This window comes from Chenopodium album, chromosome 14 (assembly GCF_948465745.1).
Source record: "Chenopodium album chromosome 14, dcCheAlbu1.1, whole genome shotgun sequence".
Classification (NCBI taxonomy): domain Eukaryota; kingdom Viridiplantae; phylum Streptophyta; class Magnoliopsida; order Caryophyllales; family Amaranthaceae; genus Chenopodium; species Chenopodium album.
In genome coordinates this window covers 42,083,583-42,155,671 of record NC_137847.1, presented here as the reverse complement: position 1 = coordinate 42,155,671, position 72,089 = coordinate 42,083,583, and the positions used below count along the sequence as shown (strand labels likewise).

Below are 72,089 nucleotides of genomic sequence, written 5' to 3'. Positions count from 1 at the left end.
TACCCCTTCATATTATTTATGGATCCCCATAAACCCTAGAAAGAAAACTACTTTTACATAATTAAATCTAAACTAATTGAAGCAAATAAACAAGACATGATGAATTAAAGAAACTAAAATACTGAAAATAATAGAGAAGCAATCGTTACTAAAGTTAACGGAAATAAAGGATTAAATTAAACCAAGAGTTGTAGAGAGAGAAAACAAGAGGGAAAATAATACTAAGAGTTTAATTAAGGAGAGAGAAAGAAAAGTTAGAGAGAGAAAAAGAGTAAGAAGAAGTGTTAAACTCGCTTACAAAAGCTCACTTATACTAAGCTAGAAAATCCTAAGTTAAAACAAAGTAAAACGACGCCTAATCTCCTTCCAGAAACACGCGCCCAATCCGTGGCCATCTCGCCCGGCCAGGCCCGCCTTTTTCATCGAGTGTGCATCTCTCGCGCCCGATTGGGCACGAGATAAGGCGAAGCATGCCCTTCTTCCTCTTCCGCCCCTCCCGGTCGGGCGCGCCTTCGGGCGAGGCCCTACCCGGACGGGCGAATGCCTTGGCTTCAAATGGAATAATGATTGCGCCGTGATACTTAGCCCAATCCAAATTTCCTCCAAGGGGCTTGAATACTCGGTCCACAGCCTCGACTTCTTCAATGTCGAGCCCTTAATCACCAGTTTGATGCTTTAACCGGCTTTGGGCTACGAAAGATGGTCGTGCTCTTCCAATGCTTGTAGTTGCTCCAAATAATCTCGTGAAAATGCTCCGAGTGTGCAATTTCCTACAAAACTCAACCAAAACTACGAAAACACTAGGAGACACAAATTAGTAAGAATAGTGGCTCTAAAAAGCCAAAAGCACTACTAATTATGACCAAGGGATGGGGGTAAATCACTATACAAAATAGACATATCAAACTCCCCCTAGCCAAACCTTTGCTTGTCTCGAAGCACAGAGCTCATCAATAAACAAATAAAACATTTCTCACCCCAAATAATCAAAATCAAGAACAACAAATTCAAGGAAAATCTAACAAACATGCTTCAACATCAACCAATTTCATCCATCCAATCACTCATCTTCCCTAACAATTGCCAAGTAGGGCAAACCACAAGAGCCTATAGAATTCAAGACTAGCGCTCACACACTCAACTCTCATTTATGTGGAGAGTAAAAGATATACTCAATCGCTCTCCATCCTAACCCCTTTATATGTGAACAATGCCCTCCTAACTCACACTCTCGCGTGTTTAAAATGACAAGTACTCAACCTAATAGTCGACTCGAAATACATGAAATCATTTTTCGCATTGATAAACAACTAATTTCACATTCACACAACTCTATGCACAAAGGTCGGAAGGTCTTTAAAATTTGTAATGTAAGGCTAGGGTAAAAGGTAGGATAAATTTGGGAAAATGTGAGAGTAAAGCCATGCTTAAGGGAGCCAAATCCTAATAAAACCCATGGCAAAAAATAAATAATGACCAAACAACTCCAACATACTCAACTCCAGCAAAAATTCACCAAATACAACTCCAATCAAAACAATAATTCCCAACACTTACAATTTCACTCGTAAAAATATAAGAATGTAGAACTTGAGTGAATAAACAAACTTTGAACTATTTCTTTTGAACTTGAATATTTTTTTCTCTTTGAAACTAATAATTTTTCCTTGAGTAATCTTCAATTAGAACACTTGAACATTGAAACAATTTTTTCTCTTTTTGCTCTTTTTTTTTCTTTATATCTCACATTGGAATTTTTCAACTTTTGAACACCGTTTCAATTTTTTTCCAATCCACAAAAATAAGAATAACAAATAAATTCTCAAATTCACCCAAATTGTGCAAATTATGTGCACACTACATCTCTCTCACCTCATTAACTATTAGCTCCCCCAAGCCAAGCTTGGGACTAGTAACCAATGGGGCTTCAATAGGCTTGTAATATGGCTAAATAAGCAATAAAAAGTCAAGGCAACAACATGGGTAGTAAGAAGGGAACAAATGTATCTAAAATCGCCCGAAGGCTACCTAAAAAAACAAATGCCTTCGTCCTCCTCAATGTGCATAATAACGAGCCATACAAACATTACTCAAAGTCAAAAATCAATACTCAACTTCATTGACATACTAGGAACTAACATACATTCGTCACCAAATCAACTAATCAAGCACTATAATCACAAGAAGTTGAATAAAATTGACGCATGTTAGGGCATCCAAGCAATCAATCATCAAATCATGGCTAACCTATCCACAATGTTCATCATCATATACCAAGAATCAAAACAACTTTCAAGTATGGGGCTTAGGGAAGCATGATTTATCATTCATTAGATCATATTTTTTTATTTTTTTTATTTTTCAAAAGCAGTAAAAACTATACTAGAAAGCAATAAATCTATTCTAAACACACCAAAAACAAAAAGAAAGATAGAAACCATACCTCAATCCAAAAACTTCCCCAAGCCAAAATCAGACAATGTCCTCATTGACTCATGGATTAGCCTAGTATGGCTAAGCGCCATCTATTTTAGAAAGAGAAAAGGTAAAGAGGGAAAAAGATAAAAAGAAAGAAAAAGGAAAATAAAGAAGAAAAACAGAACGGGGGAAAGGAGGAGGCGCGCCCGGTCGGGCGGCCTTTCGCCCAGTCGGGCAAATTAGGGGGACTGTAACTCGCTAACCTCGCGCCCAGTTGGGCGATTTTGTGTCCTCGATAAAGCTCTTTTACGCGCCCGGTCGGGCGAAATTTTTCGTATACGAATCTCTTCTCGCGCCCAATCGGGTGGATGTTCACCCGGTCGGGCGAAATTAAGGCCATAATCTTCTTTCCTCTCGCGCCCGGTCGGGCGGAGCCTCTGCGGTTTGAATTGCGGATTCATCAATACTACTCGCAAGGGACACCTCTGTGGCCTTAATTTTCCTTGGTTCTTCTCTTGACTGAGCTATTGTCACTCGATCAGGTGGGACTCTCATTACGAGCTCAGTTGTTGCAACCTGCTCACTTGTCTCCAATTTCTCATCTTCAAAACCAAGCCCTCCACAATATAGAGCTCTTTCTATTGCATCCACTTCCCCTTTCCATGTATTAGTTTTTCCTATAGAAGATGCAACACAAGATAGCGTCTCCAAGGAATCTTTATCAAGATCTTGGGGTATTAGAACAATTATTATCAATCACATTAATGCTAAAACACTTCTCCTCTATCATGGGGCCTTTAGGGACATCATTCAAATTAAAAATAATATTATCATCCCTTACTGATAGTGTCAATTTACCACTTTTCACATCTATAATTGCTCCTGTAGTATGAACGAATGGTCTACCCAAAATAATTGGAGTTTGCAGATCTTCCTCCATATCAAGAACAACAAAATCAACAAGTATAAAAAATTTACCTACTCGAACAGGAACATCTTCTCAAACAACTAAAGGGTATTTAAAAGAATGGTCAGCCATTAGTAGAGTAATATTAGTAGCTTTTATCTTACCCATATTTAGCTTAGAGCACACAGACGATGGCATAACAGTAACACTAGCACCCAAATCACATAATGCATTATCAATCATCAGATTGCCAACATAACAAGGGATAGAAAAACTACCTGGATATTTTAGTTTAGGTGGAGATTTATTTTGTAGTACGCATTCTGCAGTAAAAGCGACTGTTTCTACCTCACTAATAGATCGTTTCCTAGTCAATATTTCTTTCATGAACTTTGCATACGCAGGAATTTGTGTAATTAACTCTGTGAAAGGAACTGCAAATTGTAAACACCATCTCCAGAAACTTACCAAACTGCTTATCCAATTTAGTCTTCAAATATCTATTGGGGAATGGTAGTTTAATAACTGGTTTTTGAACATAGCCACTCTTATCTTGAGTTGCAACCTTCCCTGGAGTTGTACCCTGCAATGTAGCATCAGAAATATTAGTACTACCATGGAGCCCTGTAGGGCTAGCGTTAGAGTCATTAGGTATAACAAAATCAGGATTAGCAATTTTCATTAAAACAGGTTCATCATCTCTGGGCATATGAGGCCCATCATAGTGTGATCCACTCCTCACGGTAATTACAAAAGCTTAATCTGTAGGTTGTACTGACTGCGATGGTAAGGCTCCCTGCTGGCGAGTCTGTAGGGTAAAGGATAGTTCTGCAATTTGATTATCCATGTGTTTATTATAAGCTATGATTGAATCAATTTGAGCATCCCTACTCTCCATGTGGTTTTGCATATTTCCTAACATCGCTCTAATTTCTGACAAAGCAGGGTCAGTAGGTGGAGGAGTATTTTTCTGGCTAGAGTTGGGATAGTAATATTTTTGCTGTGGTTTTTTTGGTTCTTGTTGTTGTGATTGTTGGGGGTAGAGGGTTTTGCATATTAGTACTCTGATAAGAAAGATAAGGATGGTTCCGAGCCCAGGATTATAGGTGTTGGAGTATGGGTCATCCTACCTATAGGCTTGAAAGGCATTAACTTGCTCCACGGAACTCCTACAATCTTGTTCCTAATGACCTACAATTCCACAATTTTCACAGAAATCAACATTAGAATTATTATTTTTATAGTAGCAAAAACATTAGCTACATTAGAAGTACTAAGATGATCTAATTTCTGAGAAATAGAGGTTAATTGAGCTTGCACAAAGGATACAGAATCAACACTATGTTTCCCTTTGTTAGCAAAACCTCTTGGATTCCCATATTGGGAATTTTGAATTGCCATATCTTCGATAACTAGACGTGCATCATCAACATTAAGATTCATAAACATCCCACTAGCTACAGAATCTAGAATTGTTCTAGATGAATTTTCAATCCCATTGTAGAAAACTTGGATCAACTACCACTGTGCTAAATTATGGTGGGGACACTCTCTCTGCAGATCCTTGAATCTTTCCCAAGCCTCATATATAGTTTCATCTGGCTCTTGGGCAAAGTTTTTAATTGCACTTCTCAATAAAGCTGTTCTTTCTACAGGGTAATATTTATTATAAAAATTTAAAGCAAGAGTTTCCCAGTCGGTAATACCAAGTGCAGTTCTATTCAAACCATTAAACCACAGTTAAGCTTTTTCACATAAAGAAAAGGGTACTTGAAATCTCCCTGATTTGGTCTTGCGTGTCCCCAGCTTGCCTAATGTTATTGCAATATTGACAGAAATCTGCAATATGAAGATTAGGGTCTTCACCCTTAGCTTCACTTAACTGCTTTCTTTACATCATCGTGATAAATTGGGACTTGATCTCGAATTGCACTCCATCAAGAGCCGGAGTAGGAGTAAGATGTGGAAAATCCGTTAGTGACAGTTGTGAATAATCGCTGAGCTTGCGAGCTGGAGGAGGTGGTGGTACCGTCATCTCTGATTTAGGTTCTGAAGAAAATTCTGAATCGCTAGAATTAGATGGGGGTTCCAAAGGTGGATTACCTTCAGAAATATCTCGTATCTGTCTATAAAAGTTGTTCTATCTATGAAAAGATCGTTCGATTTCAGGGTCGAATGGAATGCAACCTGATCTAGAACTCATGGGCATAAACACAGAACTGAACAAACAAATATGAGAAAATTTTCTCAAAGAACTTGCATTCTCTGAGACGAGAGAAAATAATTTAGACCACAAAGACAATCAGAAATAAAAATAAAATCGTTCCCCGGCAAAGGCGCCAAATTTTGACAGGCTAAAGTCGTATTATCTAGTCAAAAATAATTGCTAAGTTCCTCTAACTATGCAGATAGGGAAGAAGAGTCAAACCACAGGGAAACAAGTCTTTCGATTCCTAATTAATTAATATAATCTAAATTGTAGAGTAACTAAATTATAGATATGATAAATTAAGCTAAAGGAGATGAAAGTAAGGAGAAATCAGTAAATAACGACCTAGGGTATAGGTTCACAATTAAATAATATTGCAGCGTAAAACAAAACAATCAATCATCAATGCATCAATTAACCAGATCATAAAGGGCTTTCGCTACGTATTACAATCACAGAATTAATCTACCGGTATTAAATCGCATCTCTCGAATCTTGACTTAACCAGTTATAAATTAACCTGCCTATTGAACTAAGCCTTAACATCAATTCTCATCTCTCCAATCTCGAATTAATATTGCTAAACTCATACAAATTAAATCTGCGCAAATCTAATTGCATAGCTTTAAAACAATCAATAGGAAATTAATCAAGCATTGACAATCAACAATAATAAATTACCCCTTCATATTATTTATGGATCCTCACAAACCCTAGAAAGAAAACTACTCACACATAATTAAATCTAAACTAATTGAAGCAAATAAACAAGACATGATGAATAAAAGAAATTAAAATACTGAAAATAATAGAGAAGCAATCGTTACCAAAGTTAACGGAAATAAAGGATTGAATTAAACCAAGAGTTGTAGAGAGAGAAAACAAGAGCGAAAATAATACTAAGAGTTTAATTAAGGGGGGAGAGAGAGAAAAGTTAGAGAGAGAAAAAGAGTAAGAAGAAGTGTTAAACTCGCTTAACAAAAGCGTACTTATACTAAGCTAGAAAATCCTAAATAAAAACAAAGTAAAACGGCGCCTAATCTCCTTCTAGAAACACGCGCCAGGTCGGGGGCTAGCTCGCCTGGCCGGGCCTTCCTTTTTCATCAAGTGTGCATCTCTCGCGCCCGGTCGGGCGTGAGACAAGGCGAAGCATGTCCTTCTTCCTCTTCTACCCCGCCCGGTCTGGCGCGCCTTCGGGCGAGGCCCTACCCAGACGGGCGAATGCCTTGGGCTTCAAATGGATTAATGATTGCGCCGTGATACTTAGCCCAATCCAAATTTCCTCCAAGGGGCTGGAATACTCGGTCCATAGCCTTGGCTTCTTCAAAGTTGAGCCCTTAATCACCGGTTTGATGACTCTAACTGGCCTTGGGCTACGAAAGATGGTCGTGCTCTTCCAATGCTCATAGTTGCTCTAAATAATCTCGGGAAAATGCTCCAAGTGTGCAATTTCCTACAAAAATCAACCAAAACTACGAAAACACTAGGAGACACAAATTAGTAATAAAAGTGGCTCTGAAGAGCCAAAAGCACTACTAATTATGACTATGGGACGGGGGTAAATAACTATACAAAACAGACATATCTGCTGACAATGTTATTGACATTGTTTACCTGCCTTGGTTTGTCGTAAGGCCTATGACGCCAGGTTTTCTTGTTGTTGGATCGTCTGTTGACTCGGTCATTGCTAGGAGAAGGCGAGGGCACGATTCCTTTTCTGATGGCAAGATCATCCTCGAGTCGCATCTAAGCTAGGGCATAGGTCCTGACTTCCTCGAAGGTCGTGCATGGATATTTTGTCAGCTCTTTGTAAAGCTCTGACTCATCTGAAAATCCTCTCTTGAAAGCTTCGATGGCTATTCGGACGTCATATCCTTTGATGCCGATCATTTCTTTGTTGAATCTGCTGAAATACGATTTGATAGATTCTTCGCTTGCTTGGACAACGCGATAGAGGTCGCTCGTTTGCTTTTCAACTTTGCAGCTGTTGTTGAACTTGCTGTAGAACCTGTTACACAAAGTTTGAAAATTGGCACTAGAGTTACGTTTAATATCACACATCCACTCAAGGGCGGTCCCTGTAAGGGTGGCCCCAAGGATTTAATTTGCAGAGGACTGGCTCGAGCAGGTTGCGAGGGATGGAATATTGCCACATCCTTTGCTTATAATGGTTGACATGCTCTAGCGGACAGGTACATCCGTCATAGAGCCACGCTCGAGGAGGGATGTTGAGTCTCTTGGGGATATGGGCCATTGCGATCTCGTCCACGAACGGCGACACGGCAAAGCCCGTCGGTTCTTCTGTTACGATAGGGACTGGCGCTCTGGGCAGCCTCTTCAACAGGCAGAGCAGCTTGGCATTCTGGGCCTCGATCTTGCTGAGCCTCTGGGCTGTCGGATCTGCATCGTCCTCTTCTTCTTGATCAGTACCGTCTGCCTGCTCTTCCTCATCGTCCTTGTCCGACTCGCCCCTGGAGTTTAGGTCCATCATGTGGGGGATGTCATTGGTATTAAGCGACGGCGAGGTATGTTGCTGCGGACGGAATCCAATTCTTTCTTGAGAGTGTCGACGGTCTTCTGGCTTTCATCAGTGAGACGGGCATTATCTTCCTTTTGTTGCGCGAGCTCTTCTCGAGTCTTGCGGATCTCTTCCATGAGCTGATCGATCGTCATGTTTTCACCGGATGAACCCATGAGACCTGTTAAGAGAAAAAGTTTTTTTTGGAGTTTTTTAGAGACTAACTAGTCGTCGACCCCACGGTGGGCGCCAAATTATTTATGCCAAATTTCACCTAAGGGCAACCTAAGATTGGGACGTACGTCGGCTATAGTATTAACTATGGAATTTAGATGAAAACGAAATAATATAGGTGTAGACACCAAATTGTGTCTCCCGAAAACCAAACCCAGTGATGAATACCTTTTGCGTCAAACCATAATCGAATGAGGTGAAAGTGTGAAAAGTCAAGTGTTGCGGTTTAGTTTTAATTAAATTCTTCTCTCTCTGTTTTTGAAAATGACTTTATTTATTTGAAAACGTCCAATCCAGTTTAGTTTGGTCCGTGATAAGGGTCCAATAATGGTGTAGTTGTATGGGGCTTGAAAAGACCTTTCCAACGATATATTATAAGCCCAATTCCGATGAATAATGAGGAAGTTATGGCCAAAATACTAAACTGGGCCCAAACCGGATTTTACCTACGACCCAATGATCATGAGGAGGGTCCAAAGGTTTAATCCTATTCCTAAACTAATTAGGATTGATTAGAATATTCTATAAAGTTTCTAAAATATCTTAATTATCCTTTTTTGAAAAGATAAGATTATGGAATTTGATTTAAATATAAACTTTCCTTTTTTAAAACTTTCCTAATTCTATTCGGATTTAAAGATGTTCAAGATAGTCAGATATTATTTTCGTGCCTCATATTTTTTATCCAAATTTTATATGGTTGGATAGATCTTGAAATTATCTTTCCAATGATATATTATAATATTAATTTCGAGCTATAACGAAAAAGATATTAAAGATATACGAAACTCTATCCAAAACTGACACCCTTTCACTATTTCGTCCATATCTTTTTATCTACATAATATTTTAATCTGATTCTAATTGCATTAGAAAGTAGACTTTAAGAGCTTTCCAACGACATATTATATGACTTATTTGGACTTCTAGATCAAAAGATATGATAAAAACAAAATCCACAAAAACTGTCTCTGTCGCCAAACGACAGGCTTGTCGCCTCGCGACAGACTCTGTCGCCTGGCGACAAGATAAAAATCTGGCGACAAGGTCGGTTTGTTAGCGACAGAGTGGAGTTTTATTCCTTATCAAATTCTATGTTTTTCCGGACTATTTTTCTTATAAATAGGGTCCGAATTCCTGTTTTCAGAAATCATTCACAATCATCAACTTTTTCTCAATTCTCTCTATTCCCTCTCAAGAATTACTTAATTCTTTTCTTTCTCTCTCTTTCTAAACCAGCTTTTTTTTAAATACAATATTCCGCATTCACAAGACTTAGAGTCTCCTAGCCAAGTTCGAAGTTGCGTTCGCCCTAGACGTGCAAGGTTGATATTTTCTGAGGGTTTGGTCCAAAACTAGTCTAAACTTTATTTAATTTGATTTTAATTTGATTCTTTAATTATTCTTTATTATTTTCATTGAAGTTTACTAACTTGTGTATTTTGTTATTAGAAAGAGGTACGAGGCTTCAAAGTATGTAATCTTATTACTCTCTTTCAATATAGAAAGCATGCTTATTATTGTTTTATGATTCCTAGTATCATGTTAGGATGTTTAATATTCCTAGTATCATGTTAGGATGTTATTTTATGCTTTCTAGTATCATGTTTAGGGTGCCTTTACTTTTTTCATGATATCATGTTAGTGCCATGTTAGGTTTAAAGCTTTGATCTTTATTGTTTAGTGACATGCTAGGAGTTGTTATTAATCTTGTTAGTATCATGCCTAGGATCTCGCTATTACGTTTAAGCTTTATTATGCCTTATCATGCTATTATCATCATTGTTATTATTTATTATTGCTTATTATTTATGTTGCTTGATATATATTATTGTTATTGCTTGATCACGCCTTTTATGCAGGTTTAAAGGGAATTTGTACTTGAAATCACGCTTAATAAGATAATTATTAATTTGGTTTAGGCTAATGTGATTTTAACTCAAGTGATCGCCAATAATAGTTTTATTTGTGCATTAATATTCAACCAACATAGATAAACAGGGTAGGTTTAATATAATGTTTGTATGTTATTCGAAAAGCGCACATGAATGAGCAGAACAAAGTAGAGGCCTATTTTATAGGGCGGGTCCTTTCTTTTGTAGATTGGATTCGTACCCTCATCCCCGGACCCTATTTGGTTCAAGACCTTATGGAGTAGTTGACGGTCCTTTGGATTGTCTTTTGGGTTTACAAGTTCCTAAAACTTGTTGGCGACTCGTTTTGCTCTTTGTCTTTCCCTTTGGAACGCCACCGTACTTTAGTGTATGATCACAGTGGGGTTCAAGTTTGGGGTTATCATAATGCTTGAAATATTCCCTACAGTTTTTTGGCGACTCCACTGGGGAGGATTTCTATTTATATTCCTGAAATTTATTTAATTTTGGCAATTATTTAGAATGAGCGGATGAGACTCGAAAAATTCTAAGTATTTCATGTGCGTGATTTGATTAACATTATTGTCATATGCATTAAAAGGTCCTCATGGGAGCACCCCATGAGTCAATCCATAGGAATTTTACACGTAGGAAATTTGAGAAATATCTTTCATGACTAGAATCGAAAAGATGATGCGAAATCTGGAAAATTCAAAGAACACAGAAACTTGCCAAGGCATGTAGGAACTAGCGTCTAGAAAACAAGGCTTGTCGCCCGTAAAAAGGTTTTGTCGCCTGGCGACAGTTCTGTCGCTTGGCGACAGGAGCTTTTTTGCGGCGACAGTCCCTGTAGTCTAGCGCCAAGTTCTTCCAATACCGAGCCAGGGGTCTGCCTTCTTGCTTTGACCATTTCTAGTGTTGTTGGCTCGATTTTGCTTATTGATTGAGTCATTTTCTCACTTTTCTGAACCCATATGTGTTCTACATATGGAAATAACCCTCTGGGGGTTCCTGCTTCACCTGCCCAATGGAATATCCCACTATCATGTGCAAAGTTCATATTTGGGTACGTGTAATGTTTGTGAATCCACCAAACCATGGAGTCGAGTCCGATTTCATCTCGCATTCGCGGAATCCTGTCCATTCGCTCCAACCCTCCCGGTAGGCTTATGTGCAATGCATATGGATTCTTAACCATGGACCTTTTTTACTTAACCCATATCCTCGACCTTTAGAGAACTAGAGTCATGGTTAGGTTGCAAACTCATCTTGTGACTATGTGAACTACTTGTGCACCCTTGCTTGTATTTATTACATATGTGCTAACCGTTTGTTTGACTTGTGATTAAGACTAAATAAATTGACTAATGACTATAAGGACTTTGTCTAATTAATTAATTAATTAAAGGCTAATAAATTAATCAATTCGACTTAGTACGACTTTAGGCATGTCCATTTAGAGTAAAATTACTGGAAACAGTCCAGATTAATGTTCCAGCAATGGCACAGGAATTTGGACTGTGGCGCTGCAGTTTAGTGTCTGTCGCCTGGCGACAATTTTGTCGTCTGGCGACAGGCTCTAAACAGTGGCGACAGTCCTGTTGTTTTAGCGACAGTCCAGTTTTCTTGCTCGAGTCATCACGACGAGTCTAATTCACAGTCTACTAATTAGTTAATCAATTTATTAATGGTTCAAACCATGTTTAAGTTTTTAATTGAGTTTAGGCACTTAAAGTCCAATGGTCACACACTAAGAGTCAAAGACTTTGTTTAATTAATTAATTAATTAATTTGAACTAATAAATAAGCCTAAAATCGAGTCATAGTTCCTTTAAGTCAACTCGGTTTTTTATTCCCGTATACTGCACATGCGCAACGTGTTTTGGTCATAGCCGAAGTTCTAGGAAGAACCACGAGTCGTATAACCTATAGATCTGTAGCCCCGAGTTTTATCTTTAATTTGGCGTTGGTTTCATCCCAATCAGAGTCACAGATTAAAAGTTATGACTAAAATACCACAGCTTGTCCAGTTTAATGCACATACGTGAAGTCTTAATTTAGTCTTTGCTTAAGTCTAGTCACATAGTCTAGCCACATGGTCATGACACAAGTCTTAACATGTCACCTACACTCATTAGTCTTAGCACACACTTTGTATATGTCATCGTGACCATGTCTTAGGTTCATGCATGAGTCGATTTTTCCGTCATTTGAGTGGGGGTCCATTCTATTCCTATTTCTTCAATATTTCTTCATCTACATCTTCTTCCTATTCTCCACATACTTTCTTCCATATTTCTCCATCCACATCATCTTTCCACTCTCTACATACTTTCTCCACACATATCATTCCCTTCATTCTTTCATGATCTCTTCCCATCTATGCATGTTGAATCGAGTTCGAGTCATGTGATTGACAATAATAATAATAAAAAAAGGAGTAATGATGAGACAAAACACAAGGCAAGCTTCTCACTAAAATTTCATGCTTTCTTCTTCTTTTTTCAAACCTTTCCCCAATAAGTCTAGCATAGGCACCCTTTGTTTACCTTAGGTTTATTACATAGGTTTTTTTTTATTTTTTTACCTTTTAATAAAATGAGCGTTTCTTCCTTCACATATGATCATTGCATTATTAAAAAAAAAAAAAAAAAAAAAAAACGCCGAATTAAGCACAAGGTATACCAATGATTAGAGGCACCCCTTGTAGCCATGTCATATCATCTTCACCCTTCAAATATATAATCCTTTTCTTGATAAACCACTTTGAGCCTCGTCTAACGATAGACCTTTCATTTTTTCAACCCACATCTACTAACCTTGGGATGGGATGGTGTGTAACTTATGCAAGTTCCAAATATGAAAGCTTGAGTGATCTCAAAAAAATAAAATAAAAAAAAATAAATAAAAGTGTACAAAAGGGCAAGTGTTCCAATGTCTTTGATATAAAAATATCTTTGATAAGAACATGTCTCAGATTGCGTTTCTTATCGAGTGCTCGGTACCGTGCCTGAGAAACATGAATGCCAAGTGAGTGATAGACTGCATGATCGAGATTGCCCACACTTATAAAATAAAATGCGAATATGAAAAATGCAAAAGCAAAAAAGAAGAGCAAACAAAAAAAGAAAAAAAGCTCAAAAATGAGAAAACTCAAGCATAAAAAATAAAAAAAGATTCAAAAGCAAGGTTGCACACCTTGGGGGCTTATCTAGGGTCTTGAGCCTTTATCCCCTTCTTCTCTAACCTTTAGCCTAACCACGTTACAACCCTTAAAAAGACCTTTCTGAGGTATACATACACTTGTGCGAGGTTCGGCTAGAGCTACGTTTGGCCTGATTCCTAACGGATACGTAGGCAACCTCATATTGAGGTGCGGCCATAATAAAAATGCATTCATTTTCACATTCACACACTTACACCATGATCATATCAAGGGATTTCCAATGCTCATCCCTATTTACTTAGAGCTAGACTTGGGGGCTTGATCCTTACATCATTAGCCTACCTAGCCTAAGATTCATCATTATTTGACTCTTATCAAATAATACTTTTCCATACACTTAGCCTTTGCAACTTAACTTTAGTGTCACTTTCACACACATCACAGATACATGACCAAATAGACTTCCAATTAGGAACCCTTTGTCATGAAGTCTTAGCATAATGTTGAGGCGTGCTTTGTCATATCAACATCACTCATCACTTATAATCATCATTGTATCAAAGTATGAAGTACTTAGCCTCCATGCCTAAGTTACCTAAATACTTTCATAATCGAGTCAACTAAGATAGTTTAGGATGAATTAATCCTTGCACCTTGAGGGATAGTATCAAATGCATATACTTGATCAAGCTCATTCAACATGCACCATTAAACACTTCGATTCTTTTTCGCGTCTTTCTTTTTCGGGAGAAAGTCGGTACCCTCCACAAAAATGACGGAAAATTTTGCTTTTTTTTGCACATCACACACGAGTCATGTACATTGAGTCATGTTGTGTCATATCACATCGAGTTGAGTCTAACACATGTCAAACGATTTGAGTCGAGTCATGTCAAATCAATGAGTCAAGTAGCACTAAGCCTTAGGTCAACCCTAAGATAATAAAAGATGAGCAAAGTCCTATAGTCATAAATATAGATGCAGGTACATTCCAGCGAGCAAGAATGTTTCCGGATTTTTTTGAAAAACCGCGAGTATAGATATATGAGATTCTTTCAAGATGAGAGAAGTTTAAGCAAAATTATATGGAGATGAAGAGCCTTGATTTGCAAAAGATTTGAGCAGATTTGGTTGTAAGGAAACGACCAAATTGAAAGTCCAGAACGATATTGCGGCGACAGGTCACGTGGCTTCATGATGTGGTCATATGGATCTTATACAGCAATTTTGGGTTCCTTGGTACGCCAGTTAGCCCCTATAAGCAATTTGACATGATTTAGTAATCGGCTCGATTACAATCAACAATAAGTGATCGACCTGACAAAAGATTGTCTCACTTAGCTTAAAGCGCCTAAGCATTGGCTCATAGCAAGGCACCGAAATAATGGTTCAATAGAGGCACCGAAATAATGGTTTACAAAGGCAAAAAGCACCAAAGTAACGGTTCACAACGATTTCCTAGGATGGAAGAAGATTTGAAGATTCGAGATGACGAAGCCTTCAACAGGGGGCTTTAAGATTAAAAGAGTCTATTACTTGGATTTAAGAAGGACGGTTTGAGATGAAGCGACCTTCAATAGCTTTCACTATGATTGGGAAGGTTATTATTAGATTTGAGAAGAACGATTCAAGATGAAGCGGTCTTTGATAGCTTTGGCTAAGATTGTGAAGGTTATCACTTAATTTGAGAAGATAGCAAGAGATGGGCGATCTTCGACGACCTTCGCTAAGATTGTGGAAGTTGTCATCAAGATTTGAGAGGATAGCACGAGATGGGCGATCTTCGACAACATTCGCTAAGATTGTGGAGGTTGTCACCTAGATTTGAGAAGAGCGGTTCGTGATGAGGCGGTCTTTGACGACATTCGCTATGATTGGGAAGGTTGTCACCATGATTTAAGGAAAAGCTCGAGATGTAGCAGCAATGATAGACAGCGTTCCCTAGGATGTGGAGAGTTGTCACAAATTTTGAAGATGGCGAAGCAAGGTCACCTTCGACGGTCCCTCAAGGTAAAGAAGAGATTGTCTATAGCGGCGATGCACTGCCGTGGCGACGTACGGCCACAACCCTGAAGATGACGGCATACAGTTATTTTCGACGATGTTCCCGAAATACTGTGGAGGATTGTCACCAAGAATATTGAAGGCGACGACATATGGTTATCTTCAATGATGGCGTTCACGAGGCACAGTGGAGGTTGTCACAAACAACATACGATGCAACAACAAAATGGTTACGCTTAGAGACGTGTGCTCGACGGTGCAAGATACGCGTTTCATAACTCTTTTATCTGTTTAACTAATGATTGTTTTACAGGTATCGGCGTGATAAGAATGATTTGGGATCGCAGAACGTTTTGAATCATTCTCCGTCCCTATCGATACTTTGACTTTCGTTTTCGAAACTTAAGTTTCTCCAAACTCAGTCAAAGTGGGGGCTTCTGTAGACACCAAATTGTGTCTCCCCAAAACCAAACCCAGTGATGAATACCTTTTGCGTCAAACCATAATCGAATGAGGTGAAAGTGTGAAAAGTCAAGTGTTGCGGTTTAGTTTTAATTAAATTCTTCTCTCTGTTTTTGAAAATGACTTTATTTATTTGAAAACGTCCAATCCAGTTTAGTTTGGTCCATGATAAGGGTCCAATAATGGTGTAGTTGGATGGGGCTTGAAAAGACCTTTCCAACGATATATTATAAGCCCAATTCCGATGAATAATGAGGAAGTTATGGCCAAAATACTAAACTGGGCCCAAACCGGATTTTACCTATGACCCAATGATCATGAGGAGGGTCCAAAGGTTTAATCCTATTCCTAAACTAATTAGGATTGATTAGAATATTCTATAAAGTTTCTAAAATATCTTAATTATCCTTTTTTGAAAAGATAAGATTATGGAATTTGATTTAAATATAAACTTTCCTTTTTTAAAACTTTCCTAATTCTATTCGGATTTAAAGATGTTCAAGATAGTTAGATATTATTTTCGTGCCTCATATTTTTTATCCAAATTTTATATGGTTGGATAGATCTTGAAATTATCTTTCCAATGATATATTATAATATTAATTCCGAGCTATAACGAAAAAGATATTAAAGATATACGAAACTCTATCCAAAACTGACACCCTTTCACTATTTCGTCCATATCTTTTTATCTACAAAAGATTTTAATCTGATTCCAATTGCATTAAAAAGTAGACTTTAAGAGCTTTCCAACGACATATTATATGACTTATTTGGACTTCTAGATCAAAAGATATGATAAAAACAAAATCCACAAAAACTGTCCCTGTCGCCAAACGACAGGCTTGTCGCCTCGCGACAGACTCTGTCGCCTGGCGACAAGATAAAAATCTGGCGACAAGGTCGGTTTGTTAGCGACAGAGTGGAGTTTTATTCCTTATCAAATTCTATGTTTTTCCGGACTATTTTTCTTATAAATAGGGTCCGAATTCCTGTTTTCAGAAATCATTCACAATCATCAACTCTTTCTCAATTCTCTCTATTCCCTCTCAAGAATTACTTAATTCTTTTCTTTCTCTCTCTTTCTAAACCAGCTTTTTTTTAAATACAATATTCCGCATTCACAAGACTTAGAGTCTCCTAGCCAAGTTCGAAGTTGCCTTCGCCCTAGACGTGCAAGGTTGATATTTTTTGAGGGTTTGGTCCAAAACTAGTCTAAACTTTATTTAATTTGATTTTAATTTGATTCTTTAATTATTCTTTATTATTTTCATTGAAGTTTACTAACTTGTGTATTTTGTTATTAGAAAGAGGTACGAGGCTTCAAAGTATGTAATCTTATTATTCTCTTTCAATATAGAAAGCATGCTTATTATTGTTTTATGATTCCTAGTATCATGTTAGGATGTTTAATATTCCTAGTATCATGTTAGGATGTTATTTTATGCTTTCTAGTATCATGTTTAGGGTGCCTTTACTTTTTTCATGATATTATGTTAGTGCCATGTTAGGTTTAAAGCTTTGATCTTTATTGTTTAGTGACATGCTAGGAGTTGTTATTAATCTTGTTAGTATCATGCCTAGGATCTCGCTATTACGTTTAAGCTTTATTATGCCTTATCATGCTATTATCATCATTGTTATTATTTATTATTGCTTATTATTTATGTTGCTTGATATATATTATTGTTATTGCTTGATCACGCCTTTTATGTAGGTTTAAAGGGAATTTGTACTTGAAATCACGCTTAATAAGATAATTATTAATTTGGTTTAGGCTAATGTGATTTTAACTCAAGTGATCGCCAATAATAGTTTTATTTGTGCATTAATATTCAACCAACATAGATAAACAGGGTAGGTTTAATATAATGTTTGTATGTTATTCGAAAAGCGCACATGAATACGAGCAGAACAAAGTAGAGGCCTATTTTATAGGGCGGGTCCTTTCTTTTGTAGATTGGATTCGTACCCTCATCCCCGGACCCTATTTGGTTCAAGACCTTATGGAGTAGTTGACGGTCCTTTGGATTGTCTTTTGGGTTTACAAGTTCCTAAAACTTGTTGGCGACTCTTTTTGCTCTTTGTGTTTCCCTTTGGAACGCCACCGTACTTTAGTGTATGATCACAGTGGGGTTCAAGTTTGGGGTTATCATAATGCTTGAAATATTCCCTACAATAGGGCAAAGTGTTTTGGTGACGCAGAAAACCCAAATGCGGGAAAAATTGCGAGTGGGTGCAAGACCACCGTTTCACTATGAAGAACTGTTGATTACAATAGTTGTGAGAGCTTTATAATCTAAGTAGAATGCGAATGAATTATGTGTCTACTGAATACAAGTGCTAGGCTATTTATACTGAAGAAAAATAAACAACTAAACCTAGCTGGAGAGTCGTTGGAAGCGGCCGACGTTCTCCTTGAATTTCGGGAGCTATTGCTTGGACTAAGTCATGAGTCTATCTTTCTGTTGAAGATAGTTTTGAACGGGATTCTGTTCGAAATAGGATAATGATGCTATTGGGCAAAGATTACAACTTGGCAATAGCACAACTCCCCCTTGTGCCGAAAGGTTATGATGAATTAGAGTAACGGCTTTATCAAAGCACTTGGTACAATCTTCCCTTGTCAAGTTGGGAGTACATTGAGCCAAAGTGAACAAATTCAGTGGCATGGGTGAAAACCATGCCTCCTCAGTGGCATACTTGCTACCAGACTTGACCGAAGCTGCCTTAGATGATACATTTTTCAAAGTATCTTGGAGGAACTTACTCCAATCTTCGGCACATGGCAAGGCCATAAGCAGGATCTTTATTTTCTTAGCCTTGCCGTCGTGTAACAAAGCCATCACTTGCGTTAGAAATTTGGGAAACCAAATAAGATAGTAGATTGTTGAGATTGGTGTCATACAAGTCTTTAGCTCGGTAAATTGACGAGTTGTAGCAACTTAATGTTGTGTAATGACACGACATCGAATTTGAGACATTAAATTGCAAAAATAGTAGTATTATGATGATGGGCGGCATGATGAATTGAAGAATTTGATTCCCGTATTTTACAAATACTCAATTACTCATTACCCATTTTGTGTTCTTAGTGTTTGGTTGTTTGAGACTAGAACGTTAGTTATCTAATGTCTCACTGTAACATTTATAACAAGAGTTGGTGGTGTTTCCTTCGAAAAAAAAAAAAAAAAACATAGTCCCCCCACAAAGATTCTCTAAGCTCATGTTAAAAAAGGAAAAAAAAAAAGTTCTCTAAATTTCCAGCACACCATTCCAATCTACTTCCTCACTTTAACAATACTTTAAAAACATTTCTCTTTTTCATCATAATCATATTGCTTTTTAACGAATCTCTTTACGAAAATGACGTACTATTGATTTTAATGTATCTCTCTTTTTATTGTATACTGTATACGTAATGCCTGATGGTTCGTACAGGGGTTAATATACCATGTGCATGGTATATATATATAGACCACATCCCTTATGTGGGAACCCTATTATATGTGAGAACATATTACAACTGTTAGATCAATTGCATCCAATGGCTACAATTTATCCCAATCAAACATAATTTCAAAAATAATTTTCCAGCGTTTTCTCTCTCCTCCTTCATTCGACACGCCATTTTCTCTCTTCTCCTTCAATTTCACTGCTCCCTTTTTTACTGCTATTTGCTTTGATTCTTCATCAATTCTACTTCAAACTTTATTTGACAAATGAGCAACTAATTATTTGCTCATTTGTTGAATGAGCAAAAAATTGATTGCTCATTTTCCAAATGATCAAAGAAATGTTTGCTTATTTTGTAAATGAGTAACTAATTATTTGCTTATTTGACAAATGAGCAACATAATAAATGAGCAAATAAATGCTTTTGATTTAATGAATTATTAAAGAAATCTTTGCTCATTTGACAAATGAGTAACTATGTTTTTGCTTATTTGTGATATTAACAACTAAGTATTTGCTCATTTGACAAATGAGTAACTAACTATTTGCTCATTTGACAAATAATCAAAAAATTAATCGGTCATTTCTCAAATTAAATGATCAAAGAAATGTTTTACAAATGAGTAACTAAATATTTGATTATTTGACAAGTGAGAATTCTAATAGTTGCTCATTTTACAAATGAGCAAAGAAATGGTTGTTAATTAAAGAAATATTTCCTCATTTGACAAACGAGCAACTAAATTTGACAAATAAGCACCTAAGTTTTTGTTCATTTGTTAAATTAGAAAATAAGTATTTGCTCATTTGACAAATGAACAACTAAGTTTTTGCTCATTTGTTAAATTAACATTGAAGAAGAGGAGAGAGAAATCGTCAATCTTCAATTTTTAGTCTCCATTGTAATTCTACCTTCAAGCTTTGAAAGGGAGAGAAAGAGAAGTATACAAATTGTATATAATTTGGGTTTTGGGGGCTAATGTATTTGTTTTAAGAATTACATTATTGTCATTACTAGTTGAACATTCTCAGCTGTTGGATTTAACATAATCTATTGGCTGAGATTTGTCCTCACATAAGGGATAAATTCTCACATAGAAGGTAGTTCTCACTGGATCTTGACCCTATATATATATATATATATATATATATATATATATATATATATATATATATATATATATATATATATATATATTAAAATGGGAAACCAGTGTTCTTTATTAAGGGGTTTTATTGTACTTTCATTTGAAAAATTATTAGTATTAGTTACATTCGCTAACCTTGGGCCTTGACTTTGACATTGCAACGGGTCAACCTTGACGTTGAAACGGGACGATGTTGGAGTTGTTCATCCCAAGTCCCACATGGAAGGAGTAAGGAGGTGAAAAGCTCCTTATAAGTGGAAACACACTCCAATAGTATGAGATTTTTTGGGAAGGTGCCCAAAAACAAAACCATGCTAACTAGGCTCAAAGTGGACAATATCATACTAATGTGGAGTAAAGTGTGCATGCGACCCATCACAGTGGGTGACCCGGGCCCAACAGGTGGTATTAGAGCCAGGTTCGACAGATAGAAACGAGTGCTATGTGTGTGGGACATTTTCCTCAAATGTGTGACCTCGCGATTGCCGTGCCTTGCTTTGAAAGTCCTGTTGAAATTGTGGCTCAAGCGGCATGTCTTGTGGTGATAGTGGTGATACAAGATAGTTTTTCTAGAAGGGAGGCCATGAGTTATGTGGTCCTTGGTTTGAGGGGAGCTTTGTTAGGGTTGTTCATCCTAAGTTCCACATAGAAGGAGTAAAAAGCTCCTTATAAGTGGAAGCACTCTCCAATAGTATGAAGCCTTTTGGGAATGTGATTAAAAACAAAACCATGCGAGCTAAGCTAGTCCCATAGAAGGCAATACCATACTAATGTGGAGTAGAGTGTGCACACGACTCGTCACTATGGGTGACCCGGGCAAAGAATGAACATTTTCTCTCTCCTCTTTTATTTTTCCCATATTTTCCATTAGAAGTGAGCGCTATGTATGTGGGACATTTCCCTCAAATGTGAGATCTCGCGATTGTGGTGCCTTGCGTCGAAAGTCCTCTGGAAATTGTGGTTCATGCGACGTGTCTTGTGGTGATAGTGGCGGTGCAAGATAATTTTCCTAGAGATGAGGCCATAAGTTATATGGTCCTTGGTTTGAGTGGAGGTTTGTTGGGGTTGTTTATCCCAAGTCCCACTCGGAAGGAGTAAAGAGCTCCTTATATGTGGAAGCACACTCCAATAGTATGAAGCCTTTTGGGAAGGTGCTTAAAAACAAAACCGTGGGGGCTAGTCCTATAGAAGACAATACCATACTATTGTGGAGTAGAGTGTGCATGTGACCCTGGGTGACCTTGGCAAAGAATGAACATTTTCTTTCCCCTCCTTTATTGTTCCCATAGTAACCATTAGAAATGAGTGTTATGTGTGTGGGACATTTCCCTTAAATGTGTGACCTCGCGATTGTGGTGCCTTGCGTCAAAAGTCCTCTTGAAATTGTGGCTCAGCCGGCGTGTCCTATGGTGATAGTGGCGGTGCAAGATAGTTTTCCTAGAGGGGAGGCCATGAGTTATGTGGTCCTTGGTTTTAGGGGAGGTTTGTTGGGATTGTTCATCCCAAGTCCCACACGGAAGGAGTAAGGAGGTGAAGAGCTCCTTATAAGTGGAAGCACACTCCAATAGTATGAAGCCTTTTGGCCTGGGAAGGTGCTTAAAAACAAAACCGTGCGGTCTAGTCCCATAGAAGACAATACCATACGAAAGTGGAGTAGAGTATGCAGGCGACACGTCTGGTGGGTGACCCGGGCAAAGAATGAACATTTTCTCTCTCCTCCTTTATTTTTTCCATAGTAACTATTAGTGTCTTTCAAATGCCATAGAAACACTCTTTTTCCACCATAGCACTCAACCATTGGAGTTGGGCAATTAGTCTACCATAGCAGCACATTTGTTTTTTTTTTTTTATTTTGTGCGTAGAAGTTTTGGCAGAATCTAAAAATGGTAAGCTCATGTAAATTATGAATTTTATTTACACTAATGAAGTCGATTTTCATGTTCCTCGGCTTTAATGGAGAAGGAAACATACATATACTCTTAAGCATCTTTAACAGAGGAGAACAATAAACCTTAAGTTACCCTTTAGGGTTAACCAAACCCTTAATTTCACTTTCTCTTAGGTTTTCGTTTAATTGGCGACTTCGCCGCCGAAAACATGGTGGTGGAAATGGTGGTTAAGTTCACAAGAAAAATATGGAGGAGATAGATTGATTAGAGAATATGGTAATAGAGGTTGTCCATTTACATTGTTTATCACGGCTCTTATTAGCTTTATTCCTCCATTGTTAAAAAATCTTGATCTCACGGTTCTTGTTTTCTTACTCTCTCTCTCTTTCAGCTAAAAAAGTAACTCAATTAACTCTTGGTTTCTAGCTACATTATAACAATGTTAGGTTGGCATTAACAAGGTCCATGAGTGTCAATTGTCAATAAAGCAAAAATGTATTTTTTAAAGATATTGTCCGGAAAACAAAGCAAAATATTTATAGAAATTTTCATTTTTTAAACAAAACAAATTTATCACAATTTATCACAACGATTGTGACTCTAATCACACTTATGAGAATTTAAAGACAAACCAAAAACTGTGTAACACGACATAGCAGCAACCTTTGAAATATCATTGTGTAATTATTACTCCCTCTGTCCCAGTTTACTTATAACATTTTGACTGGACACGCTTGCCGATGCATAAGTGGCCGAAGGATTGGTCCCACATCTGTCAATCTAGCACTAATGTCTAAAAGTTAAAAGCTTGACAAAGTCATTAGTTTGGTGACCTTTTCAAGCTTTTCGAAAATATCTCTGAGGCTAGGGATCTAGATCCTTATGTCTGGAATATGGGCGAATTTCTGCAACCTAAGAAGAAAGTTCCTTGGGAGACGACAATGGAGCTGCACAACTGCCCCTCTAAATGCGAATTTGATGATAATTGCATGGAATGCTAGAGCTATAGCTCATAAATCCTTTCGAAGGAAGTTCCTTCATCTTGTCAATACCCACAACCCTAATATTATAATTCTGAGAGAGCTCTGTACATCCATCTTCAACACCATTGGCTTGCTGGACGGCTTCCGCTTTGATAGACGCACCATTGCCGAGAACATGTCTTTTTTGGGGCATAGTTATGCTCTGGAATTTTGCTACATACAGTGGATTACACTAGCCTTTCCTCTGATATGATAACACTAAAAGTAGATTGCGTAAAGCTATGTGCTGTGATCTTAGGAAGTTTAATTTGTTGAGTATGTTACCCTCCCTTCGGTTGTTATAAGGAATTTTAATGATATTGCTAGCCCCTTCAAAAATCTTGGGGGTGTTATTACCTCTACTTCTAGATACCAAGCTAGCTTTGCCACAATCATTGATAACTATTGATTAATTGATGTAAGCTATTCTAGGCTTTGATTTACCTAGAATAATAAAAGGAAATCTAGTTCAATCATGGAAAGATTGGACCGAGGTTTGATCAATTCTCTTTGGATGCAAAGGTGGCCTAAAACCATCGTGCAAAACCTATACAGACACTCTTCTAACCACTATCCTTTCCTTTTGTCCATCCATACACCTCCCCCCTCCTCCCTCTGTTCCTAAACCCTTCAAATTTTAGCCCCTTTGGCACTATGAACCATCTTTAAATCTAATGCTCTCTGCGGCTTGGTGGCCTCAAGATAATCAAGCCACCTTCCACTCTGAACTCTCTCTCTTAGCTTCCTCCATCACCGGTTAAGCAAAAGAATTCTCTAATTATATCTTCCATAAGAAAAAGAAGTTGATTACCAAACTTCATGGCATTCAAATGAAAATGGATCTTCAACCTAACAATTAGTTCCTTTGGAATCTAGAGGTCTCTCCCTGGATCTCAGCTCTATCCTTGATCACGAAAAGTTGTATTGGTTCACTAGGGTCAGAGAAAGCTAACTTCAACCAGGGGATATGAACTCAAAATTCTTTCATCTACTTCCTCTGTTTGTATTTACTTGACTAACATTCCTAAAATGGAAATGTCATATTACTTGACCCATAATATATTTGGTAAGCTTTTGGTAGATAAATTCTCTAAATTACTCTTATAATATGCACATAGGGCAACTTTTGGGGTAATAAAGTAAGCCATGTGAAACAAGGGCCACAAAACTGCAATTTCTCTTTCCTCTCTTCAAATATTGTGCTCAAAGCTATGGGTCAGGTAAATAGAAATGGAGGACGTATATGTTATCATGAGGAGGTCCAAAAATAGAATTACCTCCCTAGAATCCCTACTGGTCAAACCATTGATGATCCCTCACATCTCCAATTTCATGTCCATCCAAGACTATTTCAAACTCTCTTACCAACCTCGAGATTATTGCATTCCTTGGATTAGATCCATTAAAAGTATTAACTTGGCTTCTTTACCTTCCCTAGAAGAGCTAAAATTTGTTGTGTATAAGAATGGGGCATTGAAAGATCTTGGTTGAGATGGCTTTCATGCCCTGTTCTTCCAAAGGCATTGGGATACCATCGATCAAGATCTTCTTGCTCAATCTTCTCCATTTTCTGCCAGAAGCATATCCTTTTAGAGTTAAACAAAACCACCATCACTGTAATCTCCAAAACCAACTCCCCTCAAACCATCAAACTGTTTAGACCCATCAGCTTATGCACCACTACCTACAAAATTGTCACAAAAATCTTGGTTAACAAGCTAAGGCCTATGCTCAATTCCATGATTTCTCCTAACCAAAATAGCTTTCTACCAAGGAAAGGGACTAATGTGAATTACATTGTTGATTATGAAATTCTCCATTCTATGAGAATAAAAATGCGAGTCAAAGGTTTCTTTGCCATCAAGATTGATCTTGAGAAAGCCTATGACTCCCTTGAGCGGGATTTCATTCTCAAAGCTCTATGCCATCACGGCTTCAAAGAGGATACCATACACCTCATCATGAGCTTGTCTCGTCCACTTCTTCTGTCTTCTTTAATAGTAACCCTACCTCTTTCTTTCAAGCTTCTAGGGGAATCAGGTGGGGTAGGTGCTCCAATATCCCCCTTCTTGTGTTATCTTGTGCAAGGAATTATTCTAAGAGATCATTGTTGATGCTTTCTCTTCTAGGAATTGGGCTCTCTTCTATATTCCCGACCAGATCCTCCCACTCTATTTCCCATTTGCTATTTACAAATGACATACTCCTCTTTGGGGAGGCCACCCCATAAAATGTCGAGCATGTATTGCAAGTATTAGAGGAGTTTCATGCTTTGTCTAAATTGAGAATGAATCCAGTAAAAAGCAAACTCTACTTCTCTAAAAACACAAAGGCTAATATCACTTCCCAAATCTTCTCAGTCTTTGGAGTTCAGCATACTGCTAAGAACATATTTGGACTTCCCCCCTATGTGATAGGAGGCCTTTAGATCAAAAGCTGCACTCTTTCATATTATTCAAAAAGTTCAATAAAAAAACATATACATTTTCAGATAACTAACACAATGTGTTCATACAAAATTGAAAAGGGTTTTTTTCTTTTTTTTTTTTGGAAAGAAAATTTAAAAAAGGTTTTTAAAATACATAAATCGAAAACAAAATAAAATTTCATATGTATGCAAAGAATTAATTGTTCAGATATATAAATTATAAAGCACGGAATCCAAGTTTTTTTTAAATGATTAAAAAATACATAGATCTAAAAAAAGGTTCATAAATAATGTATCATATATATGTTCAGAATTATAATTAAGATGTTCATAATTCCAAAATATATGTCAGTAAAAAATATATTTATAGGAAAAGTATCATACATTCATATTTTTAACATAAAATGTTCAAAATACCAAAATAAAACCAAAAACAGATCTTGTCCCAAAAAAAAAAAAAAAAAAAAAAAAAAAAAAAAAAAGAACTGTGCATAATATAATTCACAAATATCAATAACAAAAAAAATCAAAAGAATGTGAAAGCTACATATTTCGAAACTCAAACCTACCCATGGTGATTTAGATAATGTAATCTCATCGGAAAATAAACATCTCCATCCTTTTAACCACCTTCTCCTTGTCAAATCCGCCATTTTTAACTTCACTTCATTGTAGAAACTCCATTACCAAAGTTTCAAATTGAAGGTTGAAGAAAACGAAATTTCAAATTAATCTATGGTTATCAACAATGGTGCTGAAGGATTTAAATCAAAAACAAAATAATGAAAGAACTTAAGAAAGATAAAAATAAAGAGAGAAATAGAGGAGAATCAGAAATTAGGAAATTGTAATAGGAGATGAAGGAGTTTAATCTATGGTGATCAACAATGGTGATGAAAGAATTAAATCATTAAGAGAGAGAAAAATAAAGGAGAGATAAATCAGAAATTAGGAAAGTGTGAGAGGTGAAGAGAAGAGAAAGAACATACTGAGGAGAGAGAATAATGTTGGTCTGATGACAATTGTACACACATAAACGCATCGTTTATTGGTTGGAGCACACAGTTTTACATGCACCATGGTGCGTGTTAAAATTTGCGTTGTAAACCAAACCGAAATTTTGGCCCATTTCTAAATTATAGCCAATTTTCTGCCATACATATACAAGGCCAAAAAAAACCTAATCTATTCTTTTCTTTTTTTTTCTTTTTTTTTTTTGAAAGACCTAATCTATTCTTCTTCAATCTTAAAGGTTTCGAAAATCAAGCATAGAAAAAAGTTACAAATCAAAGTCCAAAACACTAGGCCCAGAAATTGCGATTTGGTTCTTTTTTTTTAATTATTAAAAACGTTGTAGTTTGGTTTGGACTAAATAGTATTATAGTGATGTGGCGATATTTTTTTTTGTAAAGTAACATAAAGATTTGAAACTATAGTGTGATATTTGACTATTAGTTAATTAATTAAGGTTAACAAAATACGTTTGTGTTTTACTACTTACAGTATAAATTTGTAATCACAAAATATAACTAAAATTTCTGAAAAAAGAATTTATTTGTTGATTTAATAAAAAAATGTGGTTAAAATGCAAATCGCACCGCACTAAACCATAGTTTTGTGATTTGGTAAAGTGGTAAGAAAATTGTGATTTGGTAATAATTGCGGTTTGGTGTGGTAAGAAAATAGAAAACCTGTAGTTTTGCAATTTGGTTACGAGGTATGGTTTGAGATCAATCATCTAAACCACACCAAATCGATCAAACCTTGTACAACCCTTATATGTTTAATTGAATGTGATATAGAATTGACCCATAAAATTGTATAGTATAAAGAGAGATACATTACAATCAGTAATGAGTCATTTTACATAAAATACTGGTTAAAGAGCCATTTATTATCATTGTTTAAAAATAAAATTGTGTTTAATGTATTGTGAAAGTGAAGAAGTAGATTGGAATCATATGGTAGGAATTTAGAGATTCATTGTGGAGACATTTTTTTTTAAAAGTGAGGAAGTGACTTTTTAAAAGTTAGGATTAGGAAGTGACTCTTTTCTTTGTGAATTGCTATTCGTCGCTCCCATTTTACATAGTAACGCTCCCATTTTGACTTCAATGGACAAATATGCCCTTTATGCAAGTTGTAATATTAAAAAAGGACTTTGTTCCCTTCATGCATATTTTACATACTAACGGTCCCCACAAATTAGTACACCGTGAAATTTAAGGCGGATCCACCATGAGACATTCGGAAATTTTGGGCGGATGTCCCATTTTTCAGTTTTTTTATTTTTATTTTTTTATTTTTTTTTTGTTTGTTTAAGTTAATTAATTTTTTTTTATTTGTTGTTGTGATTTAGTTTTTGATAATTTGAGTAATTAGTAATAATGTTATTATTGTTTTGTAATTGTTGTTGTTATTAGTAGTAATATTATTATTAGTAGTAGTAGTAATTTTATTTTTTGAAACCTTATTATTATTATTATTATTATTATTATTATTATTATTATTATTATTATTATTATTATTATTATTATTATTATTATTATTATTATTATTATTATTATTATAATTAGTAATTATGTTAGGGTATTACTGTTTTGTTATTTATATTATTAACATTGTTATTGTTGTTTGTGGTGTTTATGATTATTGTTGTTGCTATTATGATTGTTGTTATTAGTATTAGTTATTAATGGTAATTATATTATTAGTTGTAATATTGTTTTATAAATATTATTAGTTTTAATATTGTTTAAGTTAATTAATTATTTTTTTTAATTGTTGTTGTGATTTAGTTTTTGATAATTTGAGTAATTAGTAATAATGTTATTATTGTTTTGTAATTGTTGTTGTTAGTAGTAGTAATATTATTATCATTATTATTAGTATTAATTTTATTTTTTGAAACCTTATTATTATTATTATTATTATTATTATTATATTAATTAGTAATTATGTTAGGGTATTATTGTTTTGTTATTTATATCATTAATATTGTTATTGTTGTTGGTGGTGTTTATGATTATTGTTGTTGCTATTATGATTGTTGTTATTGGTATTAGTTATTAATGTTAATAATATTATTAGTTGTAATATTGTTTTATAAATATTATTATTAATATTATAAAAAAGAACATAATGACATAAACCGTTGTTTTGTTTAATTTGTATAGGATATGGAATCTGAAGACGGAGGTGACGGTGTGAATTTTAGTGGGAATTTCGTCACGGATACGTTATTTCCAACGTTTGAGGATGCAGTTACATGGGCGGATGCTGTTTCCATAAATTTGGGATTTATTTTGCGTCTTATAACAAAACTAGAGATGGTCGGCCGTATCGATATTTGAGATGTGATCGGTCACGGAGGAGAAAGGCGAGAGATTTGGAGAATGAGATACGGAAAGGCACAAAACCATAGCTAATGGTTGTCCTTTCTACATCAAGATATATTATGAAGTCAGCACTGATAGTTGGAAGATCCGTGTGAAAAATGATCACACCGGGACACATAACCACCCAATGATTGTGTATGAAGAGGGTCATCGTAAAGTGAGCGGATTGAGCCCGGGTGCAAAACAGGTTGTGCGTGACATGACAAAGTCCAAGGTTGCGCCCTGTAACATCATGGCAACTATTGTAGAGCAATTTCCTGATGATCATCCAAACATCAGGCACATTTACAACTGCCGGAATGACTTTAGGATGGAGATGTCCGAAGGAAGAGGAGTTGTTCAGTAATTTCTTCATTTGGCGAGAGAGAGTAAGTACATTTAATGGGTCATGTCCGATGATCTCGATGTCTTGCAACATGCATTTATGGTGCACCCGATCACGGTCAACATACTCCGCACATACCCACACGTCATAGGGATGGATTCTACTTACAAGACCAATCGATATGGCATGCCGTTCTTTGAGATAGTAGGCGTGACACCGACAAACCAGAATTTTCTAGTTGGTTATATGCGGTGGGTGTTGCAGAGATTAAGGGAATTGATTGGGTTTGATAAAGAGCCATCGGTATTTTTGTAAGACCGTGAACTTGGGCTATTTGCGACTTTGAGAGAAGTGTTTCCAGGGACGTCGCATTTACTCTGTCGATGGCACATTAACAAAGATGTGGAGGCTAGGGTGACGAAGATGTTCAAAAATAAGAAAATTGGTGCCAGTTTTAAAAATGGCAAATGGAAACGTATTATGGTTCATCAACTGACGCGAAGTATGATCATGCTCTGGCTACCATGAAAGCAAGGTGGGTAAGTTTTCCGGCAGTGATTGAGTACGTTATGGGAACATGGCTGTGTCATAAAACCAAATTTGTGACGTATTGGAGAAACCAAATTCTTTACTTTGGTAACACCACCAACTGTAGTGTTGAGAGCCAACATTCAGTAGTGAAGACGTGGTTTGAATCATCCACATGTTAGTTGTCTTACTATATTAGTTGTTGTCTTTATTTCGTATTTGTAATTATAATAAATAATAGCAAAATATTTTTACTAATTTGAATCAATGGAAGGTTCTTTGGATACCGTATGGGCCCGAGTCCATTGTCATATCGGTAATCGAATTATTGAGATTCGTAATACTTTGGAGGCATCAAGGTCCAAAATTGGTCAGATGTACAGACAATTGCCACTGTCACGTATAAATGGCAAAGTGTCTCAATATTGCTTGAAAGTACTTCATGAGGAGACCAAAAGGATGCGGGATTTGAGTTACCAGGTTTATGAACGGTGTGGATGTGCTATGCGTATGACTCATGGTGTACCGTGTGCCTGCCAGATACATGACTCGCTAGTTTCACAGACAGGCTTGTATAGCAGCCAAATTCATTCTTTCTGGAAGACTTTGGTTATTGGTATGGTGTTAACATTCCAGAATTGGTTAACGATTCGAGTGAGGAGGCTGCACATTTTCTTTCCCTTGTTGATGAAGTCATGGAAAGTGATCCTGCTGTACGTCGAAATTTATCGCGCATCATTGAAGAGGAGTTGCATCCGGATCATACACAACTAGAAGAACCACATGTGAACCTCCACATTTAATTGTGGTCGACGGAGGAACAATGACACCAGGCGTGATCGAAGTTATTTCGAGCATGTGAACCGTCAATACAATCAACGTGATGGTGACCAAGAAATGGGTAATATTAATAGTCTAGTGAATTTAAAAAGTACATGGTAGCTTTACTAATAATTAATCTTTTTATTATATACAGCAGATCCGTGTGACATTAGTCAGTGCAGGTATTTGATCCTGCTTCTAGGCCCGATGTTGCCGTACATTACGTCTTGGAAGGATGTCATTGGTGATGGGAACTGTGGCTTTCGTTGTGTCGCCGACTTCTTCTTTGGTGATCAGGCGCTATGGTTTGACGCTCGGAAAAAAATAGCGAACGAGATCGCCGGTCATCCTGATTTGTACAAACGGATTTACGGGCTTGGACGAATTTGGATGAACATAGAGCGTATTCGATGGGATGGTGGGGTTGTTAGGGAGCGGCATTGGATGGTAACTATTCAAGATTTATTTCCTTATTGCTACATGGTTCAATGCAAGGGTGATTTGTCTCGGAGTAGGCCTAGTACCAACTTGCTACTACCCATGCATCACAGTGTTACCGCTGAGGGCACGAAATGGGGTCCTGTCACCGAGTCGGGAGTTCGTGATTGCTACAGTTGGTGGATCACATTTCATCCGTCTTGACCTTGCACCTGATTCACCTCTCCCTCCGATCGCTGGTTGGTGGACTGAGAACCACGAGGCTAGGGTTAATAGATGGGATCAACAATATGAAGCTAGAAGGAACATGTGGGATGCATTAGTTAGATAGTTTGTAATGTACTTTAACTAACTAAGAAATATACACTGTCCAGTTCTTATAGTACATGACTAATAACAAAGAAATATAAAACAATTTAAACAAGTACACATAAAAACCACTAACACGAACAAAAAGCAATCTAGAGCCCCATTTTTGACTTCCAATCAAATACAAGCTGCTCCGTCATTATCCTAGTTTCACTACACATGTAAGGATACGCAGCCAGTGCTCTTTGGTGAATCTCCATGGACCGACTCATCCACTGCAAATCACACAATAACATATTATATAAACAACAATTATTAAAACTCATTCTAAATAGTAAAATAAACACAAAAACTTAAATAATCAGTGTTAGTCCGCTCTGGTACATTGCTTGTAACTGCTGGACCTGGATTTACCCGAGGGTGAGAAGACCTGTACAGCCACTGCATGTAACTAGGCGTAACAGAAGGAGCTCCAGCACTAAGTCTGGTGAGGGCACCTAAAACTACACTTTGAGATACCCTAGGGACAAACCTCCTCCACATCACATCTATCATCTCGGTCGGGAAGTTTACCCGGTACATCTTCAAGTTAGTCGTCCTCTTGGCCTTCTCTGGCCTAATAATGTCACGTGGAATGCGTTGCATGAAACCAAGCTGTCGAACCACTCTATCAGGAATGTACGGCTCTATGATGTTACGGTACTGGATGCAGCCAATGAATAAAGTGGGGGGCACTCCAAGTCCAGGATCAACTCCGTACGGTAGCCAGTTCACCTCACGGTCAGTCAGCGCATCAATTCTAGTACGAAAAGATATCAGGCGCTGCAAGTTCTTGCTAGGATATCCCGCTCCAACATCCCAAGCAGACGCACGAGGGATATTAAGGTCCCTCGTCAAGGTACCATGCTGAGGCCGAAAGCACGAAAAGTACTCGTAAATCCACGTTTGCAGAAGCGTGAGACAACCAACGATCGAATCAGCACCTTTTCGTGATGCCGTGCCCAATTGCCTAAACAAGTAAGCCAGTGCAGCTGTGCCCCAAGCTTACTCGTTAATAGGGACATCCATATAACATAGCTCGTGGAGGAAGGAAGGATGCGTACGGTTACCACTCTTGTCTATAAACAGTGAACCTCCAAGCACTAACCACAAGTACGCAGTATACTGAGCACTAAACTGCCTCTCAACCTCCAATGTCGACTCAAAAATCTTATCAGTCAACACCCCACTACCATGCCAAATCGTCTTTGTGCCGCAAATCTCAGACAAATCATCCGGAGTTATATCCATGGTAATCGAACACGCGTCCCGTAAGTACTCCATGCTAGGTGTAGTGGTGACCATCTTGCCATGTACGCGTAGCCCAAGAATGTTGTACACATCGTGCAACATGATCGTGATCTCCCCAAATGGTATATGAAAAGGGTTTGTATCTGGCTGCCATCTCTCAACAAAAGCAGAAATCAACGGCTAATCAAGTTTTTTAAACATCAGCCCGGGCAAGTGAGACAAAATATTTGAGTTTGATCGATACATATATAAACATAAGTTAATTTAGGTTAATTTTTTAAAAAAATCTATATTGTTGGATTTGATACTTATTACTAAAACGAGAAAAATAGTATGAATAGACGATTATTTCCAAAAAAAAAACAAAAAAAAAAAAAAAAAAAAAAAACCACTGGATTCACCATGGAATAGTACATGATTGAATCAAAGTACAAATTTAATTTATTTCAGATTCATGTGTCAGGGCATAAATACCAAAATTATCAAAATGAATATCCTTACTCTTATGTATCTAAAATCATTTGATGGGCAACCTTGTGAGACAGGTTTTTGACTTGGACATAAATATTACTTAAGGATATTCCAATAGAATTTATGAACTAAATATAATTTCTTCTTCAAAGCCAATAGAGTATAGACATAGATAATCGTTAACTAGTAGCTGTAGAATTCATTATGTCATTAATATAATCAAAAATCATAATTATATACGTCATTAATAGCGCCGATGATATATAAACCATATAGCATCATTGTATAAAAATATAACTGCATAAGTATCTTGCAAATTAAAGCAAATATTGATTACCTTTCTTCGACAACTAGAGTTACACAATTACCTTGGATGCAACCCACTAATTGTGACTTGATTTTTAGAACATGACATTGGCTCATTAGCACTGCTTGTTGTCGTCGTTGAAGGGTGACTTAACCTCGACACAACAGATGAATCATCATTAAAATGATAAAAGGAACGAGGGCATTGAAGCATTGGCATTGTGTTGATGGAAGAATTGGTATTGAGCATAAGGACAACTGTGGACATGGTTGGTCTCCCTTGGCTGTTCTCTTGTGCACACCATAAACCTAAATGAATGGATCTTAAGACTTCAGCGCTCGAGTATGAATCTTTCAAAGTTGGATCCATGAATTCCAAGAGTTTATCCTCGGTTAAACTTCTCCAAGCCTAAGAATGAAAATTATGGTCGTACAAGAGATCGAATGAATTTGATTTTCTTTTGTTTAGCATGAAAATAAATCAAATAAGATATAAGAAATATAAGTAGCTTATGCTCACATAGGTGAAGAGATCTCCGTCGTCAGATGGGTGAAATCTTGTGCTTTTTACCGCTAACAATCTCCAAAACTAGCACACCAAAACTATAAACATCTGTTTTTACTGAGATCTGTCCATGCACAAATGATAATAACCACTTCCTCCGTTTTTAAATACTTGTTCCATTTCTCCATGCGCGGAATATGAGGTAAAATTGGTGAAAGTAATAAAATATGGAGGTAGTGGGGTAGGTGAAATAATAAAAAATTGTAAAAAGCAAAAATAGTAGAGAGAATTGGAGGAGAAAGAATATGAAATTAATAAATATAATTTATGCTGGGTCCACTAGGTGAGAAAATTGAATTAAATACTGTAAAAGCTTTCCAATTAAGAATATGAAGCAAGTATATAAAAGCGGCCGGAAGAGAAAAGTAGAACAAGTATTTAAAAACTATTGGAGTACTTTTTTATGCATAGTAACAAAATTATTTAAATCACTATAACATAAAATAAGAAACTTCTAATTTGATATATATATATATATTTGTGCATAATTTTTATGCTGAATATGCATATTATTTGAACTAAATGTGCAAAAAAAATTTGAACCAAATTTGATGTGCATAAATTTTGAACATAATGTGCACATGTTCTGATTTTCTGGAAAATTTAAAAATTTTATTAGTTCGAAAATCTGTTTTGCCTATTTAGTGGAAAAAATATGCACAATTAGTGAAAAACTTATGCTCATTTCATTCTTCTCATTCTTCTCAATTTAAGAAACTTCTCATTCATATATATATATATATATATATATATATATATATATATATATATATATATATATATATATATATATATATATATATATATATATATATATATATATATATATATATATATATATATATATATATATATATATATATATATATATATATTTCATCCTTCTCATTTTTCTCATTTTAAGAAACTTCTCTTAGTGCTTGTTTGGTTCAACATGGGAAATAAATTCCCACATGAATTCATATATCATGGGAAGTTATTTCCCTTGCTAATTGCATACAAATTTTGCAAAATTGTTTGGTTGACATTATGGGAATTAGTATTTCCTAGGAAATAACTTCCTATGCTTTGTAGGAATTAACTCACGTGGGGGGCGGGGGGGGGGGGGGGGGGGGGGGGGGGGCGCTTGGAAATTTTATTTCCTAGGAAATTTCTAACCAAACACAATATATTTTTACCTATTGCCTAGGAATTTCCATTTCCAAGGGAAATAGTTTCCAACCAAACAAGCACTTAAGGTGTCACTTCTTCCACTACTATACATTAGTATTTACATTTATTGTGACGCGTAATTTTAAATTTTAAAAGATACATTATTGTTTCAATTAGAAATTGTTATCTTATGAGAAAAAAAAAATAAAAATAAAGATGTGAATTGAATTACTCCATCGAATTCAGATTAATTGCAATAGTTTATCAATATATATGAGAAGGATTTTATTTAGGGTTAAATGAGAAGGGTGAGAAAGGTTTTATGAGCATAATTTTTTATACTAAATGGGCATATTTTTGAACTAAATGTGCAAATATTTTTTGACTCAAAATCAATGTGCATAAATTTTGAATAAAATGTGCATGATTTTACTTCTATATATGCAGAACATTTACTCCACTTGTTCATTCACCTAATACAGCCTACTTCTCTCTCTCTCCCTCATCCTCGGCATACAATATACATCAAGATGATAAATGTGCTCTATTGAAAGAAACCTTAAATTAATTGTGGATAAATTTTAAACTAATTATGGATAAATTTACTTCAAACTATGCATAATATTTCTCCATTTACTCATCAGCTTTAAGATCCTTCGATTCTTTCCCTCATCCTCTGTTGTTGCAGGTATTAAGCTAATAAATGTGTATCCTTTTGAACTAAATATGCAAAATTTAGCAACAAGAATACTAATTGTGAATTCATCCAGTTACAAGTTATTTAGGAAAATAATAAAACTACTTACAAAAATATATATTGGAATAATAATTACGTTTTACTCTGTACGTCCTTGTTGTGGCTCCATTGCCGACATTCGCTTGAGAATTTTCGCCAAATTAGAATAAGAAACACGAGTAAAGCTAGAAATTTAGCAATTATAAAATTATGGTTCTTAATTAATTCCAAAAGTTAAGTACAAAAAATAAACTTAGCTTTGAAAAGAAGTGGGAGATTTGAGGACTGAGAAATAAAAAAGTAATGGAGTTGTGTTGAAAAATGAAGCAATAAACAGAGTTGTCCATGGATGAAGCTAGCAGTAGATGATATCGGGCTTTTCAGTTGTTTTTGGTCTAATTTTTTTCAAAATAAAAATTAAATTAGGCTTGTTTCCAGCTTTTGCATGGTCCGTTAGATTAAAAGATTTGAAGGGTTAGGATTCCTTCTCATTTTAATGAAAATATACGAAACATTTTACATGACAATATTTTTTTTTTATATTCGTAAAAGATGATATTGCAAAAGTAAGTACTTCTATAAATAGTGAAAAAAAAAATCAAATTGTTTCAATTATTCTAAAATGGAGGTAAATGTTACGTAATAATGGATGTGGCAGAAGATAATACTCATTATAGTGTGTGTTAAGTTTATTGAACAATGTGAGAGTATGAGGATGTGGATTTTTGTTAGTGCAATAAGAGATGCATTAAAAAAAAAAAAAAAAAAAAAAACCTTTTGTGGACCTGATTCATACATTAATATTAATGTGGAACAGAAGTCCACACATATCAACTAATATTAGGAACACTATTCAATGGCTACAACAAATTTGTAGCTATTGTAATTATTTCTAATCTTTGCCCTATATTTTTTAATGTTTAATCTTGTCCATTTATCCAATTGATTTTAATTTTTAATAAGAAATGGAAAAAAAAAAGTTTTCTTGATTAAAAAAAAAAAAAAAAAAAAAAAAAAAAAAAAAAAAAAAAAAAAAAGTTTTACACTTTCTAAAACATAAAACAGAACTTTGCTATTGATGCATATACTTGCAATTTCCATCTCCATTAAAAATCAACATTTGATTATAGTTTATCAACTATAAACCTAGTCCACTGCATAATATTTTACGACTTCCATCATTTTTGTATCAAATTTGTCAAATAATTAATGAATCATCCTCCATTAAAGAAAACCAGGAAAATGGAGGAAAAAAGAAGATGATAAAAAATTGTGAGATTTGTCTCTAATTTTCAAGAAACCAACTAATTGATGTTAATAAAAAAATAAATAAATAAATAAATAAAAAACCATCAAGTAAGATAAATGATAATTTTCATCCTTTGACCAAATTTTCTAGTATTAAAAAAGCTGAATTTATTTTATTTTTTTGTATTTTTTGGTTATTGATAAGGTGTAATTTAAAGCCAACTAAATAGATGGATATGATGTATTTTATTAATTAGAGGGTTATGATTCACTCAATTACAATGGCCACTATTTTATTGTAGCCATTTGAAAACCGTCCTATGTTAATTGTTACAATTTTTTGACAATTACCACCTATAATTTTGTTATTTTAGCACTTTTGTTTTTTGAATTTACCACCTATTATTTTTTAAAACATCAAAACTTCCAACCTATTTGGCTTTAAATTGAATTGTGATGTCATGTAGGGCTCACTAACTACCTTTTCTCCCTATTTCCTCCTTTTCTTATTCTCTCTCTCAATTTCTCATTCCCCCATATTATATTACTCTCAAAATTAGGGAAAAATTTCAAATTAAATATTCATGTTAATTATTTCACGAACTGAATTTTTTCCCCAATTTTGAGAGGAGTACAATATAGGGGAATGATAAATCGAGTGAGAAAAGAAGATAGGGAGGGAAAAAGGGTAGAAAAGTAGTTAGTGGATCTCACATGACATGACATTTGAGTTGAGAGCCAAGTAGGTAGGAAGTTTTGATGTTTAAAAAAATAACAGGTGGTAAAATTCGAAAAAAAAAAAAAAAAAAAAAAAACTGTAGATGGTAATTCCTAAGATAGCAACAATTATAGGTGGTAATTGTCAAATTTTCCTAATTATAATAACCTTAATTTTAACATAGTGATCTTTATTAAACTAGTATATTTTAGTTTTATTATAAAATATATTAATATATTATGACCACTGCCATAACACAATTACATAATGACTTTGATTTTAACATAATAACCTTTATTTCAACGTCCAGATATGTTTATTAATATAACGATTTTTATTAATAGTTCATAATAAAAGTTAATAAGAAGGGAGTTTATTAAAGAGTTTGTTAAATTATTATGGGATTGTTCTTTCAACAGATGAATAAAAGTTTAAAAACTAATACAGTACGTATTAGCTTAGTAAAAAGTATCAAATCATCAGAGTTTGATATTGAACATACCAAATAGAAAATAGTTGAGGCTTTTGTTGGGATCAAATTCAAACACGAGCAACTTCTCTTCTTCTGCGAAGCAAAATCCCAGTAGCTTAACCAGATTTCTATGTTGAAGATTGGCTATTAATACAACCTCGTTCTTGAATTCTCCTAATCCTTGGGTAGATATCTTTGATAGCCTTTTAATTGCTATCGCTTCACCATTTGCCAGAGTTCCCTAAAGATAAAAGGCAGTCAATTACGTGGGGCACAAAGAATGATGAATATTAAGTGACAGTTATAATCATCTAAGGTGGCTATGGCGCGCCATAGCCAGCTAGCCATTTCGGGGAGATTTTCGCTTGTTGCTGTTGTTGGTTACATTAATTAAGGGAAATAGGTAAACAAATATTTAAATCTATAAATGTCCGCACAATATTCTAAATAGTAAAATAAATAAAATAAAATAAAATAAAATAAAAAAATAAAAAAAACTCCCTCCATCCCTTAGTAATAGTTCATTTTGACCAATTTTTAGTTCCAAAATGTTTACCCTATTTGCCTTTTCCAACAACTATTAATATTAATTTTTTTTACTAAAATTCCCTCCAATTTGCAACAATATTTGTGTAAAACCTAGCTTTTCCATGTAAAATTTGCATTTCTATATATTTTTAATATTTTTATTACTTGCTTTCTCTACTTTTTTACATGCCCCAAGTAATAACTTACATTGTCAATGTACTTTTACTACTTCTTATTTAAGTTTTTTCATTTTCGTAAAATTTCACCAAAAGGGACTACCATTAAGGGACAGAGGAAGTAAGGCAATAAGCATTAATGAAGGCAAAAACAAAACAAAAAACAATTAACATTAATGAGGCAAAATAAAAACGTGTACATATACGCATATTAATGAGAGTAAACATGTAAATGCACATTAACTACTACAAGAAAAAGCCCCTAATAAGTTGGACTTTTAGTGTCACCTGTACATAAGGTGCGACTTATAAACCTATCGAGTTGCCTCATACTTATTAGGCGACTTGTTAAGTTGGGGTTAAAATCAACAAAGCACGTAACGAGTCGCCTAATATATATAAGGCGACTTGATAGGCTAACAAGTCGCACCATATATGCATACGACTCTATAACCCGACTTATTTGGTGGTTTATATTAGATTTTCCAAGTAATCTATACAAAAAGTGCGACTTGAAAACCTGTCGAGTCACCTTATACATATTAGGTATGTTTTGTTAACTATGACTCATACCTAATGAGTCGACTTATATGTATAAGTCGACTCAATAGGTTAATGAGTCGAACCTTATACGCAGGTGACTTTGAAAATCTAATTTAAGCCACCAAATAAGTCAGATTATAGAATTATATGCATATATGGTGCAACTTGTAAACCTATCAAGTCACCTCATGTATATTAGTTGACTCGTTATGTGCTTTGTTGATTTTAACCTCAACTTAACAAGTCTCTTAATAAGTATGAGGCGACTCGATAGGTTTATAAGTCGCACCTTATGTATAGGTGACTTCTAAAGTAGACACTGATTTAAGGGATTAATTTGTTATTGAAAAAATTGCCCGGAATAATCCGACCTTTGGCTCATCCGCTCAAAATAATCCCACCTATTGGTTATTTTTAAATAATCCGACCATTATACCCAATCCGCTTAAAATGGTCCCAACCGGTCATGTAACTTGTTATAACAAGTTACTTGACACATGTCGCCCTGTGATTTGTCAAAAAAATAAAAATAAAATAAAATAAATTTTAAAAAAAGTTAAATGTTTTTTTTTTCAATAAATAAAATTAATAGTTATTTAAATACCACCACCAGCCCAAGCCTTCCCTGCCACCCCTGACACCCAGCCTAGTGGCTCCGGTCACCCACACCCCCGACACCGGCAATGCGCCTAAACCCCCCCGAACCCCCGCCTTCCTCCCTCACGAAACCACCGTCTCCCTCCTTCCCTCACGAAACCACCTACCAAACTCCATCACGAAAGCACCAGCCCCCAACCCCAACTCTAGCGTTGGCGCTGGCGTCGCGACGAGCCCTTCCTTGAACCACCAACACCTTCCCTTCCCCATGAAATCCAGGCATAAGCGAGATTTTCCGTCCCCTGATCCTATCACAATCCCAGCCCCCTCCCCGTTCCATGTCTTTACGGCCACGCCCCCGTTCCCTGTCCCTTTTACGGCCACGTCGTCCTCCCCGACCTCAATTCAGGCCGCGTGACCTCAATTCATCTAGTGTGGTGGGTTTCGATTTTCAAAAGGGTTTTGGGGTTGGGTTGGGATATCAGTCGGTTTCTAAGCGGCGGTGGATTCGGGTCTGGGTGGAGCGGTGGTTTCTGGTCTGGGTGGGGTGTTAGTTCTAGGGTCTGGGTTTGGGTGGTGGTGGGATGTTGGTGGTTGTGGTGTGGCTTAGGTGGTTGTTATTTTCTTTTTATTTTTTTGTATATGCTTTTACTTTTTTTATTATTAATGTTTTTTATATTATTTTGGACGAATCAAGTTATGAAACGTGCATATTAAACTTAATAAAAAAAAAATTACCTCTTCAACCGGTTACTTGTCACCCGGGACCATTTTGAGCGGATTGGATATAACGATCGGATTATTAAAAAATAACCCAAAGATGGGATTATTTTGGGCGGACGCCCCAAAGGTGGGATTATTCCAGGCAATTTTTCCTTTGTTATTTATATTCCTTAATTTAATAAATTAATTTTTTATTTACATTCCATACTACTTTTGGTCAACAGAATTGCATATTTTTTTGTTAAAAGAGAAAAATTGAGTTTAAAAGAGAGAGAAACGATGGTAAGTTTTTAATTCGAAGTGATTCAATATATTACAGATCAGAGTTGATTTTACCATTTCGATGAATTCTTAATTTAATGGAAAGATGTAATTGACAATTTCGTTGTTGAGAGAAAAGGTGATTTTCAATTTTTTAAATTTTAAATCTTTTTTTTTCTATGTTTGTATTATTGTCAGATGTGATGATGTTCTTCATATAATGATGAGTGTTCTTTTATCATTTCTTGGATTAATATTCATATTTAATTTGGAATGTAATAGCTTCTTTGAGTCAGATCAATCTTTTATTTGGCTCTAAACTATATATTCTATACATTACAAATTACAAACAACATTACTTAAGGTTTATAGATTAAAATATTTTTTGGTCGGGCATCAATAATACAAATTATGTTCTTTTTACTTGAATAATATGTTCTTCAATGTTAATGTTGTTTCCTTTAACCCATATATTATTTTGGGTATTATACTATACTATACTATCACACACATGTTCTCCTTTGATAGATATTATAGTTAGATAATATTTGTCGGATATATTTGTATATTTCGTATCCTTATCATACTAGATCTCCTAACATGATTAGGGTTAGGCTTGTATCTCTATATATATTCATCAATGGTACACACTCCTGTGCCTTTCCCTACAGCGGGCTCATACCAGCCTCGACCCATTCTTAGTAGGCCATCCCAATAGCAGGCCTACTTTATGGGGCCGACCAACTACGGCTCACCCATGACCCCCACCGAACTTGGCAGTGCGTATTCGTCAATGGGTTTCTCAAATCCAGAGACTGGATGGTACATGGACTCTGGCGCCATGTCTCATATGACAAACAATCCCAATACTCTTCTTCCCCTTTTTAATTTAAGCATTAATAACCACATTTTAGTAGGCAGTTGTCATCGCATTCCAATTACTGGTTATGGTCATACCACCCTTCCGAATAATACTCTTATGCTCAATAATGTTCTTCTTGCACCACAAATTATCAAAAATTTAATTTTTGTGCGTAAATTTACTTATGATAATTTGGTGTCCATTGATTTTGATCCTAATGGTTTTTCTGTGAAGAATCTTCGTACGGGGAGGGTAATCACGAGATGCAATAGTGCCGGGGAGCTCTACCCAGTTTCCACAAATATTCTAAGCACATGTCTAGCCACATCTCTCACCACTGTCACCCTGTGGCATGATTGTCTAGGACATCCCGGGGCTTCGTCTTTACTGTTTCTTAGGAGCAACAATTTTATTTGTTGTAATCACTACAAAATTAAGTCAATATATTATCAACTAAAACTTGTTATTCACCAAAAATTCGTTTCCAACTCTATTTAGCAACGGGTTGGAAACGAAAATTTGTTGTTGCTAAAAGGCTTGTTGCCATGGAATTTTGCTACCAGTTGTAAAGCAATTTTGTTGCAATATTGCATCCATTTAAATATAGTTTCCATGATGGTTGCTGTTTTTGGTGCATTCGTTGCCAACTTTGGCAATAGATTACCATTGGTTGTTGCTAAATTAGCAATAAATTATTAATGTTAGTTCCTAAAATAGCAACAAATTATTAATGTTGGTTCCTAAAAATAGTAACAAATTATTAAAGTTGGTTCATAAAAAAAGCTACAAATCACAAATATTGGTTGCTATCAACACTACGAGTCAAAAACCCAATCCCCATTAGTAGTTCGGTTCAACCCGATCTTTACCAATCTGAAACCTCATTCGGGTCAACTCGGCTAGACTTTTTGAATCCCCTGTCTCAAGGATCGCAGTTGGTAGGAGTCAAACTTGTGACCTCAAAGTCACATGATGAATCTCTTACCAACTATACCAAGTACTATTTGTTTACTTCTATGCATATAATTTATAATAAGTGAACGAAATATTAGAGACAAAATTGAAAATTTTGTCTCTAAATTAGGGACGAAATAAAAAATCCGTCTCTAAATTAGAGATGAAATTGAAATCCGTCTCTATTTGATGTCATTATAGCAACAAATAATAAGAAGAGTGTCTTCAAATAATTTTATACATAATAGCAAAAAGTGGCCTACGTATAAATTGACAACAAAATGTAATACAACTTATCTCTAATGGTAACAAATAAAAAAATACGTTATCATCTAGCAACAATAGTTAAGACGACTTGTTTCTAATGGCAACCATTCAAAAATTCATTGCTTTGTTTGTTTTTAAATCAATACAAATAAAATATTTGTTGTAATACCCCGTATTTTTGAAACGTATTTTCTAATTAATTAATTAATTAATATTTTCTAAAAAGGGTATTTTAGTAATTTATTTTACTATTTGAATTTTGGAGCCAAAATGATATTTGAATTTCGGCGCCAAAAGTATTTTAAAACTCAATTATTATTTTTGGATTTTGGATAAGATTTATTATCCATTTATTTTATTTAAAAACCGGATTATTTATATATATACCGGATATTTTAATCAAACAAAATTATATTTTATTATTTATTTAAAAGGGCCGAAAATTCCTAAATTATTAACTATGACTTTCGAATTTTCTATGTGTAGAAAATCTGATTTTCTTAGTTATTTTATTTAGTGAATAATTGGTATTTTTCTAATTAATTATTTTATACAAAATATATTATTTACACAATTATTTTTAAGCCTAAAATCTATCAAAATAATTTCCTAAACATTACTAATATGGTTCGAAAATTTGGAGCTATGGAAGCTCAAAAATTTTCTGCCACTTTGGTTGGATTTTGGGTGATTTATTTTGTTAAATTGTATTTTTAATTATCTCCTTGAAATCTCTTATTTCCTTAATTCCTATTTTCCATCTCACAAAAATTTGATCATCTTATTTTCCTACCTTTTATTTTTCTTGATTATTCCCCAAGTAATCTTCCTTGCCATATTATTTTTCATGACAACATACCTTCCATATTTTTGTTATACACAATCACTTTAATATCAAAAGTTTCCATATTTCTTTATTCACTTCTCTAAGTAATTCCTTAATACTTTTTACCATAATTCTTCCCACATTCTCTTGCCATAATTCTTGCATGAGCTAGCCTATAAATACCCCTTCATACCTCTCATATTCTTCACACCAAAACTCAATTCTCTTCTTCTCTCTTATTCTTCTTTTCCCTAAACCTTTTCATACTTTTCTTCTTCTCTTTTCATACAAATATTATCCCGTATACCTTTGAAGCCAGTTTTCGGGCACTTCTGGTAAGTTTTTGGGGTATTGATGTTTCATAGAAGATTGTTCCTCTCAAAAAATCCTTGAGATTAGGCTCAAGAATCACCCGATTCGGAGTTATATTGAAGGAGTTATGACCTCTGCAAGTTCTGCCTATTCTTTCCTACGAAAATTCACTTCTCTTTAATCCTATTCTTTTATCTTTTTCATGGTTAGTTTTCTAAAATACAAATACCTATTTCAAAGCTATAATTTTATATTAAAGTATTATTTTAAAAGAGTTTTATAGTCCATGCACATTAGATTTGAGTTTATGTTGTGATAACCTTATGGTTATGTTATTTGCAAGGTGTATTCGTGATTGAACTTTGAAAGTGCAAAGTGTTGATTGATATTCGAAATCAAGGTTCTTGAGGTTCTTTTTGTGTGGTTTTTCTAGCAAGGATCAAGGTATGTTTAGGTGGCTAGATACCTTTGAAAGTGATTGGTTTGAATAACATGTTTTATATGATTTTATGATGATTGAATTATGATTTCGAAATAAATTATGTTTGTAGGTATTGATTTTAATAAAAGTATTTTGAATGATTAATTTTTAAATCACATTTTGAATGGTTTGAATTATATTGGAATTTATTGGATATTAAAAGAATTTATTGAACCATCAAATTATTATTATTAATGCTTTATAAGCATGTTGGTAATCCCACTATGCGGATTTGATTTATTGATAAGGCCTTGGACTTTGTATGACCGGGTCTTTCCTCAAGAATAGCCTTGTAATATAAGGAGACTAGCTTGGAGGGTGTGCACACTTGGGTGAGGAATTGGATTAAAAGAAATTGGTTCTTAATAAAGGAATTGGTTTTATTAACTATTATTTTGAATATTGAATCATTGGAATCGGTTTTGGAATAATGAGTTTGGAATTTATTGGATTAATTATTGGAATTGATTTTTAAAGCATGTTTGCAAAAAAATTGAGTTTACATTATCTTGCACTTATCGTACTTAGCATATTTTGCTAATTCGTATTTCTTATTTGTTTTGGTTCGCCCTGTTTACCGTAATGGTAAGTAGTGTTGACTATTTTCAGGTGGAGTCATGAATGAGCATATGAGAGTCCAGGGATTTGCTTCATCTAGTTTAGGAATAATGGTCTTGTCTTTATTTTGAGTACTCATAACAATGTTACTATTTTTATAAGTATTAATAAAAGAAAGTTGAGTTTCCGCTGCAAGTTTTGTTATTGAGTTAAGTGTTTGAGTAGCCTTGCGTAATCACACGGCGGTAATACGCCCAAGTCTATCTCTATGGTATAATTATACGTATTATACTGGTATTTCCGTAGAGAGAGATTTGGGGGTGGTACATTTGTTGCCATAGTTTGTTACTATATGGCAACAAAAGAAAAATATGATGCCATCTAGTAATAACTAGCAAACAATTTGTTTTAAACAGCAACAAATCAAAAACATTTAGCCATTAATTATTAAAAAAAACTAAAGCATAAAATGTCGCTTATAATTAGGCAATGACAAAAATTATATTCGTTGTTATTTAGCAACGTTTTAAAAATTTGTTGCCAAACTTAGTTGCTAAAAAGCTTTTATTTTTGTAGTGAATAAGGAGCATGACCCCTCTTTTTGCAATTCATGTCAGATAGGGAAACATGTTAGACTTTCTTTTTATGATTCAAATAATAATATTTCTTCTGCTTTTGACATTATTCATGCTGATTTATGGACATCTCCCATTCGAAGCATTAATGGTCATCAATATTATTTGGTTCTTCTTAATGATTTTACTCATTATGTGTGGGATATCCCTCTTGCTTACAAATCTCAAGCCTTCCAATGGTTCATACTCTTTAGAAAATATGTGCAAACTCAATTTGAACGTCCTGTTAAATCTTTTCAAAGTGACCACGGTCGCGAATTCGACAACAACCCCTTCAAATAGCTTTGTATTGAAAACATAATGATTTTTAGATTCTCATGTCCCCACACTTCTTCTCAAAATGGAAAAGCCGAACGTATGATTCGAAACATTAATAATTTCAAACGCACCATATTGTTTCATGCTTCCTTACCCCCGTCCTATTGGTCACATACTCTTGAGACGGCCACATATCTTCTTAATATTTTTCCAACCAAATCTCTAAAGAAAATGACCTCGGCTCAAGCTTTGTTTCGTAAAAACCCATCTTATGATCATTTACGGGTTTTTGGATGTCTATGTTTCCCAAATCTCTCTGCTACGGCTCCTAATAAACTTGCACCTAGATCTCCTTGTGTCTTTTTAGGGTATCATTCCAACCATCGAGGTTATAAATGTCTAGATCTCACAACTCGCAAAATTATTATTTCAAGACACGTAACCTTCAACGAGTCTATACTTCCGTATAAAAATTTGGAGAGTTGCACTTTAAAGGATTATGAGTTTTGGGGTTTTGATGATAGATCACAAATTCTAACTCATTTCTTTTTGCAATAGCCCAGATCAATCCCTCAAGCCCAAACACATACTCCCAATCAACAAGACCAGACCCAACCTTCACCTTCACCATTAGGCGCTGGAAATCCAGTGGCCCAACTAGTGACCATCAGTCCTAGTCCAGCGACCGCTGGGTCTCCCTCGGCCCAACCCGCGTCCTCCCCTGCTGGGATTTCTTCCCCAAGTTCAGCCTAACCGCCACTTTCTCCCTCCAGCCCACCTCATTACACCTCTCCAGCCCACCTCATTACACCCCTCCAGCCCATCAATCTACCATCCTTTCTCACCCAAATTTCCTTACTTCACCCCAATTGCAGACGAGATCTCGTCATGACATTATTAAACCAAATCCTAAATATGCCAACTTGACTATTGAGCAAAAATCCCTTTACCACGAAATCACAAACAAGCTTTACAAGACCATAATTCGAATGCTGCGATGTTTGATGAATATAGTGCTTTGATTTAAACGGGGACTTGGTATTTGGTACCTAGGCCTACGGGGGTGAATATTGTTAATTGTATGTGGCTTTTTAAACATAAATACAAGTCTAATGGTGACCTTGAAAGGCATAAAGCTCGTCTTGTATGTGATAGCAGGTCGCAGGAGGTTGGTATTGATTATGATGAGACTTTTAGACCGGTGGTCAAACCAGAAACTATTCGCACGGTACTCAGTTTAACTATGGCTAAAAAGTGGTTCATTCATCAGTTAGATGTAAAAAATACCTTTCTACATGGTGATTTGAAGGAAACAGTATACATGCATCAACCTCTGGGTTTTGTTGATCGGAGAAAACCTGACTATGTCTGTCGCCTTCGCAAAGCTCTTTATGGTTTGAAGCAAGCTCCAGGAGCTTGGTATCAGCGATTAGCGAATTTTCTACTCAAGTTGGGTTTCATCATTGCCAAGAGTGATAATTCTCTTTTCACTTTTTGGCAAGGAGACGATATGACATATTTACTGCTTTATGTTGATGATATTCTTTTAGCTACATCTTCTGACAGGTTGCGCATGGGAATAATCTCTAGCTTGGAAACCGAGTTTCCTATGTCGGATCTAGAGTCATTGAGTTATTTTTTAGGTATTACGGTAACCCGCACTCCCTTTTACATGTTATTATCTCAAGTGAAATATGCTCAGAACATCTTAGAGCAAGCAGGTATGAGCTCTTGTAAACCTGTCGCCACTTTAGTTGACACTAAGTCCAAACTTAGTGCAAATTCGAGACCTCCGTTTCGGGATTCTACTTGTATCGTAGTCTTGTAGGTGCACTTCAGTATCTCACATTTACTCGTCCAGATATTGCTTATGCGGTACATCAGGTGTGTTAATTTATGCACGATCCCAGGGGGACACATTTTGATGCATTCTGCGTTATATTCAGGGTACCATTGATCATGGTTTACATTTATATCTGTCTGCTCCTACTCGCTTGATTACTTATACTGACGCTGACTGGGGAGGTTCTACATCGGGTTATTGTTGCTTTCTCGGGGACAACCTCATTTCTTGGTCAGCTAAACGTCAGCCTACTTTGTCTAAATCAAGTGCAGAAGCGGAGTACCGAGGCGTCGCAAATGTTATTTCTGAAGCTTGTTGGCTTCGTAATCTTTTATTGGAGCTACATTGTCCGCTCCGGAAGGCTACTATTGTTTACTGTGATAGTATCAACACTATCTACCTTTCTAGCAACCCGGTTCAACACCAATGCACCAAACATGTGGAGATGGACATCCATTTTGTTCGGGAAAAGGTTGCCTTGGGTGAGGTTAGGGTTCTTCATGTTCCATCAAGATATCAGTTTGCAGACATCTTCACTAAGGGCCTATCGAGGGAATCGTTTTTAGACTTTAGATTCAATCTTTGCGTACGACTTCCTCCCGCTATGACTGCGGGGGTGTGATAGATATTATAATTAGATAATATTTGTCGGATATATTTGTATATTTTGTATCTTTATCATACTAGATCTCCTAACGTGATTAGGGTTAGGCTTGTATCTCTATATATATTCATCAATGATACACACTCCAATATGAGGAGTTTTTCCGAAATCTAACATCCTTTATATAGTAGTAAGAGAAAGATAAATTCTTCATTTTCCAAATTTCCCAATGTAATATGTCAACAAAGAAACTGTGGTAAAATACCATACATTTGCAAGTGATCCATTAAAAAACGAAACAAATAAAGTTACACATTTTAAACTAGTAATGTAATAGCTAATTTCATAGTCAAATCGATTAGGTCATAATCCATTATATTGTTTACCTTATAAACACTGCCAAATCCGCCTTGACCAAGCTTGTGGTCGTCCGAAAAGTTGTTAGTGGTAGCTTCAAGTGTCTTTAAATCGAACATCAAGGACTCCGCGGTTATCAAATCATCATACTATATCAATTAAAATAAACATGATTAACCAACTTAATTATACATCTTACTAAGTTAACAAAAAAAATTGAACGTGTATTATGAATTGGATAATAAGTACCATAGTTAACGTCTAGAGAAGGGTACTTCTTTGCTTTCTTCTTAAATAGACAAATACTTGTAATTAGCAACCCTAAGACAGCTAACGGAACAATGGTCGCCACAACTACTCTCTTTGCGGTAGCTTCCTTCCACCCTGCAGAGATAGGAACACTTTTGAAAATTTACGAAACAATGAATTTATGAAGCAAGCATTTGATCAATGATTTGAAAAATTAAAATAAATAAATAAATAAATATCTGTCAACAGTATTCGAGTATGGTATTGTTGAAAGTAATGCTCAATTTTTAGCAAAGTAGTTGTGGTCCTTAATTTTAGAAAAATGATTAGTTATTCATGCATTTGTATAGTTGTCTTTGGTGTTGTGAAGTGGACTTTCTCTCTTAATTTTCTTGTGTGGCTTAGATCCATATTTATTACTCCGTATTATTTAATAATAATATTAGTTACATTATGTTTGGGTCCACTTTGCTCCAATTAGGCCGGTCCACAAATGCTTTAATTACAAGCCCAAAGCAAAGGTTCAACTCTCCAAATCATGCCAAGTCAATCAAAGGCTCAGTCAATATGGCAAGCCCATTTGATTTCAAGGCTCATTCATCTATTGGGAAAGGTATAAAAGCCTTCACTCTCCTCTCTCTACATTCATTCATATTAAGCCTCAAGCAATTAATACTCTTGCTTAGATTTCTCTATCTAAACACTGTGCCGACTTCGGCATCGGAGGGACCTTTCTCGACACAACCCCGTGGCCAGTTTATGTGTGTTTACTGCAGGAAATCCTCGGCCCAAACATCACTTGGAACGAGATCAATCTTCAGCCCACAGGAAAGGACCTATCCGAAGGTCTTATTGTTTTCAATTGAAACACATTATACATTCATTGTATACGTTTGATTAGCTTACTTTGTCATATAATCTCAATTGGTTAAAACGAATTTTACTTCATGGCTAGTTCAAGGAGTCTTTGGCGATCTTATTCCAAATGGCTGCTCCCAACACCATCGTTGGTGGTTATTGTGAAAATTTAGCCCCGTCTGTAAAAGTGAAGTTGGGAGTTAGAGTTTTGTGTTTGGAATAGTTAGGTTAGTTGGCCGTTTTTGAGGTTTGAGGATTTCGACCTTGTTTTCTTAAGGCTCTCCTATCACCGTTGTTTAGGGTTCTCCGATTACGACAATTTCGACGACAATGGTAAAGATAGGTTAGATTTTGTGTGTTGTTGTTCAATCAGTAGCTTTCCTTTTTGTTCCTTTTCTTGTTTAAGTTAGTTTAGCCTTAGTTATATTGATTTATTTTTCTCTGTCCTTGGTGTCTTATAGTTCTACGTTGGGTTTTGTTAGTTTATTGTCCTTAATAAGCTTGATAATTAGGCTTCTAAATGGTGGAGTCCCTTTGTTTGTGGTTGTGGTTGGCTGTCTGAGGCTTTCTAGTTGTCCTGGCTTTGGAGGGTTGCTTGTTCTTGCTCCTTGGTATGCTGTTCAGGGGCTAAGGGAGGTGTTTTTGGGTGTAGTTCTTAGGTCTAGGGAGGTGCTGAATTTTAATTTGGTGTGATTTAGATGAAGTAATTGATATTATTTATGTGGTTTTGAGGTTGGATTTTGTTATACTCTACGGTGCTAGATCTTTTGGTTTTCATGTTCACCTATTTTAACTATGCAAAGATGGAGCTTTTGGATACCAGGTTGTCTATAGGTAGAGGTCTAGCAGTTATTTGTGGTTTGATGAAGCTGTATTTTTTGGTCTATAATTGAGTATTGGGGGGTCATGAAGGAATTATCAAGGAAAGGTAATTCCCAAAGTTGGTTAGCAATGATGTTTAAAGTCATTGCTCTCAAAAATTTTTATCTGAAAGAGGCTCCCTTACACATGGTTTTGGGTAAGGGAGGTTAGTTAGTATCAGTAAACCATGTGCAAGGGGAGGTTATATGGTGGTGATAGAGGGGAGAGAAATGGCTGAATTTACAAAATTATCTTGGTGTGGCTGCTAATTTACAAATTAGCTTTGATATTAACAAGCTTTGTTAATAGGAAAATTGCCATGATTAATCCCAACTTTGCTCCATCCGCCAATATTAATCCCAACTTTCGTTTATTTTTTATTAATCTCAACTTTGTACCCAATCCGCTCCCATTGCTCCTAAATGACTTGCAAGCGATTAAGCAGGTTAACATTTGTGTGTTTGTTTTTTCTTGCACATGTGTCAATATTTAACTGGTTGAAAAAAAGAGAAAAAAATGTAAAAAAAATAAATAAAAATCCCTAAAACTAACCCAACAACCACAGCACTACCACCGGCAGCGCAGCATAGCCCAGCCCCTACCCCACTTTCGACTCACACGCACTCCCTTCATAGCCCACAACTATAGAAAAACCTACCCTAACCCTAAAAGGTCGTTTCCCCACTAAATAACAACCCCCTCTCCCCAAAAATGACCACCAAAATTGGCCACAAATGGCTGAAATTGGTCGGTTTTGGGGTTGAATGGTTGATTTCAACCCTTTACCGATCGATTTTCGGCCGTTAGTGGCCGATTTCATGGTTGTATTAGCGAAAGGGGTTTCGTTTTGGACGGTTTAGGGCTGCGAGAATTGGAGGTGGGTGGGTTCCGGTGGTCGGGGCTGGGGAGAGGGGATGGGTTGCGTTGTTCGGGGTTGGGGAGAGCCAGAGGGGATGTGTTTGTGATGGCTGTTCCTGGTGGTGGTGGGTCTAGGCATAGGGTTAGGGTTAGGTGTGGATTTGGTTGTTCGTGTTTGTGGTGGTGGTGGGGTTTGGATGTTCGTTTTTGTGGTGGATCGATGGTACCGTGGGAGGGGAAGGGAAGGGTGTCTGGCAGAGAGGCAACAGGTCGGAATTTGTCGGAGAAGGCTACCTCCCTGCCGGCAACGATAGGGGCTACCTCGGGCACCACCTGCCTGAGGTAGCAGAGCTGCCACCTACTGCTGGGTAAGGTTGGGGTTTTTTTTTTTTTGTATTTTTATTTTATTTATTTTTTTTAAATTTTTTTTTGGACTTATCACATGTTGACACGTGTCTAGTAACCTCCTACATCAGGTTGGATGACTGGTTGGGGGTGATAAAAATTATTAGGGTGTAAAGTTGGGAGTGATAAGGAATAAACTGAAGTTGGGATTAATATTGGCGAATGGAGCAAAGTTGGAATTAATGGTGACAATTTTTCCTTGTTAATATAGGATATCAAGTTTATCAATTTGTTTTTTCTCCAATGTAACATACATCCTTTGTTTAAATATTTCTTCCGTTTTTAAATACTTGCTCCATTATTTATCTGGGACACGTATGCCGATGCTCATCTTTGATCAATTATATCTATAATTATCAATAAGTATAAATTCTTATAATTGAAAATTAATAATCTATTTATTGAGACGATTCCAACAAGTACCCACGAGACTATATTTTTTCTATTGTATAATTCACAAACATTAGTCAAAGTAGGACAAATAAATAGTGCAAAGTAGAAATGAAACAAGTATTAAAAAATGGAGGGAGTAATAATTGTAACACTAAGCAATGCATAAAGTTATAGGAAAATTATAAAGTGGAGACCAAAGAGATATTTTTATAATATAAAATATAATTGTTTGATAATATACAATTTAGCATAAGTGGTATATTGGCAAAGATTGTTCAAGTTGGGTTAGTGAGAGAGGTATAAAAACTAATAGGTCATTATCAATATGAAAGTGTTCAATTATTATAAAACAAACGCAAATAAATTTAAAAAAAAAAAAATGTGGTGATTATTACAAAATACAGGGAGCAATTTATTCGAGCTGTGTTAATTTTTTTTCTTAATTTGAATTTTTTTCCAAAATCAATTTAGAGGATAGGCAAGATTTTTTTTTTTTTTTTTTTTTTTTTTTCTGAAGTGGCTTTCCCATCACCTACTTTACTTTATTTTTGTGAAGCAGTATACTTTACTTTATTTCCTGTCAAATATCAATGAATTTTTTAGAGTTAAACATGAGCAATAAATTTTTTCCCCCTTTCATTGTTCTTCAATATTTTTCCTAGATAAGCTACAAATTTACAACTGTTCGAACTAGAGGAATTACAAATGCCTAGTTGTCAAACAAATGCATGTTATCAAGTCATGCATTTTCAATCAAGACAAAAATTTACAATTTTTTCTATGAAATTAAAAATGAAATTTCTCACTTGTATGTGAATCAAATGAGCACATTCTCATCCACTTTTTCCCTTTTTGACTTTCCAACGGATAAGTACATCAATCATATTCCTTGAGTTTTTAATTTCTTCACATTAGATATTTTGACCCATCTTTAATATAAAAAAAAATGTTCACACTTTACCCTTTACCATCACAATTTTATCTCATTATTCCACAGGTTTATTAAAAAAAATGATATACAAAACAAAACATAGTGTACTTTATTCGTATTGAAGTGATTTGCTATTCTGAATTGTTTTTAAACCATGATTAATAAATATGTGTATGCAATTTTAAGGCTAAGTATGAAATGCCGAATATATAAAAGTGTAAAGGTTAATTATTACCAACAATGCCGGAAAAATGTGACTTTGTCATAATTTTCTAAGCTTATATCATTGTAGATTTGTGATTTTACTACATACTAACATGAACTAGCATTTTTGTTTACATCCAACACAATAATTACCTCCGTTTTATATTGTGTGCAACAATTTTGTATTTTTTTTTTTTTTTTTTTTGGATAGGAACAAAAGTTATGATAAGCACTTCTGAGCATAATTTCTTAGTGAGTTTTATTTTATTTTATTTATTTATTTATTTTGACGTGAACTTCTTTGTGATTATTAAATGGAGAGAGAATGATGTTTATGCATATGATAAGGACAAAGACACAGTGAAATGACAAATTAAAAAGAAAAGAAATCATTTATTACACATTATGTACAACATCAATTTTTAATAAATGTTGTACATTATATTAAACCGAGGTAGTTTTGCTTACATTTACTCACTCCGTATTTTATACTTGTTCCATTTCTCCGGATATAAAATTTTTGAGAGGTTAGTTGAAGAATAAAATAAATCTGAAAAATCAAAGGTGTGTATAAGTATAATATGAGGGAACACTGGTAGGGTAAAAATAGAAAACTATTATTAAATGTTTTTAAAAGAGGAAATCAAGCAACTAATGAAATACGACTGTAAAAGAAAAATGGAGCATAAGAAAATACGGAGAGAGTAATAACATTTCAACATTGTTTAGTTTTAGTTGTAACTAGTAATGGTAATAATTGCCCTGAAATATTAGCTACAAAACTTAGAATTGGCTTTTTTAAATTGGCTTTTTGATTGGTTTTTAACATTTTCTTTTTGAATTGGTCAAACCGCCAAAAAAATAGTGATGAATATCAATGAATGCCGAAATAACGAACAAAACACGTTTTGGAAAAAAATCTTATCTCATATTGTAACAAAACTAAAGGACATATACCTGGTTTTGTTCTAGCAATAATATTAGTAGGAGAAGGCACTATGTTCGGTGCTGGTGATGGCTCCAAACCTGTTAAGCTGTAAAACTGATACATTTCATACCTTAGAGTACAACTTGGCGTTAATATTATTCCTCCTCGCGCCAAGACATTAGGAACAAGATTAATGGCTACATTGAAGCACTTGCTACAATCAACCATCGTCAAGTTAATCACATTGAGCCAAAGAGTATATATATCGTTTCAAGGGTAAAAACCATTCTTCCTTAGTGGCATACTTGTTACTGGAGTTAAAAGCTGCGTCGAACGCTACATTACTCAACATATCCCTGAACAATGACAAAGTCCAATCTTTGACATGGTCCGTGACATTGTTAACATTGTATAGCGCTATGTTGGGTTCCTCTTGAATTGAAGGAGATTGAAAAAGGACATGTTAGAGTAACGAAGCATGCATCGTTCCATCCAAATTATTGCTTGACTTGCTCTTGGACACCTTATTGTCACCTCCTTGCTAGCCATCTTAACACAATCGTTACAATCGTTGCGATCAATGTCACCTCGACACAAGGCAAGGCCATAAGTAGGATCTGGAGTTTGTAAGCCTTGCTTTTGTGTAATGAAACCATCATTGGTAGTAGAAATTTGGGAGACCAAATTAGATAGTAACTTGTTGAGATTGGTGTCATACGAGCTTTTTAAGAGGGTATAATGACGAGTTGTAGCAATCTGATTTCAAGTAGTTCAGACTTGGAAACGAATTTGAGGTATTAATTAGAAAAAATAATAATAGTAAGAAGGACATCATGAAGAATTGAAGATAATAATAGTCGTAAGTTTGAGTTAATACTCACACTAATTACCCATATTGGTTCTCGGCTTGTTTGAGCCTAGAATATTATCTTAATATTAATAATAACGCCTGGTGGGTATTTAATTCCAAAAAAGAAAATAAAAATGGTGGATCAAATATTTGAATATTATCAATATGATCCAATTCACAACTTGCGTTGCGCCGTAGGGGGGAGTCTTAAATGAAAATTTGTGATATTTTAAGAAGATTACCTCTCATTTCCTCAAAAAAAAAAAAAAAAAAAAAAAAAAAAAAAAAAAAAAAAAAAATTCCCTCCCATTTTTAGAAAATTCTCTCTCATTTTTAATAGTCAAATAATTCCTAATGAGAATATTGAGAAAAAGATGGAGTAACATGTATGTAGACTTAAAATCTTAACAAGTGTTTGATTATATTAAAATTAAAATTAAAATATCTTATCCAAAAATCAATCAATCAATAACTATATGTACTAAAAGGCACATCAAAAAAGACACGTGTTATTTTCTGGTGTGTCCCTTAGTTTTTTTTTTAAAAAAAAATCAAATATTTGACATAAATAAAAGAATAAAAAAGATTTAATATATCATATCACAATATATATTAATATCATAAACTTAAGTAAAAAAAAAAATCAAATCAAATTCTTAAAATAATTTGTTACATACATATTATTATGTACAACTCTACCGTTTTTATAAGAAGGATTTTTTTTAAAAAAGATTTTTGTATATAATTATGTGTGAAAAGCTTGTTAGGAAAGATATGAAAACATATTTTTACCAGCTAATTATTGAAAAAATACACTATATGAAAGAATATATAATAGTGGATAAAAAGAAGTCTGTGTATGGGTTAAATACATATTGTTAGCATATTCATTTGGTTAACAAGAAAAAATTGATATTAATGTATTGATGAAATATACCGTATATAAATACAAGTGTAATTTAAAATATTTATTCGGCTAATAATAGACTCTTTTATAATAAATTTATTTAAAAGCAATAATTTAAAATAGCTCTTTAATATTATCGTGCATGGCATGTGGCCTAACCTAGTATTGAAATTATAATAAGGTCCCGTTGACTTCATCTTATTTTTGCTGAAATATAAATTATTTTTTTTTTACTGAACTAAAACTATTTTCACAAAGTATTGGGTGCAGCAAGCTACACCCAATGTTTCGTCAGTCGAGAAGGTATCATCGTCATCTTCTTGCGATGAAGAACAAATTTCTACCCGTTGACAAGTTGGTGATGGTTACGGCAAAGGAAAGGAGCGAGGTCATCCATGGCGAAAGAGAGAGAAAGTTTAATTGCTCGAGATTGTCGGATTTTTCGAAAAATGCGCAAAAAATCGAATTAGGGCTTTTCCTATGTGATGTATAATTGTTAAAATAATTGTCCCACATGATTATATGTTGTAATTGTGAGCATTTTGATAACATATGCATGTATTTTGGTTGAGAAATGAACAAGTTATGTTATACCCATGACCTTTAGTACGAGATCTTTAATGGAGATTCTGCCATTGTTATACATATCCTCCATCTACAAATCCTCTATTGGCTAGGTGATATTCTCTATTGGCTGGATGATATCCTCTATTGGTTATAGAATATCATGGTTGGATGATATTCTCTATTGGCTATATGATATCATTTATAATTGGGTCTTTAATATCCTTTATTGGCTGGATTATATCCTCTATTGGCTAAATGATATCATGGTTGTGTGACATCTTCTATTGGCTATATGATATCATCCAGCCAAGATATCATATAGCTAATACAGGATATCATCCAGTTAATAGAGGATATCATCCAACCAATAAAGGATATCATATAGCTAATAAAGGATATCATTCAATTAGTAGAGGATTTCATCCAGCCAATAGAGGATATCATCCAGCCAATTAAGGATATCAAAAATCCGCATTTCATCAGACCGAATTGACGCAATTCCTTCTCAACTATTTTTGATGAACTTAAATTATTTTTATTGAACTTAAATTAATAACTGAACTTAAATTATTTTTGCTGAAATGAAATTACATTTACTGATTTTCTATTGTATTTATTCTTTAATTTTACTGATTGTTACTGAACTGATAAATTTATTTTTACGGAACTGAAATTATTTTTGCTGAACTGAAATTATTTTTATTGAACTGAAATTAATTTTACTGAATTGAAATTATTTTTACTGAATATTATTTTTTTAAGGAGAAGTGAACATGGCTCAATACTAAATCATATTGTAATAAATTTTACGCAACATTATAAATTTATTGTAACTTCAAATTTAAATATTAAAGTCATAGGTTTCGAAGATTAACAAAAGAAAAAAAAATAGAAGTAACTAAATAAAATATAAATTTACAAATTATAAGCCTTTGAATCATCATTTGAAAAATATTGGATACTAATATTCTATGCCTTTGAAAAATCATCTAATACTAATAAGCCTTTGAAAAATCATCATTTGAAAAATATTCTAAGCCTTGCTTTAGAGTAACTAAACCATCCTTGTCAAAAAAAATAAAATAAATAAATAAATAAATAAATAAATAAAGAGTAACGAAACCAGGATAGTTTTCAAATGGCTACAATAAAATTGTAGCCATTATATTAAATCAAATCATAACTATTCATTTTATATTGACTAATATGAACTGTTGATAGGGTCAACTTTTTTATTTTTTGTTTAAAAATTTATTTTTTTTAAAAAAAAGAAATCTGTCAGTTTCTCTTGATTACGAGTAGTTAATTTTTGGCTTTGCTCCTCAATCTTGTTCGAATTTTACGAAAGAAATGGAGAGTAGGATTTTCCGCAACATTCGTTCTGCAAATTCTTCTCTTATTACGAAAAGAAAATTGAGGTCTATCTATGATGCATGAAAGAAGATAAAGTTAATTAATTTTTCCCCAAATTGATTGATTTGGAATAAATACACCTGCATACGGAGTAATAGTTTCCATCATAATGCTCGGTGAACTGAAAGTTTTTAGCCTTAATTAATCTGGGATGGACTTGAAGAACTTGATGAAGCAAACTTACTATAACACAAAAGAAACTGACAAATCATGAAACTTTTTTTTTTTCAATTTTTCTTTTTCAAAAAATAATAAAAAAAATTTATATCAACCGTTCATACTAGTCAACATAAATAAATGGTTGTGACCAGATTTAATACAATGACCACAATGATATTGCACCCACTCAAAAGTCATTCAACGAAACCATCATAGGAAGTAGATATATTGGATACCAAATTAGATAGTAGATGGCGGAGATAGGTATTATACAAGCCTTGAAAAGTATAAGATCGCGACGAGTGGTCTTTCAAGCAAGTATAGTCTGAAATTCTAAATATGTCAAATTTGAGACATTAAATTGTAAAAATACTAGTATAAGATTGAAAATAGGATAGTACACTAGGGTGCACCCGAAAGAACATACCATGTTTAACAAAGAACATACTTATGCTTGACAAAGAACATACCTATATTTGTTTGATAATATGTTCTTTTACACTTATGTTCTTTAACATATATTGATTAAATATGTTTTTTGAGTTTCAATAATATAAAGTATGTTCTTTGAATTTGGCTCATATGTTCTTTGAATTTGGCTCGTATGTTCCTTGAGGTAATGAGTGACGCACACATTGTATTTTTTTTTTATTATTATTATCATATATGTTTAAATTATTTTTACTATCGTATGTTCTTTGATTTAATTAGTGTGTTCTTTAGGTATGAACTATATGTTCTTTACATTATAACTTATGTTCTTTTAACATATGTGATTTTGAATTTTAAAATTTAAAATTTAATTTGAAAATGAAATCTTGAAATATTTTTAGTTGAAAATAATTTTTGATAGTGAAAACTAAAATTATTATGGACAGTTGAAATTTTAGAGAGAAAAAACTATTTTTTGGGGAAATGATATCTTTGTTAAAAAAATTTCTGTTAATGTGTCATTTTTCATGAAATTTTAATAAAGATTTTATCACGTTCTTTTTGTAATGTCTTTATGTTCTTTGGTAATGCATGTTCTTTGTCAAACACAAACATGTTCTTTGTCAAACACTTAGATATTCTTTGTCAAACACTTACATGTTCTTTTTCAAACACCTATATAAACTTTCCACCTTTTTTTTAACTAGGTGCACCATGTACATGGTACACCTTGGTGCACATATCAAGCATTAGTATAAGATGATGAGCACCATTTTTTTTAAGGGAGCACCGTTTTGTATTTGTTTGCGGCATGTTTGACACTAGAACATTAATCTTAATATTTTTAAAATCTATAACTAATACTAAGATAGCAACCGCCGACATCATGCTATCATAAAATTATACACATGTCACGTTGTTATTAAAACTTTTTCCTCTAAAACTACAAATGATGTCATCATTTTATAATTTATATTTTTTTTTTATCAAAATTCTGGTTAGCTACATTATTACTCTAACAATCTAATTCTCTCTAGCAATAATAAATTTTTTTTTTCCTTAGGCATCCATTTTATTTTTTTACCTTGTAGTGGTTACATGGCTCCATAGTATGCAATGCATGGACAATTTTCTGTAAAAACCGATGTTTATAATTTTGGCGTGTTAGTTTTGGAGATTGTTAGCGGTAAGAAGGTTAGTGCAAGATTCCATCCATCAACTGGAGACCTCTTAACCTATGTGAGTATATATTATTCATATATGCTATTTCATATTTGATTCAATTTCAAGCTAAACAGGAGATCAGTTCAAAATCAAATTCATTCTCTTTATGACAATACTTTTTTTAGGCTTGGAAAAGTTTAACAGAGGACAAACTCTTGGAATTCACGGACCCGACATTGAAAGATTCATACTCGATGGAAGAAGTATTGATATCCATCCATTTAGGCTTATGGTGTGCACAAGAGAACACACAAGCGAGACCAACCATGTCAACAGTTGTTCATATGCTCAATAATGGCTCTTCCATCAACACATTGCCTATACCTCAATGCCCTCGAACCTTCTTGCAAAGTAGTAATGAATCATCTCTTGTGTCAAGGTTAAGCCGACATTCAACGACAACAACGAGCAGTACTAGTGCTAATATGTCAACACCATTTTCTGAAAATCAAGACACAGTTAGTGAGTTACATCCGAGGTAACACTAACCTAGCTCACTATTGAAGAGAAACTTTTAAGAATTTGCTTTACGAGCTAGCTAGTTATGCGTTTAACTTCTTATACAGTGTAAGATATAAACAAATTTCCTTAGCATATACTTTATTTAGCCTTTTGCAATTATGTTCTTGTATTGTATAATTTTCTGATATTTGTAGTTAATTAAAGTCAATATATATTCATATCTTTTCAAGTATTATTATTATTATTAACAAACATTAGCATGTAAGCACAGGGCCTAGGCATAAAATTCTGCCTTCTTTCATTGTCTTTCATGATTTATAGAAATTTTCCATAAGAATTCAAGGCTTTAGATGCTATAATTATGTTATTGCCAATCCAATATTCTACGGGAAAAAAGAGAGAGTAAAACACTTAATAAGGCTAAAGGGTTACTCCTATTGTCGTATGATTTTGGAATGGAACCTCCTTAGACTTGTGAAGTGAATTCACTCTCTCTTAGCTACGAATTTAGCCCAAAAACCCGAATATGAGAATAGGATAGTTTACTTTATAGAGCATTTGTATGCCCAAAAAAGGACTATTATAATACTCCCTCCAATCATCACATTGTATATTCTTTATAGGACATTCAAATTGGGTAGAGACGACTAGTTAATACGTATTATCACATTGTACATTCTATATTAAATTTAAAATGATTGTCAAAGTGCTATATTTTGGGTAAACTCTGATTGTAGGAAAATTAAGTCATTGACTAACATCCTAAATTCAAACAAATTTATAAATCTTTAACTAATTAACCCCTAAAAAAGTCTAGTGCTATCTAAAGGGATGAACCACGATGACAACTTAACAATGTTCAACGAGATTAGGTGATTAAACTAAAACTAAGACAAATAATTACGAGTAACTACCAAGATTAACTACACTAGATATGTATTAAATTTGTATAAAGGTTAATACTGAATAAAGTGAAACTAAACATAACCTCAAAACAAAGTAGTCGTCATTGTTGACCTAATAAAATGTTAAGATGGGGCCCTTAGTAGCTTGGTTAGGCTAAATTAATGATAATATAGAGTTAAAAAAGTATACATATATATATGTTACTTCAAAGTTTAGACTTTGCACTTGTATAGACCAAAATCCTTAAGGTAGTCCATGGAAACCCAACCACATGCGTATTCAGTGTGGGCGATTCCGCCGGAACACGTGAAAGAGAGACTGAAGAAGCTGATGGACACACTCCAATCAGAGTTCGGCGGCCCCGAGTTTGTTCCTCACCTTACAGTTGTTCGGGCCGTTACCCTGACGCCGGAAGATGCACTTGAGAAATTCAGATTAGCTTGCAAGGGACTAAAGGCCTACAGTGTTCAAGCTAGTGGCGTCTCAACTGGAACTTGCCCTTACATCCTATTCGACGCTACTCCTGAGGTACATCGATCTAATGATGTGTTGTTATTGCCATTAGTCTAAAAAACATTAATTGTCAACTCAAATTTTGGATCGATGACATAACTTTTTTTGGATCTGGATCTTAGAATCGTAAGATTCAGAAGACTATAACTAATCACAATAACTATGTGTGTAAGTGTGTTGCAGGTTGTTGGAACTAGTGATCACTGTTGTGGCCATTTTGGATACAACCGCACCGCGCGTAAGTTCATTTACACCTCAAATTTTAGCTAGGCGTATTATTGGATAAAAAGTTGGCTAGTTAAATTTTCTATCCAATTAGTTTAATTTACATTTAAGAGGTAAACTTCAATATGAAATATACAATTATAGTGATTAAACATTTGTATTTGTCGAGAATTTTCGGTCCAAATAATGGTAAAGTTGTAATTTAGTAGTCCCGTTTTAGAAGAGCTAATGTGCGAACACAATGACCCGAATATATTCCTTAATTTTATACTTCGTATAAGGCTCGCTATTTCATTTTTGTCACCTGCTACTTCTATTTTGTTCACCTTATCTTTGCTTGTCTTATATAATTTAAATTTATTTTTTATAGTCTGATTTGATATGAATTTATTTTTTCTGATAGATCTAATCTAATTAAATTATTTGATTTGATTCAGCACTTTAGCCTTATGTATTTATGAAGAAAAAAATATATAAAGCGGGGTATTGATATATTCACAATGATGTGTCTAGCTTTTTATTAATATGTAATTTTATTAATTTTTTATTATAAAATTAAAGGTTTTTAATGTTTAAAAACCATACATAAGTGATGATATAGTATGTATGAAATTATATTTTTTTTATCGAACTTATTTTTTCTGATCTGATCTGAGATAAGTCAAATTAAATAAGGAGAACTAAACAACATGCCAGACATATATGGATGTTTGCGATTGTGATTTCTAAAACATATATTTAAAGGGAACTAAACAATAAACATATGAGGGGATTAGGATTGGATCATTAGGATCAGATCGTTGGATCGTATAATTCTACTAAATAGTGAAAATAATATGGGGACAAAACAAGCACTTTCCCTCTAAATAGCAAGTGTTAAAACAAAGTAAGCTCTTACATCTCCTTACCATTTTAATCCGTATCAAACAAGTTGGTGGTCTGCGAGTCTATCTTATCATGGGCCAACAACTAATTCTTAAAAGTAATAATAATAGATGGATGAAATTTTAATTGGACAAGTTAGACCCATTAGTTAGTATATGGGGATGTGACATATATTTTGAAACAGAGAAAGTACACTAGTCGATATTTTTTTAGTTCATTACATTTATAAATTACTTTGATTCATTACAATAATCGAATTTTGCAGCTTACAAACCACACATGAGCCTTCTGTATGCGGACTTAACAGACGAAGAGAAGAAGAAAGCAGAAGAGAGAGCTACAATTTTGGATGAAAGCATTGTGAACTTGAGTTTTACGATAGATCGTCTGGCACTCTACATAACTGATGAAGATAAGACTCTCAAATCTTGGAAGAAGGTATCTGAATGTGAACTCCAAGCCATTTAGGCTTTTGTATAATTTACTACTTGTAATTTCAAACTTCTAAAATCTTTAATTAGCTAGTAATGAATAAGTTTCTGTCATTTATAGACGCCTTAGCTTGCATATGTTTGCTATTGTGATTTGTAAACATTTGCTTCCTATAATATAATCGGCTTCTTAAACCTATATGAAGTTACTTACTTAGCTTAGGTTTATTGTAATAAGGTAAATAATTTAGATCATCTTATTGGAACGAGTTTTACACTAGTGAACTCAATTCAAATTTGAATGTCAAACAACCCAAACCCTTGAGAGAGGAAAATGTAGGATCAGAAATGGGTCACTACGACACCCATTATGTCACACACAAGACAATCAATCCAAATTCAATCCAATCAAACCAATTTCTCACACAACCAATATAGAACAACCAAGACAGCAATAGGGCATTAGCAAAATGATAATAACACCAACAAAAATCGGAAGAAACAACAATAATCAACACACAAAGATTATACGTGGAAAACCCTTCGATGTGAAGGATAAAAACCATGGGACCGTTTAAGGAATCCACCCTAACTTCTCTTATTGAAAATTGAGGCTAAAATAAATCCAAACTTTTCGACAAAAGGTTTACGCACCCACCAACAACAAAAAACAACAAGAGATCGAAATTAGAGAGCAAAAGAGTAGAATTCATCCAAAAGACATCAGTTCTGTCCGAAGACGATTCTGACCAAACCAGACCTCAAAACGACGATCCAATCGTCCAAAATGAATCCCTTGATGTCAAGAGTAAGCTGTCAAAATTTCAGCACGATCCAATAGTGAAAACTCCGACAACAACCAGTTTTATAGAGGCTTTCCAGAAAAATCCAAAGGTAGAAGCTCTTCACAAGAACCCTCACTCTCTCTCTCTATTTTGTGTGTGTGATATGCTCAGCTACTTGTTGCTTGCTTTGGCACTTGTTAGCCACAAGATATGAGATATCCCATCTAAAGCTTCCAAGAGAAGCCACAATAGTTATGCCAAATATGGATCAAAAATAGGACATAACAAATCCATGAAAAGAGCCCATAATACATGAGTCCAAAAGCAATATATGGATATTGCAAATTGGCCTGGGTTGGAATGTAATACCTCGTATTTTTATACGTATTTTATTTAAAATAAGTATTTTGAGAAGTATTTAATTAAATTGAAATGTCTTATTTAAAGTATTTTAGTTATTTATTTTAATAAGTTGGAAATATTTTTAAAAAAAGAAAGTTTATTTAATTAATTATTTTAATTAAGTTGGGGTTTAATTTAGAAAATTTTATTTTAGTAAAGTTTTATTAGGGATGGGATTAGGAAAATTAAAAACGGGAAAGTTTAGGGAGAAGGGTCTTAGAGAAGGGGTATAAATATCCCACATATGAGGCAAATCAAACTTTGCCAAGAGTGGAGAAAACCCAAGGAGACTTTGAAATGAGTGATTTCTATTAATTGTGGCGATATTAAGATTGTATTCAAGGTACGTTCGCGTACTTAGCATAATTATGTTGATGTAATAGCATGCTAAATGTATTTGATTGATTACAAATAGTATCATGCTAGGTTTGGTTTGGAAATTATGATTTGGATGTCATTGGTGATTGGATTATGAAGCATGATTTATTTGTGATGGAATATTGGATGGAAAATAATAGTTTGGAATATTATTTATGAACCACATATTTATTTATGGCATGATAGAGGGTATGTTTAATTAAACTAAATGTTTAATTTGGTTTGGAATATTGAAAAGAAATTTTATTATGGTTCATAAAATTTTATTGATGGTATAAGTATGAGAAAAGAGCAATATAAGTGTCTATGTACACGAGGAATAAATTGTATGTTGGTGCCTTAGTGCACTTAAAGTGTTTTTAACACCGAGGGATAGGATTTGTGGCACTTTATGCGTTTAAGGTGTCATTGGCACCGAGGTAGAATTAAAAAGGGTTCAACATTAAATATTATATGATCACTAATTGTTCAAGAATTAAATTGATATATTTGATTGTTTGAATAATTATTGTTAATTGAATGATTATGGTTTGAGAGTCATCACCAAGTTTAATAATCGGTAAAATAACATAAAGTGAAAGAGATTGTGCACCATAACTCTTGTAACGTATATACCTTGAGTATGAACATATGGGGGGAGTTATGTGACTTTATATTTGATCATAACTTCCAATGGAGTACAGGACGCTGTATATTCCTTTTATTATTATTATGCGCTGGAATTCTACCACCTATGTGTGATTTTGATGCTGGCACAGTTAGCTCCCGTGTCAGTAACCTCAATTTATTGGGGGAGGGTAGTGGGAAACCCGTTCGATGCGTAATCAACACTAAATAAATTATTTAGTGTCTAGTGAGAATTTTTATTCAGTGTAATATGCTTGAAAAACAGGTGCAACAAGCTAAGTAGTGTGTTGATAGAGAATGTATGCTAGTGTGTTAATTGCGCTTATGTACTCAGCTTTGCTGATTGTGTGTTTTGTGTGTTTGTTGGCCTTGTCTTTATCTTGGCCCTATGATGACCCATTTTTAATGGAGAGTAGTGGAAATAGGTAGAGATAAGCTTTGCAGGTGTTGAAGCATATTCATGAATGGTAAGAGCGTATTATGCTAGCTTCCATAAGAATATAATGTGTTTATCGCTTTAATTATTTATGATAATATTATTATGCGTGACTAACAAAAAGATTTTGAATTTGGTTTGGTTTGGTTTTAATAAGGGCCTATAATGGTTCCAAGTTGTAGGTTGATTTTATTTTGCTTCGTTTGACTTTGGTTTGACTTTACTTTCGTCGATTGACTTTTCAAGTTGACTTGTTTTGAATGATTTTGAAATTAGTCTTCCGCTGTGTGTCTTTGATAGTTGCCTTAGCCGTTATCACGGTGGCGATAATGTCTTAGATATTCCTATTGAAATTTTTAAACAGGGCAAAACAAGTATTTTAAAAGAAAGGAATTTCTAGGGTGTTACATAGAACCACAACAGAAAAAGCCTTTATTATTAGTTTTTTTTTTTTTTTTTTTTTTTTTTTTTTTTTTTTTTTTTTTTGTATATAACCACCCCTAAAAACACCCTGTATTGTCCATTAATGTCAAAATTGATTTCATTATCCTTCTTCAATTCCGGCCAGTTTTCCGACTTAAGGGCCCACAAAATGTAAAATCATTATAAAAATTGATTTGATACTACATAAATATTAAGCAATCAATACTAGTGGCTTATAAAATAGAATTATATATAGCACACAGATTTGATGGAAAGATCGATTGAAAGGTTGAACGTGAAGTTATACGCTATGAAAGTATGCAAACACATTGCATTGTAAATTTGTAATTCCCCTATTTCAGTCCTTCCAATTTAAAATGTGCTTTATAAAATGATGAATATCTTGCAATAATATGCTTTTTCCTTGGACAAATGGACAGGTAAGATAATAAGGGATTCGATTGGAATTCAGTGGTCAAAAAGAGTCATTCTACGCTTAATTATTATGATAATTAGCCGCGTAACGACAACGCAACGTAACACAAAGTTATATTCCACTCCCACTTGTAACAATTGTAGTCTATCAACTATGTCATCTTCTCACTTACAAAAAAATATTGTAATAATAAACAGACTTGTATAATCTACTCCCTCTACTTTTTAAATTTTTTCATTACTTTGACTTATTCATTATCCATACTCTTTTTACTTATTATTTTATTATTGTGAAATGAATATGTGTTATTAATGTAATATATTATTGGATTAGTTATAATATCTTATTTCATAATTTAATTTTTTTATAATAAAACATATATCTCGGTAAATATATTCTCACAAGATGATCCAACTCTGATCTGCTACCAATAATACTCGTATGTGCGGACATAACGTAAAACGTGAAAGCATGATTGACATACTAAAAAAAATATCATTTGTCAGGCTTATAAATACAAAACACGACGTATAATTCCTACATTAAAAAAAAAAAAAAAAAAAAAAAAAAAAAAAAAAACATAGAATTCCTAAGTCCACAAATTCGTTACCGTTTTTCTCTTTCAAAAAGATTAACCTCATTTGTATCCGTCAATGTCTGATTATACGATAGATCGGAAGCCATCAGGTGACGAGGAGGGGGCGTACGCGGTGTGGGCGACTCCGTCAAAGGATGCAAAGATTAGGCTGAAGAAGTTGATGAGCGGCTTACGATCGGAGTTCGGTGGACCCAAGTTTGATCCTCATCTTACTGTTGTAGGGCCAATCAGTTTAACAGGGAAAGATGCAAAAGAGAAATTTCGGGCAGCTTGCCGGGGGTTGAAAGCTTATCCTGCTCAAGCTCAGGAAATTTCTACCGGAAATTCTTTCTGGCAGTCTGTTTACCTCCGCCTCGACGCCACCCCCGAGGTAATTTAACAAATATTATTTCATTGGATTATAAATCTTGTTGTATTCATCTCAATATATAAAAGAATGACTACCATCTATAAACATTCAAATTTTATAAAAAAAAAATTATAATTGGTCATTTTTTTATTTTTTTTTTAAGATAGTAGTCATTCTTAAAATGACTAAACTATACTAAATTTTGATTGGTCTACTTCTGTTTTTTTTTCCTTATTTTTTAATTTTTATCAAAACTTATGTAAAATGATTTTTCTTTTTTAAAAATACATTTTTTTCAAGAATTTAATAAAAAAAAAAAAAAAGATTTCCGATAATTTAGAAACTTAATTTCTAAAAAAATCTGAATCTTCAAAAAATCTTTTATAAGTTTTCCCAACAAAAATAAATCAAAAATCTGCCAATGAAAATTAAGCATAATGGTAATTATTTGAAGGATGATTACTGTACAATTTTCAATAAATATTGTATAACCGTAATGACTAATGTGTATTGAACACATTAATTCTTTTATATTCATGGAAAACTAAGAAAGCAAATGATAGAAATAAAAAGAAACTTGCATTATTTAGAAACAAAATTTAGAAAATTTATATTTCAATAACAAAGTGTTTTATATGCGGCTGATTATACCATATGCCCTATAACACTGATGGAATAATCTCTATCATAGTGACGAAATAACTCCTATGATGGTTGGCCATAGAATGTGACCAGCCACATATAAAAGTTGTGAATACCTATTTTTTGATAAATTTTAAAATAAGATTAAAAATTACATAAATAAAATTAAAATTAGATAAATAAAAATTTTTAATTCTGTATAATTTATTATTTGAGAAAACTGTGTCAATTATGAACTAAATAATTATTTTAAAAAAAATATATATGAAACTCATATTTCAAATAGCCATTATAAAATTTTCTAAAAGGGTAGCTCTAATCTTATCTTCGCATCAAAAAAGATATTCTCAGCATTTACTTGTCTAAACTTATATTCTGACTTTAACCGTATATAGTTTTGAATTACTCCGTATTTACTTATCTAAATCTATGTTATTTGTTATATAATCTCTCATAGGTGCTTGGAATTAGTAGTCATTTCGATGAACACTTTGGTAACACCCGTACAACACGTAAGTTTGAAATGTTGTACTTGAGCTTATTTTATTAATCATTTTACATTTTTACCTTGTTAACCATTTTACATTTCTGTAACTAATAGAGTAATAGATTGAGCCTAATTCACTATTGCTTGTATTTGACTTGTTACTAACAATAATAAATTTTTGTAGCTTACTTGCCACACATGAGCCTTCTAAATGGAGACTTAACGGATGAAGAGAAGAATGAAGTTATAGAGGAAGCTAAAACCCTAGATGACACCATTGATACCATGAGCTTCGCGATAGATCGCCTAGAACTGTACATTACTCCTGATGATAAGACTCTCAAGTCCTGGATTAAGGTGGAAGAATATGAGCTTTGTGCACATTAATCTACATTTTTCCAATCTTATTTGTACTAAATTGTGGCATTATACTTAGTGTCCATGTATTGTTAAAGTTCATGTTGATGTTTCTGGAAGGAGGACTACTGATGTACGTTGTTATGCGTACCTTATGCTGTTAAATTGAAGCTTGTTGCTTTTATTTGGTGCTCTTGGTTATAATTTAGGGAAAATACACTTTAATAATCCCAACTTTGCTCAGTTTAATTTAAATAGTCCTAACTTTCGATTATTCTGCAATAATCCTAACTTTTGCCTGCGTATGCTTTATTCAATCTCGTTTACTGTTAACCTAGAGAAAGAGCTATAACTTTTTTTGTAAAAACATATATATAATTGCCACGTGTTGCTTGTTTATTGATTAATAAAATTATTAAGTTTTTTTTTTTTTTGAAGGGAATTAATAAGTTTTTTTTTTAAAAAAAAAAAATTTAAAAGAAAAAAAAAATCAAAGCCCAGCCAGCCATAACCACTGCCGGTATGGCCATGGCCTCCCCACCCCACCCCTATTTCCTTCCCCGATTCCTAACTTCTACTGCCTATCACCAATTTCCGATACCTCCCTTGCTTCCCCAACCCCACAAACCTGCCCCCACCAATTTCCAAATCCCCAAAATTGTATTCATCGGGAGCTTGGGACCACTTTCAAAGGTGGAGAAGGGAGGAGGTCTGTTTCTGGGTTAAGAGAAAGGATGGGGGGCGATTTCTGTAGTGTGGGAAGAAAGAGATTTTGGTTTCTGCGATGTGGGAAGGGAGAAGGTCCATTTAGGGGGTTGCGTTGGGGAGCGGGATGGTACAGTGGTAGCGTTGTGAAGGGTGATGGCAGTGTCCGAGGAGGGTTAAGGTTGGGGGGGCTGATTTTCGGTGTTAGGCGTGCTTCGACGGCGCAAATCGATGGCTAATGACTGGTTGGTTCTGGGATAGGCTGGGGAGAGGGCCATCGTTGGTGGTTGGTGCAATGGCTGGTGGTTTGGGTTTTTAAAAACTTTTTTTCTTTTTATTTTTTAGACGAATCACATGCTGGCATGTGTTAGGTAACCTAGAATAAAGAGTTGTTGACCTGTTTGAGATTTTAGAAAGAAAACGCAGGTAAAAGTTGGGATTATTGCAGAATAATTAAAAATTGGGATTATTTAAAGTAAATTGGGAAAAGTTGAGACTTTTTTTTTTATTTTTTTTTTTGTGAAAGGCAAAGTTAATGTATGAGTGTTTACGGCTCACCCTCAATAGAGATCCTTGGCGATGTATATATAGATAAATACATAAGATCTATTACACTGAAAATATCGTTCCATTCTTTACATGTATAAATACCCTAACACACCCCCTCAATCTTTACGGGGTGCTACTACGGACACATTGGTACGATGTTTACAAAACAAATCATTTGTAAGGCCTTTCGTAAAAATATATGCAACCTGCAAATGAGTTGGAATATGTCGAACCTGAAACCCTTCACTAGTTACCATCTCACGAACAAAATGATAATCAACATCAATATGTTTATTGCGATCATGCTTGACTGGATAAGCTGTAAGGTATGTAGCTGATAGTCTAATACATCATCACAACATAGTATCACGGGTCGTCGCAGAAATTAACCAAGATCAACTAATAATTGTCGTACCCAAATGGTGTGAGTCGCTGTATACGTAACCGCACGATACTCGGCTTAAGTTGAGGACTTAGAAACTATAGGTTGCTTCTTAGAATGCCAAGAAATTAAATTCTTCCTAAGAAAAACAACATAACCTGTTGTAGACCGTCGATCATCTGGGCAGTTATCCCAATCTGCATCAGAATATGGTATGACAATAGTAGGAGTGCTTATAGAATGAAGAAACAAGCCAAGATCTGGTGTTCCCTGTAAAAATCTGAAAATTCTTTTCACAACATGAAGGTGAGTAGTACGAGGAGCATGCATAAATTGAGACACCATATAAACAGCATAAGCAATGTCAGGACGTGTCATACACAAATATAGCAAAGCACCAACCATACTACGATATTCAGTCAGATCAGCAAGGAGTTCCCCATCTAAAAAAGACAAATAGACTCTAAATTGAACGGGTGTGCAAACGTGTTTTGAAGTGTGCAAGTGAAATTCACGAATGAGTTCCAAGACATATTTCTCTTGAGATAACTATAAACCTGTAGAAGTTCGCACA

The 72,089-nt window shown here is 34.5% G+C and overlaps 2 protein-coding genes, 1 non-coding gene and 2 pseudogenes across 4 annotated transcripts; 4 read left to right on the top strand and 1 right to left on the bottom strand.

The window, feature by feature from the left end:
- The first annotated feature begins 4,856 nt into the window (after positions 1-4,856).
- LOC145580468 (small nucleolar RNA R71) lies at positions 4,857-4,963 on the top strand. The gene has a single exon (XR_014099502.1). It is a non-coding gene; the product is annotated as a small nucleolar RNA R71 (small nucleolar RNA).
- Positions 4,964-38,520: 33,557 nt separating this feature from the next.
- Positions 38,521-55,820, bottom strand: LOC145578088 (cysteine-rich receptor-like protein kinase 25; annotated as a pseudogene).
- A 4,609-nt stretch (positions 55,821-60,429) lies between these two features.
- On the top strand, positions 60,430-61,019 carry LOC145578087 (cysteine-rich receptor-like protein kinase 8 pseudogene; annotated as a pseudogene).
- A 1,109-nt stretch (positions 61,020-62,128) lies between these two features.
- On the top strand, positions 62,129-64,079 carry LOC145579260 (cyclic phosphodiesterase-like). Of its 2 annotated transcripts, none has more exons than XM_081636507.1 (3): positions 62,129-62,433; positions 62,602-62,656; positions 63,827-64,079. In XM_081636507.1, the coding sequence occupies exons 1-3, from the start codon at positions 62,161-62,163 to the stop codon at positions 63,994-63,996; spliced, it is 498 nt and encodes a 165-aa protein (XP_081492633.1). In that variant the 5' UTR covers positions 62,129-62,160; the 3' UTR covers positions 63,997-64,079. The 2 variants fall into 2 exon arrangements, with proteins under 2 accessions (XP_081492633.1, XP_081492632.1); XM_081636506.1 differs by having other exon boundaries at positions 63,794-64,079.
- Positions 64,080-67,726: 3,647 nt separating this feature from the next.
- LOC145579259 (cyclic phosphodiesterase-like) lies at positions 67,727-70,063 on the top strand. Its single transcript, XM_081636505.1, has 3 exons — positions 67,727-68,414; positions 69,493-69,547; positions 69,707-70,063. The coding sequence occupies exons 1-3, from the start codon at positions 68,100-68,102 to the stop codon at positions 69,907-69,909; spliced, it is 573 nt and encodes a 190-aa protein (XP_081492631.1). The 5' UTR covers positions 67,727-68,099; the 3' UTR covers positions 69,910-70,063.
- The last annotated feature ends 2,026 nt before the right edge of the window (positions 70,064-72,089 follow it).

Coding starts and splice junctions, on each gene's coding strand:
- LOC145579260 (XM_081636506.1), top strand. CDS start 62,161: ATGGAAACCCAACCACATGCGTATTCAGTGTGGGCGATTCCGCCGGAA. Junction 62,434..62,601: donor TATTCGACGCTACTCCTGAG/GTACATCGATCT, acceptor AGTGTGTTGCAG/GTTGTTGGAACTAGTGATCA. Junction 62,657..63,793: donor TGGATACAACCGCACCGCGC/GTAAGTTCATTT, acceptor CGAATTTTGCAG/CTTACAAACCACACATGAGC.
- LOC145579259 (XM_081636505.1), top strand. CDS start 68,100: ATGTCTGATTATACGATAGATCGGAAGCCATCAGGTGACGAGGAGGGG. Junction 68,415..69,492: donor GCCTCGACGCCACCCCCGAG/GTAATTTAACAA, acceptor AATCTCTCATAG/GTGCTTGGAATTAGTAGTCA. Junction 69,548..69,706: donor TGGTAACACCCGTACAACAC/GTAAGTTTGAAA, acceptor AAATTTTTGTAG/CTTACTTGCCACACATGAGC.